The sequence below is a fragment of the Ambystoma mexicanum genome, chromosome 8 (genome assembly GCF_040938575.1).
Source record: "Ambystoma mexicanum isolate Mex_15411 chromosome 8, UKY_AmexF1_1, whole genome shotgun sequence".
In the NCBI taxonomy this organism is placed as follows: domain Eukaryota; kingdom Metazoa; phylum Chordata; class Amphibia; order Caudata; family Ambystomatidae; genus Ambystoma; species Ambystoma mexicanum.
The window spans coordinates 1442135644-1442207732 of record NC_090929.1 but is presented as its reverse complement, the minus strand read 5'-3'; positions in this window follow the sequence as shown (position 1 = coordinate 1442207732).

Here is a 72089-nt window from a genome sequence, read left to right as displayed (position 1 = left end):
CGGTGGTCCACATCGATGACATCTTGATTTATTCCCAAACCCTGGAGGACCACCAAAAACACGTCCGGGCAGTTCTACAGAGACTTCGGGAGCATCAACTATTCGCCAAACTCGAGAAGTGCGAGTTCCATCAATCCACTGTGGAGTTTCTAGGGTTCATTCTGTCACCTCAAGGAGTCACCATGGACAAGAAAAAAGTACAATCCATTCTGGATTGTCCCTCACCAAAATCGGTAAAAGACATTCAAACTGTCCTTGGCTTTGCCAATTTTTATCGTCGCTTCATAGACGGATTTGCTAAGAAAGTACAGCCCATGACTAGACTGTTACGAAAGGGAGTAACCTTTTCTTGGAACGAAGCGGCTGAGGCAGGCTTTCAGGCTCTGAAAAGGGCTTTCGTTACCGCCCCAGTGCTAATGCATCCTGATCCAACCAAACCATACATTGTCGAGACGGACGCCTCCAGTTATGCTGTGGGGGCCATTCTTTCGCAACGAACAGAAAATGGACAATTACCTCCAGTTGCCTACTACTCCCGGATGTTATTGCCCGCAGAACAAAACTACGCCATAGCCGACAAGGAACTGTTGGCCATAAAGACGGCGTTCGACGAATGGTGACATTACCTTATGGGGGCTCGACATACAGTAATCATTTATACTGACCATCGAAACTTGCAGTTCTTGAAATCAGCAAAGGCTCTCAGTCCCAGGCAGCTAAGATGGGCCACGCAGTTCTCCGAATATGATTTTGCAGTCACCTATCGCCCTGGAGTCGAAAATCGAAAAAGCAGACATTCTATCAAGATATCCGGAACCAGATCCCGATCAATCCACCACGAGAGTAGAAGAGCCTAAGCCAATGGTTGATCCCAGTCATGTTATCGGGGGTGTAGCAGTGGATGCAGTCTTCGATACTGTAAGAAAAGCAATGTCAGCACAGCAATTAGTCCAATGGGCTAGCCAGAATAAAGACCAGACTATTAAGGAAGGATTGCCCTTTTTTAAATCGGCCTTGTATTTACCCACGACGCCCCTGCGTCAACAAGCCATAAAATGGTGTCATGACTCTTCATTCGTAGGTCACCCTGGGAAAGCAAAAACAAATGAGTTAGTAAAACGCCACTTTTGGTGGCCATCCATACTTAAAGATGTTCATATGTATGTAACCCAGTGCGAAACTTGCCTCAGAAACAAATCAGATCATCAACGGCCATCAGGAACTCTACAACCCTTACCAACACCTCCTGCTCCTTGGCACTCCGTGTCTATGGATCTAATTGTGGATCTACCGCTAAGCCGAGGGTTTAACACTATTTATGTAGTAGTGGATTATCTAACCAAAATGGCTCACTTTATTCCATGCACCGGAACCCCATCAGCCAGTACTTTGGCAGACTTGTTCTTGCAGCATGTCATCCACCTGCATGGCTTGCCGCACATTGTCGTCTCTGATTGTGGACCACAGTTCACGTCAAGATTTTGGCAGGCCTTCTGTAGATCTGTAGATACGGACATTCGACTCTCCACCGCTTACCACCCAGAAACAGACAGGCAAACGGAGAGGTTGAATCAAACTCTTGAACAATACCTCCGGTGCCTTACACTTGGTAAAGAAGAAAATTGGACGGACGTTATTTGGCTAGCCGAATTAGCGTATAATAACGCGATACATACATCAACCAAGATGACTCCCTTCTACAGTAACTATGGGTATCATCCCCGTTTTCAGCCAGTCCTTTTAGGACACATACCAGAAGTACCAGCGGCAGCCGAGAAGAAAAAACATCTCGAGGAAAAATGGCATTCGGTACAGGATAACTTGAGAGCAGCGAAAGAAGCTTATAAACACCAAGCAGATAAAGGACGGCGGCCAGGTCCACAATACCAAGTAGGGGACAGGGTGTGGCTGTCCACTCGTCACCTCCGGCTACAGGGATCACGAAATTTTATGCCCCGGTTCATCGGCCCATTCCCTATACAAGCATTGGTGGGACCAGTAGCTGTAAGATTGACTTTACCAGCACACATGAAAGTACACCCAGTGTTCCACATTGCTCTGCTAAAACCAGCCCCGGCCACTTTCAGGACCAAGAAAGCTCCTCCCATTCTAGTTGATGGGCACCCCGAGTTTGAGGTCCACAAAATTCTTGATTCCCGTTATACCCGGAGTAAACTCTTTTACTTAGTAGATTGGAAGGTGTATGGCCCGGAGGATAGGTCCTGAGAGCCCGCTGAAAACATCCATGCTCCTCGGCTCCTTCGCCTTTTTCATTTGTCAAATACATCTAAGCCTGGGCCTGCCGGTGGGAGGGGGAGTACTGTCAGGATTGAGGCTGGTAGGGGCTCTAGCAGTGTGGTGGGTGCCCTAATGGTGCGTAGGATTCATCCCACATTGTTCTCCAGGCGTGTCCTTCATCCCTTTTTCAGGAAACAGCCTCCGGGACGAAGGACAGCCCAAGAACTACATTTCCCAGCAGGCCATGCGTGGCACAGGCTTGCTGGGACGGAGTCAGCCACGCCCGCGCGAATGCACATGCGCGAACCGCGCCCTAAGCCCCACGCTTGCGATTCCGGCCAGCAGAGAGGAAGGACGTGCAGAGCCTGAGCTCCTGATGGCAAACCTACGCGGGCACCCCGCCGCCTGTTAGCCTACCCCAGGCACCGCGTGACAGAAAAGATAAGTGCTGAACCAAGCGCACACGTTCCGGCTGTATTTTTATGACGGTTTTGTTAGAGGAAGTCGCGTTTGGACTTCCGAACTGGAACCGCGCCCGAAGCGGTTTAGGAATGCATGGCGCTCTGTTCAATAACCCAGCATGAGACACCATTAACACGCGATTGTGATCCTAGACGAAGCGTGCTTCCTGCATGTGTTTAGACTTGAAAAGACCGTAGAGCAGAATTGCTAACTCAGAACTATTAACCCTAAACAGCGACTCCGCTTATGTGTGCGCTTCCATACTGACTTTTATCTTGCCTCTTGCAGCGCATGTGAGGTACTGAACGCCATAGTGGTCTAACAGCACGAAGAGACCAGAAGACTACCCAGCAGTGCCGAAGCTAAGTGCAACCTAAATTGTTTATTTAAGGGCACGTTTAGAAACTGGGGTACAGTGTATTCTTTTCTGTATGATGTTAATGCAGACAGTGTTTTCCTCCATGAAGTAATGTGGGGTTTGTGATCGAGTACTAAGTACCGTAACTGGTTGAGGGCTCCAGTACAAAGGCCGAACTTCTCTGGCATAACAGTGTGCATGGTTGAATGTAAACTGAACACAGTAACTGGTCAGGGGCTCCAGTACAAAAGCCCCATTCAACTGGCATAAGTAAGATTGCAAGTGAATGCAAGAGAGCGCGAGGGCAGAGAACTCCAGATACAGGAGCCGGAGCTGAGGAGCATGTTACCCTGTTCTTCCCCATCCCCATCCATAACCTCTCCCTTTCCCTCTTCCCAGTGTTCCTAAACAACCTCTACCCATCCAATCATCGGACCCTAACCCTCTTTCCCCCAAGGGTCAAGGTGGCCTGTGTTAATTGCTCCCAGGTACCAAGACCCGACGGGGAGGGAGGTGTTCTAGCCGCGTTTGTGCTGCCTCTGCATTGAGAAGAAGGAAGTCTGACAATGAATGTTCATTCCAAAGAATGAGGTCAAGCAAGAAGCACTCAGATCTATGATACAAGAGCTGATTCAGAAACGTTTAATGGCCCAGTTACCAGCAAAAGAACATGGGCTTCTATTCCCTGATGTTCTTAGTCTTGAAATGCTTGGATAGATTCAGATTGGTTCTGGACTTAAAGAAGCTGAATAATTGGATTCTGGACATTCACATCACTATGGGGGCTTTCCAGATGATCTCGCATTCAACCAACCTGGTGTCTTCATGACTTCTAGGATCTCCGAGATGAATAACACTGTGTGCCATCAATGTCCTCTGGTTTAGTGTGTGGCATATGTACCTGCAGTCCAAAACTCCTTCTTTTGCCTTGAAATCAGCACCCAGTATAGTCAACCAGTATCACCATTCATTGCACTGCTGCATTGCGCCAATTGGTTGATTTTAGGAGCCTCGAAATGGATGGTAGCAAGACACACCAGCAAGGTTTGCAAAGTGATCATGCAGATGGGAATTTTCGTTAAACATCTCAAAGTCACAATTATGGTATTCCTCCTGCCGAACATATTGGATACTCTATTGCTTAAGCTATCATCGCTCTTAGCACAACAGCAGAGTTCAGCAAGTAACTGGCTCAAAATCATGGGCTACATGTCAGCGACCATCCTCTTGGTGCCCTTGAAGTTCCTGGTAATAATATCTTGTTGTACTAACATCCTGCAGCAGGGCCTTACCACTGACGGAAGATGTGCGACTTCACCAACTATAGAGATATCATACAGCACCGAATATGTGTCTGTCCAGGAAAGCTTGCCATCCTCACATTGGAGGGAGTTATCAGCTATTCACAGGGGACTGGTGGAATTTCTTCTTTTTCTCTAAGAGAGCAGTCCTTATCAGAACAAACGACATGGCGGGAAAGGCATAAATAAATCATTAGGGGGTACACAGTGCATTTCTTGTGTCAAGTGGCAGAGAATATATTTGCTTGGTGGAAGTGGACCATTGGTCTTTCTCAGCAGGTCACAAACAGGAGTGAACACGGCTGCAGACAAGCTGAGCAGGAGTTTGTCATTGTTCCTGGAAATTAGCCATTAGATCAGATCTTTCCCAAAGATATGTCATGTGTTCAGGACTCCAATCACAGTCCTCATTGACTCCCACCTGGAACTGTTTTGCAGCATGAGTCTGCACCCTCTGACCTAGTGTCTCAATGCAGGGAACATAGTATGGCCCAAGGTCGTGCTGTATGCCATCCCACCAACTCCTTTAATCATCCTATGCGTTCTCTGGAACGTAGTGGAGTAAGGAATGAAACGAATCCTGTTGGTTTCCTACTGGCGATGGAATACTTGTTTCACAACCCTACTAGAGCTAGCAGTGATTCCAGAGATGAGTCTTCCTCTAGAACCGTTCCCCATCATGTCCCCCAAGTTATTTAGAGTGAAGATGGCTTACCTACAACTGTTTGCCTGGAAATTAAAACATAGGGGCTTCAGAACCCAGGGCTCAACATAAGGCAGTCCAAAAGGCCAGACACCCTTACACGAGCTGCGCCAACTCCATCATTGTTGCTCTTTTGAATTCTGGTGCTCAGCTAGGACTCCTCATTGCCCTCCCCAGAAGATTCTTGATTTCCTTTAGAAGAATTTGCTAAGGAGTTGGGCGAAACCTCCCTGGAAGTTCAATGGTTTGGCTTTAAAGTGTTCAGAGGGTTGTGCTATGGTTGACTTTGTCCCTAGGCTTTTCAATGGTTTTATCTGACTCAATCCCCCTAAGTGGAGGATTGCGCTTCAATTGGATCTTCCACTGTTGGTGGCTCTAACTAAATTCCTGCTCGAACTCTATGAAAATGCAGATCTAGAATGACTGTCTTAAAATGCCTTGTTCTTAGTGGCTATTGTCTCAATTTGGAGGCTATGTTACCTGTATTTGGTGTAGACCCTCATATTTGCATACACTTCTCAATGCCCTGATTTTAAGGCCAGGTCAAGAGTTTCTCCTAAAAATGTGTTGAACCTTTCTCTTAGAGCAGGATGACAATTTCCCGGCTCAGGGTTATTTGACTGGGTCAGAAGAACAAAAGAGGCTAGCTCTTGTGAATGCACAATGGGCAGTACTACCATACCTGACTAAAGCAGAATCCTATTGGTTGTCTGATACCCTTTGTGTAGTCTTTGTGGGTAACAGAAGAGGCTGTAAACCTGCTTCTTGACTCTCAGCCGGTGAATAAGGATGGTGATCATGAAGGCATACAATTGGGAGGGCAGACCCCTTCTTTCCATGAGTCAGGGTAGATATGTGAGAGGTGTCATGGCTTCTTGGGCAGAGGTTGCATTTGTCCGTATGATTGATATATGTAGAGTGGCGGCATGGGCATGTTCTTCTACATTTATCCGGCACAGTTCAGGTTCTGAGCTCCAGTGGTGGCTTCATCAGTTCTGGGAGCTGTAAATTCTTCAATCTGGAAACCAATTAGATGCCCACTAATAGTGGGTGTATAGTGAATTCCTTGTGGTGCTCAGAAGTTGATCCCAAGCTTGCCCTGCCCAGAGGCCTAAGCTCAACGAAGAGGCCCAAAGTGGCCAAAACACATATGAGGTTGTTTGTGGTCTGATGCAGAAGGGATGTGGCATAGCAGCTTGGTCTGCACTGCTATTTTTTAGTCATGCCAAGCCTGATGTGCATATATTCTTTCTACTTCTGTGACAGCATGGCATGCTAAAAAACAATGATCTGGAGGGTTGCCCAGAGCTTTGCCAGTGGCTTTTGCTCATGGAGACACCCCCAGCCATCCCTCTTCTATGTTGCGTTTGTCACCCTGAGTGGGATAGGAATACCTAGAAATAGGTCCCGAGCTTGACATGCCTAGAGATCCAAGTTACAACATAAGTGACGAGGCCCAATGAGGCTGGTACATGTATGCAGTGCTTGTGGTCTCGTGCAAAAGGGATGTGAGCTAGCAGTTTGGCTGGACTGCCCTTTTTGGGGTAGAACCAAGCCTAATTTGCGTAAGATCTTTCCCCTTCTGTAATGGCCCAGCAGGCTGAAAAGTGATGGTCTGGGGGGTTGTCAAGAGCTTTGCCAGTAGTTTCTGATTCATTCATACCCCTATACTGTTTACTCTTCTTAGTTGAATGGAATTGGTCACTTTCGTTCACCAAAACATGTCAGAGCTCTACAGCCTGACAAAAGGCATAGTGACTGCAACAACAGAGTAACAGTCAGCATGACCTGGTTCTGCGTGCCCAGCGCCACCTTTTCCTCTAAAACAGTAGCTAAATGTGAGGTGTCGTTAGTGGACGCAAAGTAAGGCTTCATTACAAAGCGTTAGGTTTGGTTTAAAAAAATCAAGTCCTATCAACCAAGCTAAACAGTACCTTCTCGTTTAATTCAGATGAAGGCCACTGCAAGGCAGGGAAAGCATGCAAGAAGCAAAGAAAAGATGGGTTTATTTACCTTGCCGTTTGGTGCACTTCCCTATCTGTGCACTGACAGGACCAAGATTACAACAATGAAAAGTGCCCACTGCAAGAAAAATACAAGCATAAGCTAACTGTAATATTGGATCCATATAGCTACTTCCCCGGAAGTGGCGCGGGTGATCTGCATGCTCCGCCACACTTTCGGTAATGTAGACATGTCTGGTGGAGCCGGATGTGCTCGGCTAACGCCACAGAGCTGCTTTTGCATGCGCTGGTCAAAGTCTGAGGTCCCTGGAACTATTTTGCAGATAGCAGAACGCTCAAATTGTGCAGACTGTGGCAATAAAGCCCTTAATTACCCTTGCAAAAAAATTATCTCAACATTCAAATCTACATGCCCTGTAAATAGCAACCATGACAAAATTAGGCTAATGTGTCAGCAGTTATGAAAACTAGCAGACAACTCAAAATTAGAAACCTTCACAGGTCAAGGAGCAACTTGGCTCGACTGGTTAAGGCAGACTTGTGATCGATTGTCCAAAGGGAAACGATAGTTTAGATCCAAACCTGTTTGATACTTCTGAAGATTTACACTTCTATGGTATGCCACTTTAAATCTGTGTTTGTTGTACTGGGCCGAATCACCACCATGGTAGTTTCAGAGCGCTGACGTTTATATAACCATTAAGTGCGTTTGCTCTCCTACCCTAAATCACTTTCTGCCTGTCCCCTTCGCCATTCATCCTCCCCAAAATCTCTTACCCAAGTTTTTTGTGTGCTGAATTAAGCAATAAGCCCTGAGCAGGGGGTGGGGCCATTGCCACTTCAGGTGATGCCCTGGGGCCCATAGCACAGCGCTAGGGCCTTAACGAAAGCGCCAGGGCATTACCTGAAGTGGTAATGCCCACCCTGCGAAAGGGTTATTGCTATTAGTACCTCAGCCCGTAAGACCAGGGACTAAAAGCATTTTTTTTAGTTCCGAAATGCTCCGACTTTTTGGAACAGAAAAAAAATTATGTTTAAAAAATGGCCACCGGGGAAGGAAAAACGAAGTTCATTTTCCCTTTTCATGGTGGCCTTTAAAAATAAGTGAATAAAAGTAAACAAACAAAATGGCCACCATGGAAAGGTAGAAGGGACTTCATGTAGTGCCTTCTCCCATTCCATGGCAGCCATTCAAAAAATAGGGAAAAAAGTAAACAAAAAATGGTTGCCATGGAAAGGAAGACGGGACTACGTGTAGTCCCTTCTTCCTTTCCATGATGACCTGTCGCAGATTGGGAGCGGATGCGCTGGGAACAGAAGTGTTCCCACCGCATCCGCTCCCGAAATGGACAGAAAAGAAGGTAAGTGGGGGTGGGAGTGCGGGGAGAGAATTCTGTGGATGGCGGTAGGGGGGTAGGGAAAGACTTGTCTGATTCCACGGCAATGGGAGATGGCGGCCGCCAGCCCATAGGAGGCTCTGGGTGGCGGGATTTCCGTCTAGTATCGCCTGCATTCTCAGCCTCCCCATTGGCTGTAAGGCTGTCACTCCCCCCCTGCCCCCTCGCCGGGTACTAATAAAATATGTAAACTTTAGTATAAACAAGCACACACACCGCAGAGGTCTGGCCAGCTGGAACTCGCCCTTATGCAGGAAGGGCCCAGCCACTGGTTGGAAGGAAAAGTTCCTTGTGAACCCCTATGCCAGGGGTCTGCAGCCTGTTGTTCTCCAGATGCTTTGGACTACAACTCCCATCTGCGCTAGTCCTCAGTCAATGGGAAGGCATCATGGGAGCCATAGTCGAACACATCTGGAGAGCTGTAGCTGGCAGAGCCCTGTCCTATGCTGATCAGCTTGATTACATATGACATCAATCCACGTCAATCAACTTAAACTTGATTCAGGTGGGTGAACCAGGCGTGCTGAGGCCCAAATTGGACAAAGCAGGGAAGTAGAGAGTAGTAACAGCCTCACCTTGGAAGTCTACTCCTATGTCCGGCATTGCTTGCCTGCTTCTGTGTTGCCTTCGGGACTCACTCTTGTGCCCCTCATCCTTTGTTTGATGAACCCCTTGTCTGAAGAATATGTGTTAAGGAGATTTTTCCACAGCACACTGGCGAGGGGTATAAAAACACCTGTCCTAATGGTAAAAGAAGGTCCACTCCAACGTTAAATCAAACTCTCTTATTGATAGCAATAGCAGAGCAGTCAGACTTCACTGAAATGAGGAAGGAAGGCTAGCAGTGAGGTACAGTTAGTCCCAATAGACCCCCCAAGAGAATATACTACACTGGCATATTGAAAAATATAACTTTATGAAAGAGTTACACAAAAGTCACTAGAAGTTCAAATAAGTGCTATCAGTTTAGGACACACACAGTAAGACATAGCATAGGTGCAACAGTAAAAGGGCCCAATGAAGACTTTTCCCACCACTAAAGCTGAATGCAAGGACTACCCTTATTAGTAAGCTAATTTTAATGCTAAGGGGTGGAGAGGAAAAGGGATCCATACAGAGCAGTAAAATACATCACATATCAATATTCAGGATGCACAATGCCAGCAATGGAACTGTCCCTCTGTTCCCTACAATCTCTAATTTATTGTAGAATAATGAACATACATATAGACTGTATACTATAAATAGTACCCAGAGAGAGAGGAGATAACACTTCTACAGAATGCTCCTGTGGGCCACCAAAAGTCTCACCGAGGTTATACTTACAATACTACAATACCACAACTATCAGGTCTTATTACAAGCCTAGAAATGCATAGATGCAATTTAAGCACACGCCACACACTACACTTTTCTATGGTAGAAGTGCATTGATTTAATATATTTAAATTCTGAAGTAAATCAGGGGTATTGACAAAAATCCCAGTCTTTAAAATAAATCCCCAGGGACCCAAGGCAGACCCATAAAAAATGTCAAAGCTCCGGTAAATTCAGTTTTGAGTCACTGTAGGGGGAGTTTTACATTTGTAGAAAGTTCCCCATTGGAATGAACATTACAAAGCCCATAGGCAGAACCTTATTTTTAGAATCAAGCCTTCTACTCCACAGGTTCAGACAAAGAAGCAAACCAAACATTGTGGACACTTGCAGAAACCCTGTTGAAGAGTTCCAGTGCCAAATTTGAGACCCACTGATTTAGACAAGGAAAGAAACAGAGCAGGATTTAGAGCAATGTGAGTCAAAGAGCAGACAAGGGGGGACTTCAACACCCCACTATTTCAGAATTTATGGGACTCCCGAGGAGGAATCTGAAGAATATATCAGAATCCCAGAGCTCAAGAACAGGTACTCATGCACTGGTCACTCTGGATTTATTCCGGAAGAGGCAAGAGAACTCGGAAAGTACATAGCTTCTAGCAGAGGGTTGGAGACAGGACCCGGCACTCAGTGCTTGAACCCTGGTCCAGTGGTCGAAGTGTACGAAAAGAAGTAGTGGAACTATGTTCCCTGCTGGCCTGCACCCACTCCCCACAAACCCCATCACCACACCCCCTCCCAGACACAGTACACACCCCAAACACTTGCACCTGCTGTTAAAGGGAACGTTCAGTGCAGTGCGCTGAAAGTGCAAGTTTCAACTTCTTCCTACACTTTTATTTTAAAACAAAACCATTCCGGAATGGTTTCTTTTTAAAATAAATGTATAGGAGCTGTAAAAGGCAATTAAAAAAAGTAGAGGAGCACCGTTCCCAACCGCTCCCGGTCATTCCGACCACTGCCCTGGTCCAACAATTACCCATATGAAGGTAAAGAGACATAATGAACGTACCAAGTACAAAGATCCACTAACTAGAAGTTGATGTAGTGAGGGAGAAGACACCAGTAGGTCATAGGAACACTGAGATCTGGTCAGCTTGAGAGGCAAAAGGGGATAGTCAGGCAACAGAAAAGAGCGCCAAGCCAGAACTGGAGCAGAGTTATGGTGACCCACCACTGTTCTAGAGGCACCCTACCTCAAGGCGCTTGGTCCAAGAGGATGTCTTGGAGAAGCAACACTGCAGCGACCCATCAGTGGTGCCAGCAGCACAAGAGAGCCATCCCGCGTAGCGAGAAGAACTGGAAGGAAGACAACTAGCATAGGCCAGCCAAATGAAGAAACCAGGGTAAAAGACAAAGTACCCAGGACCCAGCCAGCATGGTCAAACCTGTTCCCAGAGAATCAGTAGCAAATCGTTGTACTAAACCTTCAAGTAATTCAGGAAAAAAATCAACTGATCTGAGGAATGCACAGGGCCCTGTCTAGACATGCACCTTCACTTAAGGGTTGGCCTAAACCAGCCCTCCAATCACACACCAGCCAGACCTGCAAAGGTTTTCGTGTCCAGCAAATCAGGCTGACCTGCAACCACCCAAACACTCAGGACCACCCACACAGCGATGTATTCTGGGATGGTCTGTGGCAGGAAACCCTGCAAAACCAATTTGAACTGCTATCGTCATCTATAAAGCACTCACCCTCAAGTCACCCAGCTACCTCGTGGAGAAACTCAGCATCTCTGGCAGACGGCGCACCACAGAAGCCAGGACACATGCAGACTTGAATTCCACTGCTGCAAAAAGTAACAGACCAGAAAACAATCCTCTATGCCGAAGCCCCAAGACTATGGAACCTCCTCCTGGTCGGCATCAGATTCGCCCCCACACTCCTACAGTTCAGAAAAGAACTCAAGACCCACCTCTTCAAGGAGTCTCTCCTCATCAACACCTAGAGCATCACATTGACCCTCACGCCACCTGATTCACTAGACTCCACCCGCCCCTCTCCTCCGCGCTACCCGTATAGTTGTACCCCTCCTCTGTGCCCCTCTGTATCCTACCCACTGCTGTATATCTGTTCTGTTGTTACCTATGAAAAGTGATCCGTTATGCATCTGTAATGGTGTACACCTCTGTAAAGTGCTTTGTTATGTATCTATATTGGTGTATACCTCTGTAAAGCACTCTGTTGCGTCTCAGAGCTAGGTCTGTGCTCAATAAATACAATAATAATAATAACATAGAGGATGCAGGGCAGATCTCAGGATGAGCCCATGTTTGCACAATGGCCATTTGATGCCTACCTCATAGTCCCTACAAAGGAAAAATCATTAGTTCCACAATGACTACCATACAAGAACATTGGGCTACTAATGGATACAGGTATGGTGAGAGACTAATTAATGCATCATTCTATGCATCCACCCCTCTCCCGCCTCAATATCATAGATACGGAAGGAGTGCATCTTTTATGGCGTTTGCTCCCTCTTCGCTGCCATACCGCAGATACGAGAGATTCTATTCACTAAGGGAACCCTACCGACTGTATGCTGGATTAGCCGAAAAAGAAATGGACTGCAAGCTCTAGCAGAAATGGGCATGCTGTAACCAGCGTAATAAAAGCAAGTGATGTCATTCCACACATAGACGCACTAGACACGAAGCAGTATTGCACCTACCACGAACATACACGAACATTAGGCCAAACTTACATTTAGACATGAAGAATGTTACCTGCACCAATAGACACTAGAACACATATCATAATCAATATGTATGCTGAAATGTAAGGCAAAAGAAACACGCGCAAAACTTGCTTAATGTAGAAAAACAACAGTGACGAGTGGCCATTTTGGAAAAGATGGGCGGCACAGCCACGTGCGAGTGAATGGGAAGCATCAAAGAAACCTCGAAGCTGCAGGGGGACTCCCTGAATGAGCAGAAAATTCAGACCCAAACAGACCAGACAAAGCAGTACAACCCTTGCCAAGGTTACCATGTGTTAGGACAGTTTTTCTAAAGTCCAACTAAGGGCTTCATAAAACCATATCTGAGGAAATACCGAAACTCCACTCTTAGTATAGGGCTGTGCCACCTGAGAACATTTGGTAGTGTAGAAAGAGCAGCCTGGATTATTTTAGGAGGGAGCGAGGGCTGTAGAAAGATACACAGAAATTTTAGCATACATATGGTCCAAAGAAACACTGAAACACTATGGGGCTGATTCATGGAATTTGTGCACCGAAAAACAGGGATTTGTAAGCCATTCTGCCCGCAAATCCCCATTTGTTAAACAGGGATTTGCGGGCAGAATGGCACACAAATCCCGGTTTATCGAGCGCACAAATTCCATGAATCAGCCCCTATGTGTTATACAAATAATTATTTATTTTAAATGCATGTAGGCCAAGCTACATCTTGGGAAAGGTAAGTACAATTACATATTATATAAAACACAATCATTAAAAACCAACTAAATACTTATGGTATACAAACCAAAGTATAACCTTATTGCGAAGAACATCAAGCAAGTCAAGGTGAGTCAAACCTATAGTTATACATTCAGAATAGCACTCTGCTATTCTTGGGGAACAAGACCAGGCTAGTTATACTTTCTGAATACAATAGGTAATTCAAGGACAGCAGAGCCTATTGGTCCCAACTCACAGTGTTATTTAGTTATAGAATCACTTGATTAGACCAATACTGTTACAAGTATCTCAACAGATGTAACTTTCTTCTAATATGAATGGATACATTTAATCCACCATTATTACTTTTAAGAACACAGTTCAGAGTGAGTAAAGTAACTCGTATACTTTCTAGAGGGGCATTAAGCTACTCAGGGATAAGTATGAACACAGTAAACTATTTTAGAAGTGCACCAAAGTAGTTCAGGGAAATCATAACCGAATGTTATAGTTTAAGAAGATCAACAGCTATTCAAGGTCAGTATAACCTCTTCATATATAACCTTTACACCATTAATAATACAGGAATAAACAGTTTAACCATGTTTACTTTTCAGAAGTGTAGAATACAATTCTAGGTTGAATAAGAACTCTAGCAGACTTTTAAGAAAGGCAATCTCTGCAATCTCTGCAGGGGGCCTTACTTTGTTTCTGAAGTAATTCACTTCGATGTTGGGGGATACCACTGCCCACCATTTTGTAACACAGGTTGCCGAAACCTAAAGGGCCCACGAAAATGGAGGACAAACAGCATAGAAGGGAAGAAAAACACACCCAGACGTAGTCAAACGGGGCTCACGGTGGCAGTTTGACATGAAACAAAATCCAGATTGTCCTGACAATTAAAAAACGTTTAACCCACGCACCCATTTTACTTTTACCGCAGGTAATTCTCACAATTATTAAATCATTTTGAACGCACAGAACATACTTTCACATGGTGGTCCCAATTGAGGAGGTGCTTTTCCCTATCGGCGAAGACCCTGAATATGTGCAGGGTTACACTTATCTCTCTCTTGTGCCACTATGGTAAGATCTTCTCTGGAGCAGATGAGACAGGAGCCACTCTGTAGGTAAGACCTCTACTTAGGTTCAAGATACAGGTGCAGGATGACAGGGCATGAGGGAAGGTAAATTATATAGAGGGAGAACACCCACCAGCCCCCTGACTCTGGGCGAGGCTCTCTTCAACTGATATAACAGTAACCTAGGGAAGGGAACATTCCAGGCACACCCTAACATTCCACGCATACTGCATTCACTCAGGGGAACCAAGACATAACACACTACCTGCTCACCTTAGCCCAGTGACAAATTAAATGTTGAATGTAAACCCATACCCCATCATAGCCCCTGATTTCCCACGTTAGTCTGTTTGTACTGCAAATAAAAATAAAGCCCCACTGGGAGAATAGGCTTGTAAGTGAGAGACGAGTGGGTAGAAGTTGTAACTTTTCTCTGAAAAATACAGAATCTTAAAAGGCCGGGGCATAGGATTGCATGGTGGAAAATGGCATGCCCCTGGAGTATGCACATCCTCAAAACACTACATCTTTGAAAGCTTTTTCTTCTCATAAAAAGCCATACCAAGCATTGGCAACACCAATCGTTTTGGTATTTGAATGGGTTTATCGCATTTTGTATTTATATGGAAGAATGCAGTAAAAACCTGGGCTCTATTTACCAAGAAATTCCAAACATGTCTTCAAGTTACTAGACAAAGTTAGTTAAAAACATATAACTTTATTAATAGACATAGAACACAGACTTTTCTTCACGGCAGTTTAAGGGAGTCTTCTCACTATGGAATTGATTACACGCTTGGTGGTATCATCTCTGAAAATACCACCAAATAGAATTACTGCCACCCTATCCAGTAATCATTCAGTAACCTGAAGCATATGCATGATTCTGAATCATGCAGACCCTACAGGTATTCCTCCTTTGGAAGTCCCAGAAGGCAATATTGGAAATGCAATATTATATCATGTGATAATATCGCATGCAGTATTATTGCATTCACTAATGCTTTTGTTTGGAGGTGACTATGTGGGTTGGGCTTAAGAGAAATAAGGAGGGGGTGAGAGAAGGGAGGTAGGGTGCAGTATGATGGATAATCAGGGGTGATATAGGCATATAAGGTGGGTGAGGGTAGAGCAGGATGAATTAGTTACGACTGGTCGGTTAGTGAGGGGTGAGGTAGGTGTGTGGTCAGGTGAGTGGATGAGGTAGAACGGGTGGGTGGGTTAGAGATGGGTGAAGTGCGGTGTGTGGTAGGCTAGGTAGAGTACACATGGTTGGATAGGGTGGTTGTTTTGCAGTAGAGATGGTTGAGGTTGGGGTCAATGGGGATAGCGAGGGGAGAGTCAGAGAGAGTGGGTACATAAGGGCAAGGCAGCATGGGTAGGTGGAAGCAGCGGGGGTGAGGCAGGGCAGGTGAGTTGGGGAAAAGAGGTCTGAGGCAGGGTAAGTGGTAGATTTAGAGATGGGATGAGGTAGGGTCAGTGGCTGGGGCCAAAGAGGGGTGAGGTAAGGTGGGTGAAAGGTAAAGAGGGATGAGAAAAGGTGGGTGATGAATTGAGAGAGGTGTAGCAGAGTGGATACGTAGTGGTATGATGGGTGGAGGAGGGTGGGTCGGAGTAGAGAGATGGGAGGTTCAGTGATTCTGTGGGGTTGGGAGGGGTGAGGTTGGGTGAATGGGTAATGTAGAGGTAGGAGAAGTTGGGTGGCTAGGGTAGTGAGGTGTGATGTATGGGCAGAGGGTGTCAGTAGAGAGTGATGAGATGGGATAGGGAGGGTTGAGGAAGGGTGCATGGATCAGGGTAGAGGGGGTGAACAGCAGGGTGGGTGCTCAGGTCAGAGAAGGTGAGGAAGTGCAGGTGAGGATGGGTAGGGGTGAGGGTGTGGCTGAGGCTGAGTCACTCAGTGGCAAAGGAGGGTGGGTTGTGGATGAGAGGGGATGAAGTAGGGTAGACGGGTGGGTGAGTGACAGAGGTTTTCAGTGGGGTTTATGTGGTAGAGAGTGGTGAGGTAGAATGACTGCGGACAGGGAGGGCTCAGGTAGGATGGGTCAGTGAGGGGAGAGAGGTGGTTTGGGTGCGGTATCGAAGGGCGAGGGTGAGTGATGTAGAATGGACTGAGGTTGAGTGGCCGGGTAGAGTGGAGAAGGGTGGGATTGGGTGGGGAGTGGTGAGGCAGAGAGGGGTGAGGTAGTGAAGTGGGAAAATGGGAAAACACCCTTCCCCCATTCTCATCCAGACCCTGGCCTAGAGGATCACGGCCCAAGCACCCCCCGCGAGAGGAGTTTGACCCGCTCACCTCCTTACCAGACGACAAGGTACCATGTGTTCGTGGCCTACATGCACGAGGAGCATGCCCACTACCATGCCCTGGCCAAGCCGACGCCTGTGACATGGACCAGATCGACTAAAGCAACAACCGCAAAGCATCAACATTGTTAGAGAGGCCATGACGACATAGCTAACAGACAAGAACACAACATACTCAGTGCCATGACGTAGCAGACTGACACACTCGTGCATTCTTGTTATTTTCTCACATAGGCCTCCTACAGCACCGAAGAAACGCAAGATGCCTGAAGAGCTCGTGTATACGCTTGCAAACGCTTCATGATACCCTACCCCCATAGAAATGCCATCATATATATATATCTACTACTACTTGTGACACTCTGTCACCCTGAGGCACCCATGTTAGTAATTATACATCGCCTCCCAGAAAAACTAGGCCCGAGTAGGCTGCAAGCAAGAGCCCTCAGACCGGAGACTCTAAGACGAAAACCCTTCTCGAGATGAAAAAGCAATGCGTTGACCATGCAGAATGAGTCCCAGCGAGAGACCACCGCCAAGGCCACAATGTTGCAACCCACAAGCCGAGCTCTCAGTGCCAAGGTTACACCTGCCGCAGCCAAGCACCCCTCTGGGCCGAAAAACAAGTTAAATGCTCATAATTCTGCTCCAGCTACGCTCTCTACACATGTGACCAAGCCAAACTGACAAGATGCCAAGCTCACGAGACAGAAAGTCGCCGGGGTTCCACGTCTGGGACGCAGGCTGCAGCAACGAAGCGACAAGTTGGACACCTACACCAATGGGAAGGCATGATCACCAGCCACTAGCAAAGACCTGTCCATTGTCCGCCACTAACACATAGTTGCACAATGTTGCCAACACCAGGTACTTCGCGGGCTGGGAACAGCGATGGTCCCAGGCTTGGGGGCTCACGAGGGAACCAATCATAGTAACAGGGGCTCCTCACTGATGCCATTTCGGTTAGCCAATCACCAAGGGTCCCTGTGTAACCAATTTATTGTACCAAGTGTTAGGGACAACCCAAGTGTGCCACTTGACCTGTCCTCATCCAATAACATTCCTCCATATAAGCATCTATACTAACCCTACCACTCGGGGAACCGTTTTGTGACGGTTTTTCCCAGGTGACGCGAGCAGCACGTCATACTACGGTAAAAAGGGCCTGCAAGCCCCACTAAGAACGAGAGTGTCTCTCGGGATGCATACGGGCGAACAATCCCTGCCATTACTATAATAAACAGCAGTAATTACTTTGCTCTTGCGTGTGCCTCATACTCCTTTTTGGGACACGGGAGGAGTTGGGTCCTCCCCAGCCCCGGAGGTCCGCGGACGGCTCTGCCGGCCCCTGGGAGATCACCCCGACAAGTTGGAGGCACTGCTGAGATCTGTTTGAGGTCTACTTAACCTACCTTAAGAGCATAACTACCAGGCCTCCTGCAGCGAGGCAACCCGGCAGCGCTGCCCCCTCCGCCTTTGCCCCCTTTTGAGGACTACATGACCATCGCGGAACTGCAAGAAGACCGGACGCCGCAATCCGGACATTGGCCCTCGGGAGCCGACTTGAAAAGTATCCCGTCGGCGGTTGGCAAGTGTCCAGACGTGGTCCAGACGAGGGACGGTGGCGAGCCGCTTTGGAGGGGTGCCCGCGGTCGAGCGGCCCCGACTCACGAGGACTTGGTGAGTATGGCACACCCAACCAGCAACGTAATGTTGTGCGGGAGGGGGGAGGAGTTGTAAAGAGGGAGGGAGGCGGTTGTAACAGTGTGTGGAAATGGATATTGACTGTTTTGCAGTAATAGAAGTGTGAGGTGTAACGGGACAGGCACGAGGACCGTCCCCTACAGCGTCACAAAGTGGGTTGGTTGGGGCCTCAGGCACCCACGTCTGATGGTTAAAGAGCGCAGATTGGTTCGAGATCACGGACACCTGTGTAAGAGGGGGGGTGTGTAGCTTTCCTATGAGTTGACATTGTAGATCTATGAATAGATAAGGTTCCCTACTAATTGACTGTTGAAGCTCGTTAAGTAGATGACGTTTTCCCGCAAAGGGTAGCTAGGTTGTTTACTGAGTGCGGAAGATAATTGGCTGGTTAAGCCCCTCTGGAAAGGGGGCGTATCACACGTGAGGCAACACAGCGTGCGCAGACCGATTATATTAAGTACATTTATTGTTGACTACCTTACTCCAGACGAGGCGAGAAGACAGCTGTGGGGTTAATGGGGGATAACAGTGTGAGAACAAGAGCGCATTTGTGAAGTTTTGAAATTTATAAGTACTTACAGTGTGTTGTAGAAGTTGGTGACGTCCCCCATAGGGTTCGTATAGGACATTGCGATGCACCCCGCGTCCATCTAGGGGTGGCCGGGGACAGAGGGTGCGAACAGATAGAAGGCAAGGGGGAGAGGCAGCCGGGCACAGAGAATGCCGGCCGCGCACAGACGGGGAGGGGCCACGGGGGAGAAGCGGCCACACATGGTGAACGCTGGCCGCGCTCAGATAGGGAGGGGCCACGGGGGAGAGGCAGCCGCGCACGGAGAACGCCAGCAGCGCTCAACAGGGTTTGCGAAAGTAGAGGGTGTGGTTTGAGGGGAAAGAGGAAAAGGGGAGGTGGAGGAATTGAGTTGAAGGTGTGACAAGTACAAAGGAAGAGGAAGGTGGGGCAGCCTAGAGGCACGCCGCACAGGGCACATCGCCGCAGGGGGCTGTGTGTACCACGGCCGAAGGGGGCCGTAGTTATAAATAACAACTGTACCATATAAAAGATTGCCTTCTTTTCCAGCGGACAATCGAAGTCCCCAGCTTGCGGGGCCAGGTAAAAGGTTGACATTTGGGAAAGTAAAAGTTGTAACATGGCCCTGTACGATGGCTCGGGGGCAGGAGCGGGGAGGAGATGCATGGGAAGCACGTTAACCACTCCACTTCAGCACATTTGCACGACATTGATACCACACAGGGAGAAAATAATGAAATACAGTATCGAGTGGACACAAGGAATGGACAACAAAGTAAGAGTACCGTGGCCGCCTAACGGCAGCTTCGATATGTATACACAACATAGTTTGTTAACATACATTCACAATACCTACAAGGGGAAGAAATTAGCAAACCATTTAGAGGTTTTTAACCTCTGGAAGATGTTTCAGGGAACTAGACCTGGGGACACAGGTATGTACAGTACAGGTAAAAGAGGAGAAGGGGATAAGGGAGTAAAACCAGGTAAAGGAAGAGGAAAAGAAAGGAGGGGGCGGGGGTAAGAAAAACAAAAATGCGCACAGCTCTGAAGAAAGTGAAGGAGAGGCGGAAGGATCCTTTGCGGTAGCAGAGGCGAAGGTCAAGCAAGAAGGGGCAGAAGGAGCGCAAGTGGCTAAGGTAGTGAAGAAGGAGGAAGCGGGTTTGTACCCACTAACAGAACTTAGAGAAGCGGCTAGACAGGAATTAACAGCTGCTGAAGGATACTCCAACCCCGCATACAGCCCCCCGCCATACGCACCCCCGGATGATTTCCAAAAGAGGACAGGGGAGGTAGGTATGGTAGATTCAACAACTAAGCAGGTAAGGAAGGGGGATGACAGTAGGTCCTTGGGGAGGTTTGCAGACGTAGGACCAGAGGAGTGGATAGCAGCGCAGGTGCTTCTGAAGCTCCGAGGAACATTAACTAAGGAAGAGGAGGATACAGTAAAAAAGGTAAATAAGAAAGAGAAGGAAAACACATAGACAGGGTTGGAGGCAAGTGAAGAAAGAAAAGGGCGACTAACACAAGAGGAGGAAGAGATATTGGAGGAAAGGTTGGCGGAATTGAGGAACGTGAGATGCTCCTTGCTCAAGCAGTTCGAGGAAGAGACATGGAAGAGGCAGAATGAAAAGAAAGCACATAAGGAAGAGATGGCGAGAATGAAGTTGAAGGAGGAAGAGCGAAAAAAGGAAGGAGAGCGCATTAGGGCAATAGCGGAAAGAATGGTGCACGCAGAACAAAGGGAGATGAGAAGGAAGAATGAGGAGAGAGAAGAGAATGATAGGGAAATGGGAATGTGGAAAAAGAGGATTATAGCTGAAAGTGCATGGAAGTATGAAGAAGAGAAGGTAATAGAAAGCATACTAAGAAGGTAAGGGGAATAACGGGGAGAAAAGAGGACTAGGAAAGGATACTAGCAAAGGTAAGTGAAGACATATTGGAAGAAATAAAAAGGAAAAGAGAGGAAATAGGTGGTGAAGTAGTGGGAATGAAGGAAGGGGAGAAAGAGATAGGAGGATGGAAAATGGAGCAAGGAAATACACACGCCATGACAAGGAAATGGCATCAACATCAACATCAACACAGATAGCTGAGGGTAGAGGAGGTGAGTACACAGATGCAGATTTAATAGATCTAAAGACAGTGACAGTGGGGGGAAAACGCAGAGAGTGGGGATTGACATTAGCTGATGGGTTTTGCAGCAAAGAAGAGGAAGGTTTGAGCATCAATGGAAGAGATGGAAGTAGGGAGAGTTTAGACAAACTATACATAACGCGCACTAATTGCGAATCACCATGGGCATGGAAGAGAAGGGGAGGACCAAGTGCAGGAGAACTAAAGGACAGGAACACGATAGGGAAAACGCCACGCCCACTAACACCCACACCCGCACAAACACCACGCCCCTCACGACGCCCACTGACACCAGCCCCCGTGCACACCCATATGTTGGCAGACTTAGGGATCTCCCAGGATGCAGACAGGAAGCAGAGTAAGCACACCAATGGTAGAACCAGAAGGACACAAAAAGGGGAGGAGGGATATAGGAAGTGAAAGGGTAAACAGTTGTAACATCGACAGCATTGAATAGCTACCAGACATGGAGGAAAATGATGAATATAATAACATAGCACCACACAAGAGGATGAAGGAAGAGGAGAGGGGATACAATTTAATGCCACTACTAGAAAGGGGAGGAACAAGACCACAATACATCCCCTGGAAGCATGCATACAAGGAAAATATAAAATGCAGACTCCCATCGTTGAGTGCAGGAGCTGGGAAGTGGATATATGAGATGGAAAAACACACTGCGGGGCAAACATTAGCGGTGGGGGACGTAAAGGGACTTCTAATTTCCATACTGGGGGATGCTGCTGATGACATATGGAAGAGGGCGGGATTCCCCGGGGTGACAATACATGACACAGCACATGATGGAGCACCATTTACCAATTGCAGACAGGCGCTTTGGCAAGCATTGAGAGCGCAATTCCCAGACACTTCAGACATAGGAGCAATTACATCAGAAAGATGCGTGAGAATGAAGATCCTGTTGAATACATCCAGGAGATTCAGGAGAAGTGGCGCTTGGAAACACGGGAACCGTGGAACAAAACACCAGCAATTATTTACCACATACTAGTACAAGGGCTCCTGGAGCAAGTACAGTGACAGTTAAAGAAGTTAGTGGGGATGGAAGCTAAAGGATGGCCAGAAATACAACTGACAATAGTACACTATTGCAGGATGTGGCAGGAAAAAATTAAACAAAAGGAGGAGGATAGGAAGGCCGAGGAAGCAAAATTGGTTTAGAAGAAGCTATCGAAATATGCCATGGAGGGGGTACTGATAACAGCCCCCGCACAACCACAGGCAATGGTCACACAAGACACAACATAACTACAGGTAACACCAACACAGCAAGCACAAGTAGTGACACAGCAACTGCTTCCTCCCTCGACATACATACAACAAATGGGGGGAGGTTATATGCAAATGGGAAACAAATACTCAAACAACTACATAGGAAGGGGCGTGCAAATGAGAGGGAGAGCATATGGCCCACCCATCCACCAGCAAGGGGGAGGATTCCGAGGTTACAATCAACAGGGGCAGCAGGGGTATCAGGACTACATGAGGGGACTTTAATGGCAAGCAGGGGAACCACCGACATGTTGGATATGTGGGATAGTAGGACACATGTCGTGCACATGTAGGATGAGACAAGCACAGGCGGCCTGGGGGGAACAGGGACAGCAAGGGCCTATGGGGGAACAACAGGTTTACCAACAGCAGGGGATACAGCAACAACTACCACCACAACAAACACAAATGCCACAACAACAACAACAGATATTGCAACCACAAGAGCAACAACAACCACACATGCAAGCACACGCACCACCGCAGCAACAGCCAAGTATACATCAGCAACAGCAGGTCCAAACTGGCCAACAATTAGCACAAATACAAGACAATGCAATAGCATCTACTGACACTCCTGTAGCCCAGACACAGCTTGGGAAGGTGACAATATTGGGTCACAACCAATACACAGGAAATGGACAGTCACTATACCCACAATAGGACAGCCCACAGACGTCCTTGATGTGTCCCATCCTATCAATAACACCTAACCATGCGGAGGAACCACGCATACAGGTGATGATAGGTGACAAGAAATGTTCCTTCTTAGTTGACACAGGGGCCACTAGGTCATGCATAAGAGAGGGGAAGTTTCAACTGTCAGGCGAAGCTATGAACACTCAAGGATTCTCTGGGGCTTGAGGGTTGGTTCCTTTCACAGATAACATCTCCCTATCTGTAGGTGATCATGCTATGTCACTGCCACTGCTATACATAAAAAAGTCACCAGTGAACATACTAGGTAGAGACATCATGAGCAGACTGAACATGACTATCTCCTTTACTGAAAAGGGAATAATTTGTTCTACACCAGGCATAAGCATGCTCACAGCATGACAAATATTACAAGCTTATTGCGGCAAAACAGTAGCAAGAGCAGAACCAATAGATGGAGAACTATTCCAATATGGGACAGACATGGCAATAGCATGGCTGCTATGAATTGAAGGGAAGGTTTGGAGGAGGCCAGCATCTTACCTTTTCCAACCCGAAACACCACCCAGTACGAGGGAAGGGATGAGAATATCATGGAGTATTGAGAGCATTGTGGCAATGCAGGACTACATTGCGGTGCATGCCCAAGACAGGGAAGGGAGGGCATGGGGGGCAGTTATAGCTCTAGCAGAGGGGTGCCGACTAACCCAGGTATCTGATGAGGAGCTCTTCTTAGATGATAATGGTGAGGGGGAGATTGTTTTTCAAATGAGCGTCCACATCTCGGTGACCGTAACATACAGAGACGTAGCACATAGGATGGCACTGGCGCTAGAAGCACCAGCAGCTACAGTAGTGCCATTTTATGAGGAGGATATGGCGAAAGTACCTGCATCTCTATGGACCACCAGTCCATATGATGTGAGCCGCTGCATCAAGAGCATTGGAGGTGTGAAAATAAAGTTGAAAAAAGAGGCCATACTGCAGAGAGTAAAGCTATACCCGCTATCAAAAGAGGTAGATAAAGGAATATATGAAACAATAACCACCCTAATAGAAAGAGGTATACTGGTACCATCAGAGTCCCCATGAAACACTGCTGTGTACCCTGTGCGCAAAGCTAAGGGAGGGTCTTGGCGTTTCATCCAGGATCTAAGACACCTCAACCACATTGTAGAGGCAGAATACCCTATAGCGGCTAACCCAGCCACTATACTATGAGGGATACCAACAGAGGCATCACGATTCACTGTGATTGACCTCAAAAACGCACTCTTCTCAATACCTCTACACCCTGACTCATAAGATTTGACAAGTTTCACATACCGCAACACAAAATGGAAACACATGAGGTTGCCCCAAGGGTATTGTGAGTCACCAATACACATCTATAGGGAAACCCAATAGTACTACCTGAGTAGTCGCTCTACCTTTTATCGGGGGTAGGTCAATATTACAAAACATAGGAAGGTAGTTAACACATATCAACAGTTTACAGTCGTGTTCATTAAATCGATACTGTAGGTAGTATATTTAAAGTCATCTTTTAATATTCAATAGTTTGTAGAAAAAATACATTTCAGGTTAAGAAATGATGGGTCGGTCCCATTAATTTGGTACAGTAAAACATTCACAGAATGTCTAAAAAAAGACAATTTAGTCATGACACATTGATTTGTATACTTTGATAAAAAATATCTAATAGCTGAGAATAGATATATTGATCAATGCAGAGAAACGATCCTACACTTGCAATGATCCTTATGCCCTGTTATAGGGCAGTTATTTCATCAAGCTAGTAGTTGTTACACTAGGTGGAAAGATAAAACTCGACATGTTTCAGTTCTCTGATGTTTCTGGGAACTTTCTTCAAGAGTAGTGTCACTGTATCTAAATCATTCATTACAGTTAAAAACAACAACAGTAGGAAGTGTTTTCAATACATATAGCATCAGGTATTGCATAACAGGTTTGAATCTGCCTTCTGCAACTGTTGATATGAAACAAAAAAACAAAGAGAAAAAGGAGTATGAATATTCCAAGTGGTTCTCCAATAATTTCAGTTTATATGACAGGACTAGGGTAGTTAATTACCTAGTCTTGTCTCTGGCGAGTGGCCACGTGCTATTCTTCGGCAATTAGTCTTTCGACGAGGTAAGCTTCATTTTGCTGCTTCCTCAATACACCTTCCTGCATGATTAGAGCCCATTTGTCAGTATATGTTCTTAAAACAAGCAAATTAACGTTGCAGGTCGTAACATAACTCAAAATCGAGTTAAAAACAGACCAAGGAGATTGAAAACCTGCTTAATTCAGGATCCCTACCTCCTCAAGAGCCACTCGTCTCTACTGGCTCTACTGTCTGCCCTTAGCACTATTTGAGTTAAGAAACAGGACAGGGTCGGATCACCACCTCACACCCCAAGAGGTGGTGACCGGGCGCCAGATGCACCTCCCACTGACACCAACGTCAAGGGCCATAACAGATTGCCACCCTGTTCAAACTATTTTTGGTGATGAAATGTACGAATATATAAATTCCTTGATTACTAGTGCCACCTTTATCTCTCAACAGCTCGAGAGGACGCGGGGCGGGTCGAAGACCACCCAACAAGAAGATAATACAAGTGAAGGACAGGAACAAGCAGCACAGTGGACAGTAAGAGAAGGAGATCACATCCTCCTTCGTAATTTCAATAGAAAGTGGAATAGCCCAAGATTTACTAGGGCCCACCAGGTTGAGAAAGTAACTACTAGAGCAGTGAAGCTACGGGATAAACAGGTCTGGACTCACCTGCACGACATCAAGCCCTGCCCCTGCAACTACCGCAATAAAAGGACATTGTCTAACAAAATGTCATATCGCACCACACTTGTAGACACGTGCATGTTTCCTTTCTCTTTTTTGTCTCGCACATGCAGGTACCGCGTACAACTGTTTACGCATAAAGAAAGGTGAAGCAACTAACATTGCATTTTGCCCAGGGGTAAATGCTGCCCACAGATGACGACACACCCGAAGCACTGTCACACCAATTTGTATATGTTATAAGAAGACCAAAATAGTTAAAGAAGAGAAAAATATGTGTGTATTACAACACGTTCCTTCTGGCCATAGAGCAATCATTCCCACATCTCCATGAACATTTACCAGCCCTAAGAGATAGGTCGCTAAGATACGCGTGGGAGCAGCTTTTCGCTTGGGCATTAAACAATTATTTGATAGGGAGAGCTTGAATAAACAGAACTAACAAAATTAACACCTATTTTCAGAAATGTTCAGGCGGGCACCTATATCGTCAATAATAAGCTGCAGGACCGCAATAAAGGTAAGAGGAAAATGCCAGTGATATTAGCTATTGTATTAAAAATGATAGCTTTGTTGTTTATCACTGGTCTACTTGCTGCCACTGTCTGGCAGGCACACTATGCTTCTCATGTATTGGCTGCACCCCCTACTACTGAACCCCCTATCACGGCTGCAACAGGTACGGTGTCAGGTGGTACGAGCAGAACAAGATCAAAAGGGGGGAGTATTAAACATAGCACATATGTTGATAATAATGGGGTTGACACATATTTCACAGATTCCGCACATGTCTCAAACAACATGTGGTATCAACACATGTGCAAAATTGGTAAAGGGACAACTAAGGACAACTGCTATGTGTGCTCACTGATCCCATACGACATGAGCGCCTCCAGAACATTTGTGGCTACTGAAGTACCAGCAACATCAGTAGAATGCCTGAAATACATGGCCCTGTTCCAAACAAAAGGACTTTTCCAAGGGAGGATGGCAATAATTAAGTGGAAGACGAGAGATACATACCCGTATGAAAATAACTTCAACAAGACACTCCATATGTACAATAACTACTGGCAGCTAACAGAAGGACTCCAGTACGTGACGGATGGGCCAGACAAAGGAGAGATGAAGGAAGTAACGCTGAATTACCTACCATGTGAATGGCGCGCAATTGAAGTTGCCGGAATAATGGGGTGCTCGGAAAGACGAAGACCCGGTATCAATACTTCCACTAACTGCACCGACACTATGTTATCAACACAACAGAGACATACATGTCAGAAGGAACAGCAACTGCAAAAGCATAGTAACCATAACTAAGGAGGGTGCCGGTACAACGGTTTTAATGGACCACTATTGGGCCTGTGGAGATAAGGCATACCACAACTTGCCGCCATATTGGAACAGACTAAGCACCATGGTACACATAAATGTACCATCCTTAGTGGTACCACAGAAAGATGTGAACTTGGCGAACTTCCCTAAAATGGAAGAAGGGAATAAAAGGAGGAAAAGATCTGTGACGATTGAAGGAGGAAAAGAAAATAACGGCACAAATATATTGTCAAGAGTAAAAAGACAAGGAGAGCCACTGACGGGAAACTACCTATGGGGAAGATCAGAAACAGCTCTCAGTGACATTCCACTAGGACACAGACTGTTTAGCAGAGCGGCAATGTTCTTCTCATCAATAATACATCCAGGACTGTAGGCGTATGCAAATGCAAAATGGCTCCAAATAACAAGATGGGAGCTAATGATGACAATAAACTCCACCGTCAATGGATTTAATGCAATAAAAGATTAATTGAGGGCAGTACAAATGGTAGCACTACAGAATAGATATGTGCTGGATCTCCTTACTGCAATGGAAGGAGGAGTTTGTGCAAAAATTGGAAAATTATGTTGCACATCCTTCCCTGTTAATGACGCAGATAACGGCACCCTCACCGAGGCAGTATCACAACTTGCCAAGATGCACGCCAAGATGGAAGAAAAAGCTAACGGAGTGAAGAAAGATGGCAGCTGGTTTTCTTACTTGTGGTCATGGATGCCATCATGGTTGTCAGATGGCCTTAACATAATAGCTGGGTGCATAATATTGGGAATGGCTGCCCTTTTAGGATTAAGGTTGTCGAGAGCCTGGACAGCACGGACGACTGATGAAATGATGGAAATGATCGACATGCATGCCTTAATGCCAGCAGAAGACGACAGACACAAAGATATAATAATAAAGGAAAGGGAGAGACTATGCAAGCCAATATTAGAAAATGATTCGCACCCGCCATCTGTGAAGGTAGAAAACCCAAGGAACCCGAAGAGCTATGTTGGGAAGTGGGTCTACTGCAAACCCGGTGGTGGATGTGTGTATATGTACTGGTCATTTGAAGATCATGTGAACCAGTATGACCACTTAGGAGGTATAACAAAGGTATGGAGACCACGCGGAGACAAGAGAACGGATAATTTTGTGGTCGACAAGTCGACCAGAGGGGGGACTGAAATCGGAAAATGGGAAAACACCCTTCCCCCATTCTCATCCACACCCTGGCCTAGAGGATCATGGCCCAAGCACCCCGCGAGAGGAGTTTGACCCGCACACCTCCTTACCAGGGAGATCACCCCGACAGTAGTGTAGTGGTGCATCTACGCCCTGCGCTTACTCCCCAGTATACCATCAAGGTGACAGACGCCACTCGCTGAAGCAGCCCTACAGACCATAACCAGATGACAGCACTGAAGTAATCATGATGCGGCGACATGACTGAACACACACACACACAAACGTAGATGTGTTAGACATTAAGCACACACATTCCTGCACAAAGTTATGCAGACACTTAGACCGCATTTCTCTTAGACGCGACAAACATGTTTATGACTCATTTAGAAGACGGGCACACCTTTGCTGTGCAGTAGCCATGAGTTGCAAAAGAATACACATGAACTGCTTACTGATGCTTAAACACAACTAACATGAATGGCATGTAAATAATGATGGAAGCCACAGCCGCATTGAAATGAATAGAAGGCACTGAAGAGACTCAAGAGCACAGGGAGAGGACTCACACACTGATCTCACTTAGAAGCGCAGGCCAGGCTCTCAGTGCAGCTATTGTGCACAGTACTTCCACAGACACCAAGAAAGAAAGAGTTCTGTGTTAACAGAAGAGAGAAGACACCTGCAAGGCAAGAAGCTGAAAATCCACTTAAATGCAAGCAGAGAAACTCAAGTTTGTGGTCCCTACACACATGTTCTGAACCTCAGAGACAAAGCTCACTCATTTGAGCCAGGCAGGGACCATTGCTTCCACCAAACTGAAGAATGAAGATACAAAAGTAACACAGTGTCATGGGCACCACTTTGCCATCAGGGCATTCCTCTCCTATGTGCTTAAGGGGGCCCCAGAACATTTACAATAAGTGGGTGCTAGCTTGGCGTTCCTGGCATTGCCTGCAGTCACAGGCAAACCACACCATTATGGAATAGGGCATTTCCTGGATCTAGCAAGATGGCTCCTCAGTTGGCCTCTGGTAATGCTCAGAAGAACTCTAGTCTCTGAGTGTGGCTGACTATTTAAGCCATGGCCAGAGACGAGTCTGTGCTTTGCGTTGTTTCTGCTTTAGCATCTCAACGCTTCCTGCACCTGTCTCGACCTGTGAAAAGGAAAGACGTCTTATTACCAGCATGAACATTTTCAGAATCAACAATAACCGAGTGAAGAGTTACTCACCAGTTTCTCTGCAGACCCGTTTCGATCCTCTGCGGGATTCCGACTTCGGTAAATCCTCGACTCCTGGAACCTGCACCTCGCACTCCATGCCCTCTGAAGCTGCACCTATGCAGATGGGAGAAAGGTAAAGACACACATTGAAAGAAAACAGCATTTGAAAAAGTCAAGTTGAGTGCACCGCCACTATCGTGCGCATCGGCTCAATACAAACCTTTGGGGCTGAATATCTCTAGTCACAGAACTGAAGTACAGGATTAGAGAACCAGTGAAGTAACTGGGCAGCAGCTCATCTTCAGGAACAAGCACCCCTGCAATAGACAAGACGAAGAGCTCACCATTTTAATCATAAAGGTGAGCTTGTACGTCACACTTTTGAAGACTCACCAGGGACAGGGTCACTGGAAGGAAGGGTGGGACAACAGGTCTGGGACCCTGTAGGTCAGTAACTCGTGGTTTGTGTTCTTCCAGAATCTGCATTCTATTCCGGTTCAGCCCTCTTCTGAGTTCCCATCAAGAGGAGGTCTCCAGCACCCCCACATAGTTCAGGTAGGCGTTACACACAGCATGACGTTGGAATGTAGAATGTCCTTGTTCACGGCCAGTGGAGTCAGAGATACTCCTCCCCAACCCTCATTGTGCTCATTTGCTGGTAATTTTCACAAGCTGAGACAGCTCATTCTGGCCAATACTCAACTGTCTCTAACGCTGCTCACAATTGGTTCCAGCAGCCACTCACCCCACACCAGCATGATCTCACTTGCAACATCTTGTAGGTGGTCCCAGGTGGAGTTACCTGATATGGAAGGACCAATTAGATCATCTATTCCCTATAGAATGAATGTCTTTCTATACTGTTCACCCAATCCCATCTCATATGAAGTTTTAGAATGTATCTTTTGTGCGTGATGTCACTGGGGCTTAAATCCCCCAAGACAAGCCTGTCACTGTGAGAGAGAGCTTTGGAAATCATGCGATATCTGATTCTCAATCCCTGTTTCAACACCTTTTAATAAACCAAAAGATTTGTCACATTTCTGAACTTTTCCATGTCTGAGTGCGGGGGATTTTCTCTGGCCCAGTTCCTCCTCCTTAACTACAACCCAATAGTAATGATCTAGCCTTAGATGCATGTATTTGCAACATTTAGGAGGTGGTCGCCGGTGGAGCCACCAGATAGCTTGCAGCCAAAGGAGGCACTTAACCCCATGTAGTTTATATATGTAGCCTACCACACTAACCAATCCTATCCCACCATAGGTTTGTGAAATGTATCATTTGTTTATGATCTCACAGGTAAATAAAACTCCATGACAAGTATGTAACCAGTTGAGAGAATTGAGCTGGCCGTGTGCATCCCTGCTTTTCTAAAACGTCATTATTAAAGCAGTAGTTTTGTCACATTGCTGGACTCCTGTGCTACTTGGGCGTGGAGATTTCCCCTCAGCCAGATCTCTTGCTTTTATGATGGGGGCTCGCCCAGCTCCCTCCCCCACTTCACCTGGTATCAGGTAATATTATGCCCACCAATATCGCCATATATTTGGTCATGGGGTAAGGCCATAGGCAAGATTATTAGTGGGGATACTTTATGGGGTTATTAGGACCGGGAGTTGTGGGGGTGTCTGTGGCTTAATATCGGCTCAAAAATATGGCGATATTTGTGTATGGCGATATTTTTGCGGGGATATGAACACATGGAACCCTTCACCTATACTCACACTAAGACCCGGTATTCAGTGTGGCCTGCGTGCCGCTCTAGAGGCCCAATGCACACTGCAGACCAATGAAATTAAAGCAAAGTGCACCTGAGCACTCCCTGAGGCACAAGGGAGGGGGGAGTGAACTGTAGTATTGAACTGTGCTGTCCTGGGACAAGTGGGAGCGGGAAAATCCATGACAGCTTGTGCCAGACAGATCACCCTGAGTGCATGCATGTATCTGATGTCATTATTATACATACACAACACAAGTCCTGCCTCGCGCCCCATTGGAGTGCCACCCTAGACAAGTGCCTAGCTTACCTAGTGCTAGCACAGTCCTGCATGGACACATCTGAGCAGCACTGAAGAATCACCACTAGAACATTGAGCATCACCCTGGAGAAGCCCGCAATACTGGTGCACCGACCAGCATTTATGTTATTGGCATCACTTGGAACATTTTGTTAACACCCGTAGATATGCCAATATCACACTGGCATGCAATGGCACTGAGGAAATCGTATCAGAGATTCAGATTCTATTCCAAGACCACAGGCTTCCTGTTGTGCATTACCTTCTTTGCTAAACTTGGTAGCCACAAAAATGGAAAACCATTTGATGCAAATATAAATGTTAAATAAATATAAACAAGTATTTTTCATCTTAACAATACATGCGGTAATGAACGCTCCACAGCCAGTCAGTGTGCACTCACTGTTATAAGACCCCCCACCCCGCACAAAGTTCTTCTCTCACTTATTTTCTGCTCACTAGCTGCAGCTAATTATTGCTTTTCGCTCTTTCAATTTACACATTGCTCTGGTAATGCTGATGGGAATTTCCTGTGAGCATAGTTAAGCTATGCATTATTTAATGGCGCTGTGACGCAGGCACTTTCTTTCAGCAATCTAGTGCATGTTTCTGACATTAATTGTTTTCAATATTTCCCCATCTCTTGTAGCTGTGCAGAGCCTGTCTTCCTGCTGGCGAGCAGCTGGCAACATGACACGCCTGTGTTTTGCTGGACCGGTCAATGCCACTCTGTTGCTAACAGCTGTAGAAAATAGTCGCTGACGCATTCAGGAGGACAGCTTCATCAACGACCTCCCCACCCCCGCCCTTCCTCCACGGCTCAACGTGTTGCATACCTTTACAGAACAGCTGGTCTTCTCTCATCCATGAAAGAGGAACTCCTTTTATGATGTTTAAAGTCATGTTTTGGCTGCAATGAACAGGGTGTTCGCCAATGAAACGCATCAAACACTGCACAGACACTGCCCCATTTCCTCGGACCAGGTGACGCTGTAGACTGGGCTGTTCGCCACTTGTTACTGGAGTGGGGCTGCATCTCTTTCATCTCTTTCTGTTCATAGAGGCATGCAGCTTAACAGCATAAGGTGCACACGCAACAACCTTCCCTGTATAGGATGTAACCTACCCAAGGATTATAATCGAAATGTTGGATTGGTTCATGTTTCTTTAGGTTCTCCCTCTTAATATGCCATTTGTTTCAATGCAAGACATTGGGAACGCAAGGAGCCCTTTTTTCTCTGCAATATCTTCAACCAGCTGGTCGCCTATCAAATTGTGCGATATGGGTAGCCTCAGCAGCACAAACCTGCTGTGATGTTTTTCAATGCAATGGGAAATGTCTGAAATATTGGCTCCTGGGTGTTCTAGATAAGGGTGTTCAAAGGGTGCAGCCTCCTAACACTTAGGCTTTGCCAAAATTGCCAGCTTGCCTAAAATGTATAAAGGAACTCTTAATGTAGATTTGACCATATCAGTGGATCGGTCCTGAAATGTAAAAGGTCCAAGAACTCAAGGATTTCTTTTTTATTGATAGATTTGTAAAAAAGGGAGCGTTGTACAGCCACATGGTCACCTCCCATGGCAACGCACAGGAACATATACAAAGGGTTTCCTTGCCTAGGCTTTTACCAGGCTAGATGAGGTAACATTTGATCTTCATGCCTCTTTCCACAAGAACCTTTTCATCTCCACCAAGGCAGAGGAATGCATCATTCATAGTGTTGGCCCCTCCACCGGGTCCAGTGGTAGAAGAGGGTGGGAGCGAGTGGGAGCGGTGTTCCTCTACTTTTTTAAAATTAAGATTTACTCTTCCTATACTTTTATTTTGAAAAGAAACCGTTCCAGAATGGTTTACTTTTACAATAAAAGTGTAGGGAGAAGTTCAAACGTGCACTTCAGTGCATTGCACTGAACGTTCCCCTAAACAGCAGGCACGTTTGTTTAGAGGTTTGTATTGCGCTATAGAGGGGGTGTGGTGATGGGTTTTGTGTGGAGTGGGGACAGGCCAGCAGGGAACATAGTTCCTTCACTTCTTTTCATACACTTCGAACACTGCCCGGCTCCAATATCATAAGAACGAAAGGAGTGCCTCATTTATGGTGTCAGCCCCTTCTCTGCCACCATACCACAAGTACGAGAGATGCTATTCAATAAGGCATCTCTACCAACCATATCCTGGACTGACAGGCCGGGACATCCCACACCCAATAATGGAAGAATAAAGGTAATTGACAAATGCCTGTTTTATTAACAGATACAACATGGACAGAAGTAAACACCAAAAGTCTCCACACTCTCATCCTTCTCAAGCTTGACAACAGTTTAAGAATATCAAAATATGTCACAACTGGAGTCTCATTATAATCTTGGTTACAAAAAGCTATGGAAAACAAAACCTACGGAAAGGTAGGATTGGTTAAGGTAATCATCTGTGTACACAATGTATAGGTGTTAGTTTCTTCGTTGGCAACTACTTATCTACTGGCCACCCCTTGGACCATTTCTAAATAGATTACAGGTAAAAAGACATCATCACAACATTGAACTATTGGCTACTGCAACAGTTACAAGACGGCATCGATTGAAAACAGTGATTGGTTGGCACTTGCTTTACCAACCTTGAATATTTGGCAAGTCATCAGCACATGACCAACAATGGTGGTAGAGGGAAGCATCAAGGTGTTGCCTTTACCAATAAAATAAGACACCATCGCTGATTTCCTAGGCCACAAGCCAGGACCTTAAGTTTGAACTTGGCTTTGTCTGGCATCTTTGTTCTGAAAACTTGAGGGGAGTGGAGGCCTAGGATTATCTGTGTCTGGAGTTAATCAATAGCTACTATTCTCCAACTATAAGTCACGTTTCAGGAATCCACGTTTTGAATTCTTCTGCTTGACCTTTATTTGGATTTTTGCCCTTATTAATGCTTGGTAATTATTATCTTCTGTTCTCCTCTGTGCCAGTCTAAATCTTGCTTTTCCACAGTGACCTTGGCGGGAGTTGTGCAGCTATTGCCTGGTCTGCTTAGGTGTGTATTTTGAGCAAATTCAGTGAGTCGGACCTTCCAGCAGCTTCAAGGTTTCGTCGATGCTTCCCATTCACTCGAACGTGTCTGCGTCGGACGGAGTGGAGTGGAGTCTAAGCCCTGATTTAACCCTGAGTGAACCACCTGCATAGAACCGGATGGCATAGGCAGGTTCGAGTGAATGGGAAGCATCAAAGAAACCTCAAAACTGCAAAAAGGTTTGACTCCCTGAATCAGCTGAAAATACAGACCCAAGCCGACCAACTATCCTTTCTTACATCAATAAATAATTCGATTGAGTGAACCTTCTTCCCCAAGGACTTTTTCCTGCCTAAATAAAATAATAAGCACTTTTGAGAGAAGGAGGATATGAATGCTCGATGTTGCCATTAAGTCTGCTACTGTTTGCAATTCTCGCTTATATAATAGATAGCTACCCTGCTTTCAAAACAAGTAAAGTACAGCTTGTTGGTAGACCGCAAGACAAGGTTTGTTGTCTGTTCCACTCTGGACTAGGGATGTCCAGTCCTCCATTACAGGGCCACTCTGGTTCTCCCCTGAATAGAGGTGCACAAGGACTTTTTCTAATGTGGAGTCTAAGCATTGATTTAACCCTGATCGGACCACCCGCATACAGCCAGTCACCCCCATGCAGCTACTCACCAGTTCCACACAAGAACTCCCTGGTTCAGACACTATCCACTGACAATAGCTCATGCTTTTCAGGTCCATGTCAGATGGCACCTAAAGTTCTTTTGAAAGATTTCCAAACTCTAACCTTTCTAACAATGCTGCAGCCTTCCCTTCAAGACAAGCCCCAGGGGGCTGGAACACTCTAGTTCCAGTCCATGCACTCTGGAGCACTACCGGTCTGTTTAATATTGTTTAGAAATTCCCCAAGATCCTAGAGTATCCCAGCAAGTTTCAGGAAGAACTGCAGGTCATAATCGATTGTTATCAGCCCACATGCATGGATCTCAATCAACTGTTGAGAGCTCCTCTCCCCGCTGACTCCTTTAACCTGCTTAGGCAAAGATGTAACTGGCCAATGGTAGAACTTCCTCTGGTGGGTTTGCAAGCATTTACTGACAGACTGATATCATCCATTCTAGAGATCTGACCCACGAAAACAACTGGTCCAAAACAAATGCATCCAAACAAACGAAGGGCGAAAATCCAGCCAACTTTCTTGAGAGAGTAAAACAATGCTTTGATAAACATTCAGGGATGATAATGTCACGCCCCTTAGGAAGCGCTGGTCGCTGTGGTGCCGTTGGGTCAAGAGGTACGCAGCATCCATTTTTACACTCAAGATGGTGGCTACAGTTGTTTGTTGCAGTCTAACTGATGTGTATTCGCACGGCAGCTTGACTCCTCCTTCTCAACCGAACACCGCATATCAATCTTGCTTGCCAACAAGCAGGCGCATTGCTACTCCAGCATTTCAACGCTACCTAAGTTCGGATCTAGGCTGTTTCTTTCTGTCCTTACTAAACCATTGTGTATATTGACATTTTCTTCTTTTTCCCTGTCAGCTATTCTCATCCCCATATCTTGGGAAAGATACCGCTATACGTCCAGCAGCTGAACGAACGCTATAACCCTCTAGGGATACTTCCGGGATTTCTCGGAACTTCGGATCATAACTTTCCGCTGTAACATCCGAGGTACTAGGGGCAGGGCAGGCTAATTCTGTTTTTCCCATTCTTGCGGAGGGATTGGTTCTAACTCTTTATTCTCCCTTTTCCCTTGCTAATATCTTGTTTCCGCAACTACCGACAAACAGCAAACTACTTAGCTGAACCACGGTTCAGCAGACAACTCGATTCCCCTCACAGGTACTTCTTTTATCTGAGACACGCTTACCTTAGCTCTCTCTCTCTGCCCATATTTACTCTTTCTTTCTGTGTAGCAAAACTTGCCGAAAGATGAACCCCCGGTCCTGGGCATAACCAACGTCCAACCCGCCAGGTGCTTTTTCTGCCTTGTTTCCCTCTCTGCATTGATTTCTCTGTTGAGTTTGAACTTTCCATTGCCAATGCCTAATGTGTATCATCCATTTTTCTGACATTAGACTACACGATGTATCTACCCTGAGATGCCACTACTAGAAGACATCAGAAGACAGACGAGAGAATAGACACGCAGGGTTTTCTTCCCACTCGAGGGTTTCCCTGGGATTTTTCTCCTTTTCCGAGGCATCAAAACGGGAAAGAAGTGAGAGCCCAGTGGGATTCATTTCAGCTACTTCTTACCTGTTACCCGGTTACAAACGGATCTGGGAGATCATCTCTGTGGATGAGTCCACTCTAACTTTTCGCTTCCTGTCATCACCACTGAAGTTTATTGTTTCACTATTGTTATATAACAATGTATAACAGTTAGCAAAGCCCGCCTTTAAAAAAAAAAAAAAAAAACTTTTTTAGGGCAGTGGTGTGACCGGAAGTGAAACTTAGCTTGCTTCTCTATTAAGGATATTTCATGATGGACTCCGCCCAACAGCAACAATTGCTGACCGCGGTTCAGTCTTTAACCGCCGAGGTTCAATCTCTGAAGCAGGAGAATGCTATCCTATGACAACATGTAGGGAGAGCCCCTAGTTGTTCGGAGTTACCCCCAGGTCCTATTCCCGGAGGTCTCTATGACGGCGATCCTCATAGGCTTAAGGCTTTCATAGAAGCCTGCACTGTACAATTTTCATTTAAGGCTGCCTTCTTTCATAGTGATAGGGATAAGGTTGGTCACATGATCTCTAACCTAACTGGGCCAGCCTTAGCTTGGGCTACACACCTAGTCACTAATAATAATCCCCTATTGGATTCTTATCTAGCCTTTGTAAACAGCCTTAGGAGTATGTTCAATAGACAAGAAATTACCATTTCCGCTCAAGAACAACTTTTGGACTTTAGGCAAGGGTCTCAGGACTTACTGTCCTATATCACAAGGTTCAAACAGTTGGCCGCAGGAACTTCCTGGGCCGATGATGCCCTCGTTACTCTTTTTAGGAGAGGGCTTAATGAGGAGTTGAAGGCTGAGGTTTCTCGTGTACCTCTCCCCCCAATCTTGCTGAACTAATCTCTCTGGTAATGCAAATGGATTACCGCATACAGGAAAGACATAGAGAGCATCGTAGACCCAGGAATCCACGAGCTACCTCTGACTTCACCCCCATTCCTGCAAGGGCTCCTGTAGAGGAACCGATGCAGATAGGTACCACCCGAGGACGCCTAACTCCGGAAGAACGTACTAGACGTCGGCAAAATAATCTTTGTATGTATTGTGGGGCTAAGGATCACGCTGTTCAGAATTGTCCGGTTATTCCAGTAAGGAGGTCGGGAAACACTCGTTCTCTACCATCAGGGGAACCACGGATAGGGAATTAAAGAATGGTTCCTCACTGTTGCCTTTGCCTTCTCAAGTTACTGAAATTCCTGATTTGTCAATGGTTGTTCTACACGTTTCTCTTCAATGGGGTACCTTAGAACCCGTAGATGTATCCGCCTTGATCGACAGTGGCGCTGGTGGCAACTTTATAGATCTTCAGTGGGCGCAGCAAGTGGGCATTCCATCAGCATTAAAGTCACTAGCCATTCCAGTTGAATCAGTTGATGGTAGCCCATTGGTTTCTGGACCTATTACCAAGCAAACTCAACCTCTGCTTTTGAGAATTGCTTCTCACAGCGAATCCATCACGTTCGACATCATCCGGACCGCCCATTATCCGATAATACTAGGATTACCTTGGCTCAGGATTCATAATCCGTACATAAACTGGACGGCAGGAACCATCTTTATGGGTTCAGAACATTGTACCACACACTGTCTTTCGAGCAGAGCTATAGGATTTCATCGTGGTCCTTCTGTGCACGACCTTAGGTCAAAGTCCACTATGCTTAACCATATTCAGGGTATTCCTGAGGTCTATCAGCCCTTCTATACAGTGTTTTCAAACTCCGAATATGCGGAACTTCCACCTCATCGGACGGACGATTGCTCAATCGAATTAATGCCAAATACTCCCATCCCATTTGGGCACATGTATATTTTGTCCTCACAGGAGAAGGAAGTCCTAAAGGAATACTTGAAAAAGAATCTGTGTCATGGTCTTATAACAGAATCCACATCTCCAGCAGGAGCCTCCTTATTTTTTGTTCCAAAAAAGGATACAAGAGAACTTCGACCTTGCATAGACTATCGTGGATTGAATAAGATTACTATCGCCGACAGGTATCTAATGCCCTTTATTCTGGACATAAATGAATCTGTTCAAGGTGCCACTATTTTTACTAAATTGGATCTCCGCGGAGCATACCACCTTATCCGTATCCGAGCTGGCGACGAATGGAAGACGGCTTTCCGAATACCTTTCGGGCATTTCGAATATCGAGTCATGCCCTTTGCCCTCTCTAATGCCCCCGCCGTCTTCCTGCGTTTTATGGACCACATCTTTTCCGACCTTCTTCTCCATTCAGTGATCGTTTACTTAGACGATATTCTGATCTTCTCTTCATCCCATTCTCAACACACTCGACATGTCATAAAGGTACTCCAAAGACTTTCCAACAATCACCTGTACTGTAATTTAGATAAATGTGAATTCCACAAGGATACGGTAGCATATCTCGGTTACATTCTTTCCAAACACGGAATTTCCATGGACCCTGAAAGGTTTCTGCTATAGCCGATGGGCTACTCCCGAAAGTGTTAAGGATCTTCAGAGGTTTCTTGGGTTTGCCAATTTTTACCGGCGCTTCATACCGAACTACTCTGAGGAGATCTTACCTATGATTGCACTTCTCAAGAAAGGAGTGCAATTCCTGTGGTCTGATGAGGCTCAACTGGCCTTTGATAAACTCAAGATGCGCTTTGTTTCTGGTCCACTCCTTATTACCCCAGATCAAACTAAGAAGTTTATCGTGGAATCGGACGCTTCCCATCATGCATTGGGAGCCGTTCGTTTACAGGAGAACAAGCAGGGAATTGAATGTCCGGTGGCGTACATGTCCAAGACGCTCTCGCCTTCCGCACAGACTCGAAATAGTAGACAAGCCCTCTGGGCACATTTCTTCTCCCCTTATGAGATAACTTTTACCTTCATACATGGCAAAGTCAACTTAAAGACCGACGCCTTATCAAGGAAAGATTCCACGTTAGCTAATCGTTTCCCAGGGCTCGTTTTCTGCAGGTAGTAACTACCTTCCTACAGTCTGTATCTGAAGCTACCGCCTTGTTTCTTAGAAATAAACCCACAGCACTGAATGATCTGAAGCTAGTTTTGTCCCAGGGTTGTGCTTATCTGGTGAAACTGTTGTTCTTACCTTCTGAAGACCTGAGGAGGATGGTTTTGCAATTGTGTCATGACTCACGTGTAGCAGGACACTGTTGGATTGCCAACACTAAAGAACTAGTACAACAACACTTTTGGTGGCCCGAAAGGGCTCAGGATATTCGAGACTACGTCTCGGCTTGTTTGATATGCCTGCAAACTAAATCCCAACGTACAGCCCCCTAGGGTCTTCTTTCTAATATGCCTGTTCCAGTTCGTCCTTGGCAGTTCATTTCTACCGATTTTGTGGTTGACCTACCAGTTTCCGTAGGGTGTACAGCGATTATGTTGGTTGTAGACTACTTTACTAAGTTGGCCCATTTCATTCCGCTTACTCAGGTTCCCACAGCAGCTCAGATGGCAAGAATCTTCATCGCCCAAATCTTCTCCCTTCTCCCTTGGAAGTAGTATTTCAAACATTTTACTCGTGCATACAGTCATTCGGGTACTGGTGTTACTTGCTTGGGACATATTATTGTATATTCAGTCATGTTTAATGTTTCAGTTAAATTAAAAGGTGTGCTTTTGTTCAGGTTCAGTTTCACCCTCCCACTCTTTTAGATGGCTCCCCCAGATAAAAGATGACCCCCCAATATATTCCCAACAGAAACATAGGAAGGTGAACAAAATGGTTGTGAAATGCAGGCAGCATTGGTACGAATACATCCTAGTAGAACCAATAACATTTCTATCGCTATGCAATGAACAATTTGACAATTTGACGTTGAACAAGAACGGGTTGGGTAAGGTGAGGGGATCAGGGGAGGAGAAGGAGAGGGAGAAGAGGGATGGAGGGAGAGAGAGAGAGAGAGAGAGATGGAGGGAGTTTTATTTTAATTTACAGAGCTCATGCTTCTAGCAGCAATGCATGTTTGGTTATTTTATACATGCACTTATATTGGCAGCATTAAGCAATGTAAGATGAGGTAGATGAGGTAGATTAGTTGTGTCAGTTTTAGGATATTGTTGTGGAATTCAGCAGTGCCCTGCGAATGTCAAGAGGTGTACCCAATATCGAAGCCCTTTCACCTTTACTGCGGGCAGAGTGGAAAACACTACTTCGTAGGGCCCATGGAACCTGGGATTGTTCCATTTGCCCACAAAATACTGACATACACCAGTTCCCCCGGCAACAGTGGTTGGCCAGGGTGCTGCATCAGCTGGTGGAGCTGTAGTGTTTTGGCCGTCATCTGCGTGAGGTGGTCCAATTTGTCGTGAGACGCATTTGTTCGCACGTGTTAGGTTGGTCAAATATTCATTGAATTCTTCTCCCAGAATCGTTGCAGCTATATGGACATCTGATGCCTGCCTCAAAGGGGAGATGGGCGTCTGCATGCAGCTGCCAGTCACTATCTCATGTGGTGAGAGGTGATGGTCCTTACTTGGCTGTGTTTGCACATTGAACAGAGACAGGCAGTGTACCCAGTTCTTCTTTAGGGTGTTACACAATTTTGAAAGCCTACTCTTGAGAAGGCTGTTGATTCGTTCCACAACATCATTCACTTGGGAGTGATAAATGGAACACATGCAGTGCTTAATGCCTAACAGCGCTGTGATTTCCTTAAAGAGTTCATTAAAACAGCATTGTCTGATCTCCAAGCATCGCACACCCCCCATTGGGGGAATAACTCACGTATGAGGAATTTTGTTGCACACTTGGAGTTTGGGTGGGCACAAGGGCCAGCCTCCACCCACCATGAAAACAGACACACCACCACAATGAGATATCTCACTCATGTCTGCATAACCTTCGTCTTTAGCCTGATCTTCTTAAGTTCCAGAAACTCCTCAAGACCTTCCTCTTCTCCTTCTCCTTCTCCCTCCCTCTACCCTGCTAACCGACTCTCTGCTCTTTCCCTCTCTCCCTCCTCTTTCCTTACAGCTTGCTGACTGGCCGCCTGGTGTACCTCAAAGTCTCACAGCTCCCTGGCACACCCGCCAGTCCGCTTTCGCACTTGCCTCAGGACCCTACACCCCATCCTCACTGCACTTGAGAAATAACCCAAGAGATTGACTCTCTCTGCACTTACCCGTGCCTCCACCGACCGGGTGCACTTGGACTTCCCCCTCCCTGTGACCGTCTGTGCACTTGCATGATCCATGCGCACTGTGCCTGAAGATCGTCTGTCTGTTCTCCCTTGCCTTCACCCCTTAATTGCACTGGTTTAACTGCAGAATTGCCGTCAGGCCTATTTGCTGTATCTCAAACTGTTAAATGTATTTTACGCACTTACTCTGCTTGTGCAGACTATTATCGTCTCAGAATTTCAAGGGCTATGAGTGACTGTTTCTTTTCTTCTCCACGCTCCCATCCTCCTTGAGCACTTTGAAACACTTGCCTGTGTATAGGCTCTTTATAAATAAACAATACAATACAGTACAAACAATGCAATATGGAGCTCTCGGAACGGCCCGATAAAGCGGGACACAGTGCCTTGCAATGTGCAGAGTGTCATTCCAGTACTGAACACTTGACAGGTGGTGCATTGCATGACCATAGTTGAGAGGTGTTCTTGGAGATTGGGTATAAACCAATCTTCCTTTATGTCTGCTGCAATGTGTTGTTTGGAGCTGTGGGATATGAGGGGGATAGTGCAACTGCTCAAAGGCGGTGTGCAGTAGTTTCACAGGCATAACTACTTTCCCGGTGCATTGTTGTCTCCACAAGAGGTCAGTTGGTGACTGCACACACCCACGCTTGAGCCAAATCTCTTGTTCTTCCTGCGGTGCCCTACACTGGAGCTCTATTATCTGTGCTATGGGCAATGCTGTGTATGGGTTTGTGTCTGGTCTCATAGTCTGCCAACACTTGCTGAGCCATGACGACGTACTCAGCAGGTGTTGGCACTGGAAGATATGCTGCTGCTTTGGCTGCTATGTCAGCGACTGTGTTTCCCAAAGAAATGTTGTCGGTGTTCTTTGTGTGGGCTGCACCTTTGATGACCGCCACCACAGATGGCTCTTCCAGGGTAGAAAATCAGGGTATTGAGTGACATTGCATATTGCAATGGTGATCCGTCTGCCCATCTAAAGCTCCTCCATTTCCAGCATGAAAGACCCGCTTGCACCATTGTGGTGACGTATGCAGAGTAAATGGTGGCATAACACCCTTTTGATGACCAAAGCGCTTCAATTCGTGCTACAAGTTCTGCTGTTTGTGCCGAGTAATGCAGAGGTAATCTTTTCATTACTAGTGTCTCATACTCCCCCCGCTTACAGGTGCACCACTGCCACCCCAGCATGTCTCTGCACTGTGTCCTGGTCGATCGTCTCTGAACCATCAACAAAAAGTACCTTGCCCTCCTCCAAACGGCTGTCTTTGACTTTGGGGATATCATCCTTCTCGCCTTCATAAGTGGCACAGTCTTGTTACTGCAAGTCTTTGTGTGTGCTTGGTTCTGTTAGGAACGTGGCAGGGTTCACTCCTTTACATCTTACAATGTGGATATGTGGTCTTGAGAGGATAATCTCATACGCTGATGCCCGTTGGGTGGTGAGAGTGGACTTTGATCGTTCAATGATAGCGAATAAGGAGTGTTCCACGAACACCCCATCACAATTGTGGCGATTTTCTTGATTGCAAAGGCAGCTGCAGTGAGAGCTTGTTCGCATGTCAATGGTCCCAGCATCACCGGGTCTAGTGTACTGCTGTAGTAGGCCAGTGTATTGTGGCCATTGTGCTCTTTTCCTTTAGTACCGCTGTCATAAGTGTGCCCTTTGAGTGTGAGAATATATAAAACTCCTGCGTGTAATCTGGGGTGGCGAGAATGGGGGCTGTCGAAATTACTTCTTTTTGATCATTGAAACTCTGAATCTTGGTTGCAGTCCACTCTATTTTACTGCTTTCTTTTTGTGCTTCTTTGAGGCCCTGTAAGAGTGGTCTCATTTAGGCTCCATTGTCAAGAATCCAATCCTTGCAATAGTTACACAACCCCAAGAATTTCTGCATGTCCTTTACTGTAACTGGTATGGGTATGGTGCTTACTGTCGCTGCCTTGTCAGGGATAATTCTTTTGCCGTCTACAGTGTTGGGGACAAACTCCCTGGGAGGTCCGGGGGCTACTAGGAGTTTGCAGACTCTTCGAAGGCCCAACACCTTCCCTCAAAAGGAACGAACAACAAGCCAGACAGCAAGTTCAAACTGCGGTTTATTACAGCAAAAGTAACAGGGATCAGTACAAGGATACAACAAATCCAAGGACCACTCAACATCTCCTGGCTCGCAGGCCAGTTTCATCCTAAAGGTGCGTCATAGTGACATTACAACTTGGGACCCTCTCCAGAAAACCTATTGCACTACTTGATTGGGTACTGAGTGGACACTATCCATGTTAGTCTACTGGCTCTCGCATGTCAGGTGGCTGGCCTGGTCCATCCCCAAATTGCTATCTCTTAATAATGTTGCAGTCTGAGGGTCTTACCATTGGTTCTTGCCTGTTGTTACCAACCCCCAGGAGCCTGAACTGTGATTGGCTAGAGCTGACCTCCACAGGACTTGGATCTGCAAAAGTTCTCTGCTCTTGGTGTACCTTCTCAAGGTAATAAGAATGATTATGTGTCTGCATTGTAACTTGTATGCACCACCTTAGACTATGAGAGTGCTCGTTCATCTCGTGATATGATATGATATGTTATTTATAGCGTGCGTAATACCCAGAGGTTTCAAAGCGCTGACCTGGGGTTTGAACCTGTGTTGCTCTGTGTCGTCTTGCTTCCAAGGCAAGGATGTTGCCACTGAGCTATCCTCCCAACACTTGTCTCCCATTGTAAAATCTTTGTTGCAAGCTTCTGTCTGGCGGCGTGAGATCGGCTTTCTTTCTCAGCTCTGGTTTCTATTCATTGTCTGAGTCGGCCAGGTCACGTGTTCCAAGACCATGATTTGGAGCTTCTAGAGCTCTAAATTATGAAGAATTATTTGCATTTATTGCAGCTGGTGTTACTGTTGTTCAGGGAATGAAATGTTGTTTGTATCTGGTGGCCTTGGCAGCGGGTCCTGTCTCACACGTTTGCTCTTGACCAGCCAGAATTTTCCTGAGAGGCTTGTGGCCTGCTGTAATTTTCCTAAGCCATAACTTGGCTTCTACATGTTTGTGCTATCCTATATTCTCCATATGTTAGTCACACTGGGCTCTGTCAGGTCCCATAGGTGCTCCTGCAGTTCCATAATGTTATTTGCACATAAGCATCTGAAAGCATTATTCAGGATCTCCTGCTTCTTGAGATTTCTGTGTTACTGAGTTAAGCTAATGACAAAACAATAAAAGCAATGACAGTATGTATATTTTTCGAATGGATTGTGTCCTTCCACTTATTCCTCATCTTTTTTATATATCCTTACCTTTAGGTTTCACCTCGGAAAATGTTTTCTCTCTCCAGCAGAGGGCGCTCCACTCGAGGCCGAGTGTCGATGTCCCTCGGCGGCATCCATTGAGCACCGACGTCATCCCCTGTATAAGAACCTCGAGCGCACACGTTGGCTTCAGTTCCGTTTTTCTGTTAGCTTCGCTTCGGATCGAGTTAAACAGCGCTTCAGTATTTTGTGAGAAAAAGCTATGTCGTCGTCTTCGAACCCTTCCACACCGAAGACAGGCTTTAAAAACTGCCTACAATGTGGAAAGAAGATGTCCCTGACGGATCCACATAAGAATTGTCTATGGTGCCTCGGTCCCAACCACCGTACGGAAGACTGTGGTTCGTGCCAGTCGATGACACACAAAGCCCTAAAAGAGCGTAGAGGTAAAATGGCGATGGGGGAGGGTTTATCGAAGTCCACTTTAAAAAGAGAGACTCGGACGAGTCTTCAAAGACATATCATAAAAAACATCATTCGAGGAGTAGATCGAGGAAGTCTTCTTCTTCGTCTTCTAAGAAGGCTAAGAAGAGACGACATAGATCTCCCTCATCCTCTTCGACATCTTCGGAAGAGATTATCACATGTCCATCTAAACATGACTCTCTGAGAAAATGGGAAGCTTTTCGAGTTTCCATGCTAAAAAATATTGAGAACGCGGCCCAGACCCCCTCAAAAATAGGTAAAGAAGACCATGCTGCTGCTCACAAGAAAAGTGACAGAGGAAGGTCCAAAACAAGAAAAGCTGATAAAAAGACATCGAGAGCGTCATCGAGAGACTCTTCACGATCACCTCGTAAGTCAGATCCTTCGGTGCATAAATCGAAGGCAGAGGGAAATAAAATGGCGTCGAAAGATCATACGCCGTCGAAATCGACGTCGTCGAAGACTTCGAAGGTCATCGAGTCGACAACTCCCTCGAAGGAAGCTATGTCGAGTTCGCACTCGAAAACCACAAAAGCTCCTTTGACGGTTTCCACGGCTCCCTCGACGATTACATCGAGGTCGTTGAGGTGATTAAAACTTCAGCGCCATCAACGCTTTCGTCGACGCCCAAACCTTTAATAAGGGAAAGACCTGTAATGCCTGAAAAGGTTTTTCAACCTGAGAGTCGACATGATTTTTTCAGGACCATGTCATCCATCTATGAGGGAGATTCATTAGAAGAGGAGGAAGTAACCTCTGCTGGTGTTAAATTTGGCACAAGATATGTCCCAGAGGAGTTAATTAACCCTCAATCAAGAATTCAAGATCTGCAAGAATGTTTGCAAACAGCAAGTGGCCTGGATACTTCTCCAGAGTATGAATTTGACAAACCAGACCCATCAGAACAGGTTGATATGAGTTATAGAAAACTCATGAGCAGAGTTACAGAATTTATGGGGTGGGGTAGGAGTTCACCAGACATGATGGATATATTATCTGGAACACCCCAACAAGACCCCATTCTACCATTTCATATTGCCTTACAAGAAGGGTTAGTTCTGGATGGGAACATTCTGAAGCCATAGGGGCAGTAAATAGAAAGTTTGTGGCAAAATATTGTCATGATCACTGCTTCCAAGGAGTCAGGAACAGCCCAACGTCCTTGGAAGCAGGCCCCTAACCGTTATCTTAGGCACCAGCCGGTCCCCACTGGGACCTTTTGGACCTTTTGGACCTTGTCCTGGAGCCGGTGGCACCAGGCTCATCAAAGCCATCGGTCCCGGCACTGGAAGCACTGGGCTCATAATATGTATGAAGATGCTTGGGTGGACTTACCTGCAGCAGACCATGCTGCTTACTTACCAGCCACATAGGAGTCCTCTGTGAACAGGAACTACTTTCTTACCTGGGTGGGGCAAGCTCCACTCCCTGGATACAACACGGGAACTCTTCTGGAACTCTTTTCTTACCCAGGCGGGGCCGTGGAGGAAGACGCCTCATCACTCCAAGGCTATTTAAACCACACCCGATTGAACAAACGTGCTTCGCGTTATTCTGCATCTGCAGCAGAACTCTCACCGAGTCTGTTCCAGCCTTTCTTTCTTCCGATTCCGATCCTGAACCTGCAAGAACAATACTTACCACTCCTGTATCGAGTATTCAGCAGCACCTGCAAAGACAAGAAACAACAGGTTAGCACTGCAACCTTTACACGCAGCGCTTTCCTCACCTGATCCATCGGCAGCGAACATTTCTTCACGCTGCACCTCCGCCTGTGAAGACAAAAGCATTGTTATTACTTACCGGCACTCCGCGAATTCCGGATTTCTTCAACGCTGCAACCCAGCATCTGAAAGACAAACGAAGAGACATTAGACAGGTATTTACTCACGTCCATCGCGCTCGCCACAGTAGAACGCCTGCAAATACTCTGGCGTTTTCCAGCATCTCTTCAGCACGAACTCACAGCTGCAAGGGAAAAGAGACAGTTAGAGCGCTTGCATTTACTTACGCATTTCCAAGCGCTTCATTCCAAGGCTCTGGCTCCAACTTCGGCTCTCTTCACACCATCTCCTATCTCAAGAGCCCTGCAAGACAAATAGGAAAAAGCATTATACAGAGTCCTGTTCTATATTAACGTGCCCGCGCACCTAAAGACTAAAAGGACTAAAAAGGTGTCCAGAAACTCACTGCTCGTGCAGTTAATGACGGTAGCGATCCTCTGATGTCAAGAGGCCTATGTTTCACCAGTGAAGGAACTGGCAACGGCACACTGCACCAGACGCAGATGGAGAGTCCAGCATTCACCTATCTAAGGTGAGCACGTTGACCTGGGGGCTCTACGGAGAAGCTAAGAAGAGAGAGAGAGAGAGGGACATTCAACAACCCAGATCATTAACCCCCATATTCTTTCACCTGCAGAAATCTCACTCTTCGAGTTCGACACACAGTGCTAAGAGGTTCGGCCCCAGAAGCAAATCGAGTCCTGCACATCACTTTTCGGGTCACAGACACCTTCCTGCCAAGACCAGCGCCTCCGTGGGAATCAGGTGAGCGTTACAAATATAGACCTTGCACATCTGATCCGGAATACCTCAGCAAACACCCAACTCTGTAAAGTTTGGTAGTACAGGCAGCGAAGTCCACAAAGAATGCGGCATACCCTACAATCCCTCCAGATAGCGATGATAAAAAGGTGGATGCATGGTCTAGGAAAATCTTCACATCTGGCAGCATGGCTTTGAAGTCTACTAATGTAACTTGTACCTTGGCAAGGTTCACATATTCCCTGTGGGACTGCATGTCAGCGGCAGCTGAACACATCCCGGAAGGTGAAGAACGTGATGGCTTTCTAGCTATTATAAGGGATGGAAAGGAGGCTTCGGGAGAATGCCTTCAATCAGGGTTGGACACAGCTGACAGTATCAGCAGGTCCATGGCGACTAACACAATGCTATGTAGATTTGCGTGGCTAAGAAAGTCTGGGTTTGCTCCTGATGTGCAATCCAGGCTTCTTAATATGCCCTTTGCTGGCTTGAGGTTGTTCGGTAGCAAGGCAGATGAAAGTATGGAGAAGCTACAGACCTCCAAAGCGGAGGCAAAATCTCTCAGTGCCGCTATAAGACAACCTCAGCAACGCCCCTACACAGGCTCATCTTCCTGGAGGGGTTGTCCTTTTTGTTATTATTCCTGAATTGGAAGAGGAAGAGGGCAGGCCAATCAGAGAGGTCAAAGAAAATTTCCTCAGGGGCGAGGAAAAGGTGCTAAATCAGCCCCAGCAACGGCATCTGTACTATCAGCTGCTGCTGCAGCTGCCGCAAAACCACTCTGAGGTTTTGACCCACAAGACCCCGGTGGGAGGCAGGATCTCACAGCATCTAGAAGAATGGCGGGGCATTACTTCAGATGCTTGGGCACTGGAAACAGTATCCCACGGTTACTGCCTTCCTTTTCTAAAGAAACCTCAGAATCACCCCCCGAATACAACTCTGCCAAACATCCAGATCCGCTCCTGTTGCAGGAAGTTTTAACCCTGCTACAGAAGGGTGCAATAGAACATGTAACGGTAGCAGAGAGGAACAAGGGTTGGTATTCCCCATACTTCCTTATTCCAAAGAAAGACAGAGGACTGAAACCCATCTTGGACTTGAGAAACTTAAACAAGTTTCAAGATGGTTACACTTTCTCAGATCTTTCAGGGTCTCCAACTCCAGGATTGGTTGGTATCATTGGACTTTCAGGATGCTTACTTTCATGTGCCAATCCATCTCAAGCACAGAAAGTACCTGAGGTTTGCGATTGGCAATTCTCACTATCAGTTTCGAGTTCTGCCATTCGGGTTGACCTCCGCCCCAAGAGTTTTCACCAGGTTGATGGCAGTGGTGACAGCGAGTCTCAGAGAGGGGGGATTCATGTCTACCCCTATCTGGACGATTGGATGATCAGAGCACGTTCTCCAGAACAAGCCCTGGAGCATCTGTCCAAGACTTGTCACTTCCTTCACAAACTAGATTTTTCTCTGAATTTAAAAAAGTCAAAAATGACACCATCACAGAAACTCCAGTTTATAGGAGCAGTCCTGGATACCTGCTCGGGCAAAGCCTCGCCTCCCGAAGAGAGAGCTCACCACATTCTGCAGATGGTAACAAAATTCCAGAATGCCCAGTATCTTCCGGCCTCTGATTTTCTCAGGTTGCTCGGTCTGATGGCATCCTGCATTTTTCTGGTGCCAGAAGCCAGATTGAGAATGAGATCTCTTCAATGGGCTCTCAGAACTCAATGGTCCCAATTCTCAGGAGAAATGTCAGATCTGCTACAGGTCCCAGTCCAAGTAGCACAGGATCTACAATGGTGGGCTTGCAGACATCATATCCTCAGAGGAGAATCTTTTTGGCAGCCATGGCCGGAGATAACAGTAGTGACGGACGCCTCACTTACGGTGTGGGGAGCCCATATCAACGATCTGACAATCAGTGGACGTTGGTCTCCATCGGAGTCCAAACTACACATCAATCGTTTGGAGTTGAGGGCAATCAGACTAGCGCTGAAGGCCTTCCTGCTCTCTGTACGAGGAAAGAATGTTCTGATAATGACGGACAACACAGTGGCCATGTACTACCTCAACAAGAGAGGAAGAGTGGGGTCACTAGTGCTGTGCAGAGAGGTGATGCAATTCTGGTTCTGGGCAATACAAGAAGGGATCTCTCTATCGGCAATTCATCTAGCCGGAGAGCAAAACACAATAGCGGATGCTCTGAGCAGGCAGAGTACAGTCTCTCATGAGTGGGAGATAGCTCAGGAAGTCATTCAAAAGATCTTCACCCTTTGGGGAACCCCTCAAGTGGATTTGTTTGTGACCGGAGCCAACCGGAAGTGCAAACTGTACTGCTCAAGGGAATTTCCCCCGAGAGGAGCTCTAGGAGACGCGTTCATGGTGGAATGGGAGTTTCCACTTCTGTATGCATTTCCTCCAATCCCTGTGATCCCTCAAGTAATCAGGAGGTTGAGGAAGTTTGGGAAAACCATGATCCTAATTGCTCCAGATTGGGCCAGGAGAATGTGGTACCCGGACCTTCTGGACATGTCCATCTGCCCTTCAATATGTCTTCCAAGAAGAGAGGATCTTCTCTCGCGACAGGAAGGTCATGTTCTCCATCCGAAGGTCAACATACTCAACCTTCACGCATGGCTTCTGAAAGGCTGAGATACAAGGATTGGGATCTTCCGGATGGAGATTTTGTTTTCAGCAACCAAATCTCTGTATCAGTGTCGTTGGAACAAGTTCAGTAACTGGTGCAGAGAAAAGAATGTGGACCCATTTCAATGTAATATCCCCACAATTTTATCTTTTCTGTTACATTTAGCCAATCTGGGGCTCCAGGTTGGGACGATAAAGGGATACTTAGCAGCGCTATCCATCTTTAAGTGCTTTTCTGAAGAAGAATCTTACTTTAAAATACCGTTGATAATTCAATTCCTAAAAGGTTTAAATAATGTTTTTCCCCCAATACCTTTCCAGGTTCCAGTGTGGGTATTAAACTTGGTTCTAAAATGTCTCACATGTGTTCCATTTGAGCCTTTACATTCTTGTCCACTAAGGCTCCTTACTACGAAAACAATACTCCTTTTAGCATTGACATCAGCCCGCAGGGTAAGTGAGTTGCAGGTGCTTTAGAGCGGTCCTCCTCACACCATCTTTTATAAGGACAAAGTAGTTCTTAGGGTTAAACCTCCTTTTTTGCCAAAAATTGTTTCGGATTTTGATCTGTCACAGAAAATAACTTTACCTACTTTTTACCCTCCTCCTCATGCAAGCAAGGAAGAGGAGCAACTTCATAGACTAGATCCCAGGAGAGCTCTTAGTTTTAACATCTCAAGATTGGCAAAAATGTGTCAGTGTGATCAACTTTTCGTGGGATACACTGGACGTAAACTGGGCCTTCCGGTAACTAAACAAACATTATACAGATGGATAATTCTAGCCATAACAGAATGTTACAGATTGGCTGGAAAAGAACTACCTGATGGACTGAGAGCACATTTGACCAGGGGCATGGCAACTTCAAAAGCACTAAAAAGGGGTGTCCCTGTACAAGATATTTGTGCAGCAGCCACATGGTCATCCATGCTCACCTTTATAAAACATTATGCATTGGACTCGACTTCTTCTCAGGTCTGTTTGCTAAATCTGCTAAATCTGTACTCCATTCTATACACGATTAAAAAAGATACTGTACTCCCACCTCCAATACAAAACAGCTTTGGGAGTCTATCTAAGATGAGGAATACGTGGGAGGACACAATCCATTTGAAGAACAAGTTACTTACCGACTGTAACGTTCTTTCGAGTGGATGTTCCTCCCACGTATTCCTCATCGACCCTCCCATCCTAACCCCAGAGTACAGTATACGTGAATTACACTCTAAACTCTTTTAAGGCTTGGGTCAAAAGAGGCATGCCATTAACTAATCAAAATCCATGGACTATAATATACGAAAAAACAGAACTGAAGCCAACGGGCACGCTGGAGGCTCTTATACAGGGGATGACGTCGGTGCTCGACGGATGCCGCAAAGGGACATCGACGCCGTGGCCTCGAGTGGAGCGCCCTCTGCTGGAGAGAGAAAAAAATTACAGAGGTTAAACCTAAAGGTAAGGATATATAAAAAAGATGAGGAACATCCAATCGAAAGAACTTACAGTTGGTAAGTAACTTGTTCATCTGTCCTTTACTTTACTTTACTTTACTTTACTTTACTTTACTTTACTTTAAGTTATTTGTTAGGTGCATCCCAAGTGGCTTGGAGGCATACAGGTGGCAGAAACAGTGATTAACAGGGAATCAGGGTATAAATTGGAAGGCCCCTTATTTAAACAGGTGTGTCTTAAGTTTGTTCTTGAATAGCTCTAGTGTTGGGAAATTTCTAAGGCCCAAAGGTAGAGTGTTCCATCTCGCCGGGGCAGCTGCCCAGAAAGCGCCCCTTATAATGAGATTTTTAGAATTTGCAGATTTTTGTCATCATTAGAGCAAAGGATGTAAGCCATCTGTTTATATTTCAATCTATTTGATATATAGGTGGGAAAGGATCCATTAAGGGATTTATATGTAATGGTAAGCAACCTAAATTCAATCTTTTCTGCAATAGGTAGCCAGTGGAGCTTTCTTTTTATCTCCGATACATGTGCAAACTTACGTAAACCCATAATGGCTCTAATCGTGCTATTCTGCACCACTTAGAATTTACAGAGTTCTGTTTTACCCACTCCTATGAGAAGGGAGCCACAATAATCAATTTTAGACGAGATAATAGCTCGAGCAATCATTTCACAACCCTTTTGGGATAAAGACGGATGAATATGTGAAAGAAGCAGCCTGATATAATAAGCCGAGGTTGACACTAGGCTATTAACATGATCAGACATATTCAAGGTCCGATCAAATGTGACCCCTAGGATTTTTATCTTGTCCTTTGTCGAAATGTCGTGAGTCACAATGCGGAAGGATTCATACTGTGGTGCAAGTTTTTCAATTCTGGATCTACATCCGACAATCATAAGCTCTGTCTTGCCATGGTTCAAAGCCATTCCATCCAAAGCCGTCCTCCAACTATAGAACTGCACGCTTGTGTTCTCCATGTATTCGAGTGTGTATTTGTGTCCTGATGTGCGGATGGCATGTGTGCTTCCTGTCTAACGCTGTTAAGTCGTGGTTTCTCTAATGATGTCAGCGGCTTTGGCCTCTCATCGCTTTAGTCAATATATGTCAATTGAGGTCTCTTTTTTTGCAGCCTGAGGCTATTTGCCCACTCTGATTAAGGCTTGTGTACTGCACCTTGCAAAATAGTATGGCCATTCACGGTATCTCCACCTCATGTACTTTATAGGAGGAGGAAGAGGGGGTACATTTCCCTATCCCTCTTCAGTCCCCTCTCTGGTCAACTTGTGGACCACATCCTTATATGACAGTCCTTTTCGCTCTGGGATGCCATATCATTGTTATTCCTCAGTGGTGTCCATAATAGTTTGTGTGGTCATCAAATGACCAGTGCATGTAACAGCATACTCCTTCGGGGTTGCACCAAACCGAACCCACTTCCTTTCATAGAACTTTGGATCATGTAAATTGTCCAGCTTTATAGTTCCCATTGGAAATAGTTCGCAGTGCACAATCTTCAATCTAAGCTTGTCTCGTTCTGCAACAATCTTATCCTTTGTTCCCCCTATGTTAACGTCCATCAGGATCTGCATCCCGATCGCCTCGTCTGCTGTTTTCTTGCAGCTTGCCATGCAGATCTTGATCCCACACATTGATGCTGCTCCCAGCACGAGTGCTTCTGCTATCACCTTCATTCTGTCTGACAGCCATGAATGCCTCCATGACCATATGTATGCCAACTAGCTCTTGTCCTTCCCTGTTCCTCATGCTTCGTCTTCCATTTTTGCATGCATCTGGGCCAACTCTGCTAGAGAGAGTTCCGTTATCTTCGTTGTTAGCTGGTGAAAATGTGCAACAGGAACTCACGATCTTTACGCAAACTCCTCCATCCATAGCTGTGAGGAGATCCAGAATATATCTGTTCTGGAGTGCCACCAACCTTATTGCTCTGAGCTCTTCTTTTATGGCGTGGAACCCATTAACTGTAGAATTAATCATTACCATCAGCTCCCAATGAGTGATCTGTAAGCACTTGGCATTTGTGTATGTTTTACTGGTATTACTGATGCAAAGAACATTTGTGTTCTGCTAAACAGTCTGTGTTCTGCTGCAATCTCAGCCAATACCGTTTCTGATGCTTCTGAAAAGAAATTCACCCCTCTTTTCACTCTGCTCAATCTGGTCTGCTTCTTGCCTTCTCTACATGGGCTGTTGGTGCTACCTTGACTGATCTCTTCCTTCTCTTGTTGTTCATCTGTGGGAAGTCACCAAGCTTCACTCCTTTTTGGGTACGACCAACTAAGTCATGTACATGTGTACCAATGAGCATACTCCTCCCCACTCAGGTGGCAGCTTCTCATACGCCTTTGATCTACATGCCCAGTAGTGTTCCATCAGTACTGCCGTCCCTGCTCTCATTGCTGCAATCTGTTCAATTGCCTCACATTCTACGCTCTCACCAACTTCAACATCGCCATTGTTCTGCTAGCACAGGGCTGGCATCTTCAGGGGAATTATTGGCATTGGTCCGTCTTCATTCTCTACCCATGGCAAGGAAAATAAATGGGTAAGTCCCAGGGTTTTTTGTTTAAGGGGGATTGAGCAAGAAAAGGGACTATTCATGCAATGTAAACAACGAGAACAATGCTCAATTACCTCTCTTTTAGTCCACCTTATAAGCTAGTCAGATAGAAACTAGATCAATAGGGGTGAGTAATCTATTTCATTTCCCCACTATACATATATGTTGACAAACAACTTTGTCGTGCCAGAGAAATACAGTTGTTAAAAACACATTTTAATCAGCAATTAAATTCAGTACATAGTTTGGTATATGCTTTCAACAAGACATTACCACCTTACAGATATATTAAAAACATTGTACGTTTAAGAAAGACAATTTAGAAAAAACAATTAGAACAAACAAATCCGGAGTAGTGGCACAATGGTGCCAATTGTGGCTGAGGTTGGTAAATGACAGACACAATTATGCATAGACATAAAATGTTGTTATCAATGTCTATTTTGGCAGAGGAGCAAACTATCAGTGTTCAAACAAAAGTCACACAGATGTTTTGTTTGAAAAAGACAACGTTGTTTAAAGTGTCTTGGGGATGTCTACATATGTTTCGGCTGAACAGAATTTCGTGAACACCTTCCCTGGTGTTCCGCTGTTATTGTTTAAAGCCCTCTTCAGGACAGTGTGTTGTTCTAGAAAATTGACAGTACGTTCAATGCTCCCGTCTCCGTTTGGTTGAAATTGAAAAGGTGACTCTAAAGAAAGAAAAGAAATTGAAGTGCTTTTTTAGTTAATTGTCCCAGAATGTGCAAAATTTAAAAACAGAGTGATTTTGAAACACTATCTTTGGCTAAATGTATATGTGATCGGGCTGTTTGCATGCCCTATGTGAGCAGTTTCACTGACCTTTTGATCTTGAATTGGTTGGACTAAAGTATTTAGTAGTTTTTTCAGGCCATAGCTTCCTGTTTCATAATTTGTGAATTTGGACAATTTATCCACTTAGTAACTTCGAATCTGTTTCTCAACAATTCGGAAGACAGGCGCGTTTTTGCATTTTTTACTTTGAGGCTCTGGACCTATTGTGACATAGACAGAGAGGAGAAGGAAAAAAGACACACAGTTGTCCGATATGTTTTTGAAAGGCTTTTTGTTTTGTTTTTTCAGAACAATTTTCTCTTGCAGAGATGTGTTAGTTAACATACCTCCTTGCCAAAGCTTCTTCACAGCTTTTTTTATGCTGTTTCTTGTTTTTAAAGGAGATTCTGAGGGCCCGCATGCATCGACTTCAATTTTATGAACTTGTCTGCCTGAGAACAAAGTAAACGGACGGGCTTGTAATTATATTGGTCCCCGGTGGAAGAGAGTTACCATGTTTATGCATGTTTATCTAGCCACCTGTGTTTGTTGCTCAGTAATCGCTAAATCAATTCTATATTCGCAATACAGGCGGCCATGGTGCTGCGGCGTTTGTTTACCTGCTAGTTGCTCTCGTTTTAAATTTTCATGCGTGGGCGTCTTTCAGGTCTCCGTTCGCGTACACCTTCGTGATCCAATAATTCGAAAGAGCCGCGGGTTGTTCCCTGCCATGTTTATATGGTCAAGTGATCATGTGTATGCGTGATGACGCACCATTGTGCAGCGTGGTCTGGAGCGTCGTCGAGCTTTGTGATTGAGAGGCGTTGGATGTGCCGTGTTTTGAATGCATCACAGGGCCGCCATCTTGAAGTAGTATGCGTGGGCATGAGTGCATATTGGAATGATACTTCACTCAATAATTGGTGGATGATGTGACCACCAAATTGTTAATTACTGAATTGTTCAGATATATATATTATGTTATATACATTTGAATTAATGCCTTCTGATTTCGCAATTACGAAAAATTCTGCCGCACTGAGATGTATTCTATTCCTGGCATTTTTCTCAGAGTTATTTAGAGTACGTCGTTTTTCACGCCCCCTACTTAGGGGCTTAGATTCATGATGCAGTCACTGACGAATTCAATAGTGCACTTCAGTAAGCTTATTACAGTTGTTATATGCATCAGCTGGATTGGTGAGGGAGATCTAGAAGTTAGAAAAAGATGCCCCATTCAGACCGTTCTTCACAGTATCTAAGTCGAAAATCAACTTTTGTTCACTCTTCCGGAGGGCCAGGTCTCTGTTTCCCCCTCTCTTAGATGCTTGAGATGTTTGGACTATAAACCAGAACATTTCACTTGGTTTATGTTTTAACTTCACATAGTGAGCCACTACTGATGTTACATCTGTCTTCTCCGATCCTGGTTTTAATTTGTCTTTTCGTTTTGCCGATATACAATAATTGGCACGGGCATTGGATGGCATAAATGACCCATTGTGAACAGCAGTTTGTAAAAATTGTTAACACCCAAGGTTTTCCCTTTAGTTGAATACTCTTCATATTTTTGGTTAGAGAGCAGACTGAACAGTTGCCGCATCTAAAGTGTCCTGTAACAGCTGGAAGATCCTATAATGTTCTTTGCATATTGTTTTTTTTGTTTTCTTTGGGATATGTATGTACAAGATTATCTCGTAGATTGTTTTGTCTTTTAAAGGCAAACCTCGGTGGTGCTGGTGAAAAATCCTCTGTTTTAATGATGTGCCAGTTTTTCAAAATTAGTTTTCATAAATTGTGACTTATCGGACTGAAGGTTGTAACACAGGTCATTTTTTCCGTGGTAGTTCTTTTTATTGGGTTCAAACATGCCTCGCGGTTTTGGTTCTTAGCCCTCTTATATGCCACATTTATTTGTTTTTTAGGGTATCCTCGTTGTTGTTTGAGTTGCTTCCTATGTATTTCATAGTCTTCCAGACGAGTGCAATTTCTTCGGACTCTTAAGAATTGTCCTATCGGAAGATTTGATTTTAAGCTCGCAGGGTGAAAACTTTGGTACTCTAGTAGGGTGTTTTTATCGGTTTTCTTCCTGTATAGATTAGTGATTAGAGTGCCATTGTTTTGTGTCCTGATTTCTAGGTCCAAGAAAGGAATGACTTCAGTATTATGAGCCATAGTGAAATCGATGTTTTGATTACATTGGTTTAGCCATTGGTGGAAATCCTCAAGGAGGGAGACTGGACCCCTCCATACCATAAAACAGTCATCAATATATCTGTTGCAAGCTTTTATATTTAATGAATATGGGTTGTTGTTGTGATAAATTGAACACGCAACTGGAATAGACCTGTCCAGAATTGGTAATACCCATCTTCAATCTTTCCACACATGTTCTTACTGAAGGAGAGAAACAGGTATTAAGTCGAGGTCTTAGTTTTGTCCCTGTCAAAAAGGCAGACGACTTTAAAACTCAAATCGAATTACAAAAATTTTTCGGAACTATGCTCTTAAAATATTTTTTCAGAAATCCAACCTCCAATGAGAAAGAAAAAGATAAAAGCACGACTGGCCTAAAACCCAAATCCACCTTCTGCCCTACTATAACGATGATAAGTCCAGCCATCGCTGCGTTTGAAAACAAAATCATTGATGAAACAAAAAAGTTGATCTCGAAAAACAACTTTCTGCGAGATAATCTGAGCCGATCCGAAAGACAAGCACTAAAAGACCTACAAACCAACTCCCTGTTTGTAATTAAACCTGCAGACAAGGGAGGAGGTATCGTCCTTTGGAATAAAGAAGCCTACAATGAAGAAGCCAAGTTCCAACTTTCAAATCAACCTGTGTTGCTCTGTGTCGTCTTGCTTCCAAGGCGAGCACGTTGCCTGTGAGCTATCCTCCCGAGATTGCATTGTTAGTATACACTCATCCATGCATTAATATTTGTGGCCTTTCCCAGCATCCAGACTCTCTTCCTATCTCCTTCACTCTTGTCCAGGGACATGGCAATTCCTTCAATGTGATTGTCTTTGTCTCTCCTTTCTCCGGTCCGTCGGTTTTGTACGGCAACCTTTTATGTAGCTGCAAGGAATTGTTAATCATGTCTAATGTCTTTATGTAATTATCTTCACATGGGAATATCCCCTTGGACATCCATCTCAATGTTGCTGTCTTTCCTTGGAATCTTCCTCACGTTTGCACCATCGCGAGATCCATCAGGCACTGTGCTCTTGCTGCTGGTATTTCAGTTGCTATGAACGCTTTGGAAGCACTCATGGCATAGGGGATTAAAGAGCAGACATAACAGATCTCCCCATTGGTTTCCTTACCTATTTTGGTCATGTGTTTGTACCACATGTTGTTAGATACTCATGCTGTGTCAGTGAGATACATGTCACCTCCCTTCATGTCTGTGTCAACACTGCGCTTACCTCTCCTTACCTTATCAGCAGTGTCTTCTCGTCCACCTGACATTGTCGTCCCTCCTGCTTGGGTCGGGGTGATGTTAGTAAAGTTACAGCGGTAGTGCTAACAAAAATGTATAATTGCCAAAATTCAAATCCCATCAAGCCACTGGGAATTATTAGACACACCATGATAATAATGTTCATTGTTGTTTCTGTCATACTACATGATCCTTGCAGCCTGGTGATAAAGTTGTGTGCCTGAAATTCAGAAAAGAAGGCATTACTGTCTTAGTATTTGTCAGTACCCTGAAGCCCCGCAAGCCAAATAGTCACTGATGGCAAAGACGAAGACCTCCTCCCAGACCTTCCTTACTGAGGGATCTCTCAATGTGTCCAACACTGGGAGTTCACTGTGTCCAAGTTATGGGTATGCTTGGCCCAAATACTCTACAAAGACAAGATAGTATACTGCAGAGGATTGTGCTCTGAACCTTCTGGGTCTCCTTATATGGTGCACAAACTGATTACAAAAACCTTCAGGGTGATGGATGGGAGGTAACATCATGACAACAACCTATACAATCCTTACAACATGCGCATCAACCTGCGTGTACGGAAAGGAAAAAAATAACAGACAGTGTTTCATTCATCAATCTGTACTAGTGTTTCAGTTGCTGCTTCTGTTGCTTGTGAGTGTCGAACCCTGGGGTGGCCCTGTCTCCCTAACTCAGTGAGGTCCGCATGCACTTGTAGTTCATTGAGGTCCTGAACGTTAGCCCCGTCAGTCACGGAAACTCTGTTGCCAGGTGAGGCCACTGCTTTGTAAGGCTTGACGTCTTGAAGGTTTTTCCAGATGGACTTCCCTACTAATTTAACAGCTCTGTCTGCTAAGGCCTCAACCACGTGAGGGCCTGTGAACCAAGTTGCATTCCAGTGCCTCACAAAGTTGCGCAGGAGAACAATATCTCCCACATTTACACAGTGCTTTAGTTCATTGTCTTTTGGTGTGCTGTTGCTGTCAGTGTCTTTACTGTTTTCTGGGGCCCCCTGGATCCGCTGTGTCTGGCAAGAGGTAAAAGAAGCACTAGAAACCAGAAAGTGATGTATTCATACATTTCCTGCCCAAGCACATCTGCACTGTTCTCACAATCCTTTAATGCCCGTGTGGGAGGAGCCAGGGGAAGATGCATGCGCCGCCCTGTCACCACCTTGTGGGGCGTTAAATGGTTGTCGGACCCTGGCTTATTGCGCAATTCAAACATGGCTAACGGTAAACAATTAAGCCAGTTTTTCCTGGCGCTCTGCTGAGTTTTGGCTACACACTCCTTTAGGAGTCAATTCAAGCATTCCCACACCCAATTGCTTGCGGGTGGAACACCAAGGTGAATTTGTGCTTGATGCCTAGCAGGGTTGTGATGTGCTGAAACAGTTCATTGACGAAGCGAGGGCCATTGTCAAACCACAGGACCTCACAAATGCCCCATCTCGGGAAAACCTCCCAGACCAGAAACTTAGCTGCTCTAAGGGCATCAGCATGTGAACAGGGCCCAGCCTCTATCCACCTAGAGAATGGGCAAACAAAAATTATCATGTAGCGGTAACCTTGGCAAACTTGATCCATGTCCACATAGTCCAAGTGGAGAGGCAGATATGGGCCTAGAGGTCTTGGTATGGCTCCTCTCACGACTCTCAATGTATGCCCTGCTGTAAACTGTTGGCAGGTCAAGCAGTTACTTATGAAATCAGCTCCATATTCATTCAAATTTGGGCAAAACCATGTTTCTCCAACGCGTGTAGCAATGACCTCCTTCCCTGTTTATGTTGGATAATGCAATTGTCCTGATGCTGTTTTCAGCAACGCCAGTTGCATGTCCACTTTCCTTGTGTTGTTTTGTCACCATAAGGTGTCTATTGGAGACATGGAGCATCCTCTCTTTATCCATAGCTCCTTCTCCTCCTGGGGCGCAGCTCCCTGCAGTTCCATAATCTGTGTCTCTGGTAGTACATTGTAACCTTCTCTCATCACCATGTTCCTCACTCCTCTCTGCGCCTTTGGTCTCTCCTCCAGTTCCCACAGTTGCCTAACATACGCTGCACACTTTGCCTCATAATCTGTTGATTAATTTCCTCTTGAGATAGGGTCTTCCCCTTTTATGTGGGCCTGGCACTTCACTAGTACTACCTGTTTTGGATATGCAATCACCTCAATCAATTTGCCCGATAAGAGCGCATGTTGCACTGGGATCCCATCTGCACTTCTGAACCCTCTCCTAAGCCATTGCACCAGTCCTGAGTGTACTGTTGACGTCACGTAAATTGTCACATACTTCTCTATGCTGTGTTCTAGCGCTAGTGTAAGAGCCAATAGTTCTGATGCCTGTGCTTTGTAAGTCCCAGTATGTCTGATCCCATCAGTTTGATCAATTGTCGACGAACATTCAATGTACAGTACGTCTCCCCATTCAAGTGGGTCGTCCACTACCTGGCGTGTCTCACTAAACATCTCCATGTTTTTTGTGCAGTCATGTGCGTAGGGCCTGCCTTGAGGACATTTTCCAAAAATAGGGGTGGATTTACAGTCTTGCGCCATACTATCTTCAGGCCTACATTCAATAGTATCACTTCATACCCAGATGCTTTGTGTGTAATCAGTGTGCTCTTTGGCTTATGCAGTATCGCAAAGAAGGCATGCTCCACGTAAAGAGTGGTGGTGCACCCCATTGTCACTGCTGATGACTTTTCCACTGTGAAGGCTGCAGCTGCCAATGATTGTTTGCAATGATTGTCCCTAACACCGGAGCAGTACTTTTTGCTTCCTTCAGTTCTTCAAAAGCCTCAATCATTTCTGTGGTCCATGTCAGTTGGCCTCATTACGAGAAAGGTGGCCGCGGAATGAACGGTGACGGTAACGGACCGGCACCATTAATTCCAGGCCGCGACATTACGAGGTCTGCAGCGGGCCCCGCTCTGCACGCCTGGTCAGACCAGACCTGCAGAGCAGGACTCGCTAGCAGACCAGGATGCTAACAACGGCCTGTCATTAACGGGCCCATTGTTAGCATCCTCCCCATTCCAATTGAGCCCTATGGGGTCTCAAATGGGAATGGGGATGTACCGGGTCTGGGCCCCGTGAAAGGGAATTACTGGGCCCTCCAAGGTCAGAATGGCCCGGTAAGTCCCCTTTTGCGGGACCCGGACCTGAGTTTGGAGGTACTCGTAATGAGACCCAGTGTATTTATTCCCCTTTGTGCCTCTTTCAGAGCACATAGTAGTGGCCTGGTGTTTGTGCTGTAGTCAAAGACCCATGCTCTGCAATAATTGCACAACCCCAAAAACTGCTGCATTTCCTTTACTGTCAAGGGCTGTGGTGTTGTGCGTATTGCCTCTGCTCTCTTTGGGGCAATGTGTTGGCCGTCCTTAGATATCATCTGTCCAGTGTACAGTACCTCCTTTTGACAGTGCTGTAGTTTGGCATTGTCCACCGTGTACATTTTGTCCCTGCAAATCAAAATGTTGTCTACATACTATAAAACTGTGCTTTCTGTCTGTATGTTGCTTAGATCCATCTGTATCACTCTGTTAAAGATAGATGGTGACTCCCAGTATCGCTGTGGCAAACAAGTATGCTTCCACTTCTGGTTTCGGTAAATAAAACTGGTTAAATCTTGTGAATCTGAGTGTAGTGGCACGGAAAAGAATGCATTCTTTAAATCAATGACCGTGAAACAGGTGGCTTCTGCTGGAATGCCACACAAAATTGTCACTGTGTTTGCTGATACAGGAAACTCTGCTTCTACAATGTGGTTAAGAGGTCTTAAATCCTGAATAAAACGCCATGACCCCCCGTTTGTCTTGTGCACAGGATATACTGTTGTGTTGCATGGAGATACTGACGGTACCAAAATGCCTCTCTCAATTAGGGCGGTAATTGTCTCATAAATGCCCTCATCTGCCTCCTTGGTTAGGGGATTCCGCATTACTCTTGGCAAAATTGTTTCTGGTTTCAGTTTAATCTTCACTCCCCCTATCCTCTTTATGCAGCCCATGTCATAAGGACTTGTGGTCCATAAACTGTCCAGTACCTTGGCCATGTCCTCTTTCCAAAATGAGGGTGGCGTCTCTAGCGCCATTGCCATTCTCTGTGGCACCTCTATGTAATGGATCTTTAACCAAAATGTTACACTCATTTCAAACACCACCTCCAGTTCCTGTCTCTCTTCCTTGAACAGCTCCTCATCTGTCACTGTAGTTAGTCTGCACCCTTCTACAACTGCAATTATGGCTCTCCAGGCCCTGCCTGTGTCATCTGTTGCATGTACTGCAATCCAATCCTCTCTTGCCAACACTGCCTCTATTTCTATGGTCACTATCATCCCTTCTGGCCCATCCAATGGTGTTTCTGGCCTGAACAGGTATTCGTTTGGAACTCACAACACCTTCTCTGCAATGCCTGACATTCGTGCAATGGCATTGTCAGTCCCATATGAAACATCTCTGGGTCCACTGGCATGCCCCTCTGTACCATGCGTCCACGATATGCTTGGACGATCTGTTTTACATTTAACATGTGTATGCCTGGTGTTAAGCACACTATACCCTTACCTGTTAATGAAATGATCATGTTTAGTCTGCTCATGATGTCTTGTCCCAATATATTTACAGCTGTCTGTCGAGAGTAAAGCAAAGGAGATTCCCTAATACATGACCTGGTCGCCCCAATGTCAACAAGAAAGTAAAACGTTTTGTCACCTATCGCCACCCCTATGGGAGGTTCTTCCCAAGGGTTGGGTGTGATCGACAGGATGGGACACATCAGGTTCATCTGTGGGCTGTCCTATTGGTGGTACATAAATAATCTGTTTTCTATAAAGGAGTTGTTCCCCACCATTGTACCCCCTCCCAGTTGTCAGATGGGCACTGTTGCCACTGTGTCCATGTGTGTTGGCGCATCGTCATTCTGTATCTGTGCTGGCTATTGTGTGCTCCCTCTGATCTGTGGTGCTTGTAGATACTGTGCTATTGGTGCTGCCATCTGTGGTACCTGTGTCTATACCTGCAGCTGTGCAGGCGTGTGGTTGTGCTTGTGGGTGTGCATGTGACATCTGCTGATATGTGCCCTGCATCTGCCCTTGTGGCTGTTGATCCTGTACATAATAATCTTCTTCGCTTCCTTGATGTTGCTGCTGGCCCTGCTCTCCCCAGTTGTGTGTGTCCCACTAAATCGACATGCCCGTGAAATATGTACTATCTGCAGTGCTTTAAGTGGGGTAAGAAATTGAGGGGGGCCCGCGGTTGGGGGCGTGGCATCCGCTGTGGGCGTGGCCTAAAAGTGCACAAATCATAGTAGGGTGCGCAAACAAATATATAAATGTAGTAGAGCATTTATATATTTGTATGCGTGCTAGTATGGTTTGTGTATTTTTCAAGCCTTCTTTTATAAACATAGCAATGTTACATATTTCTATGTTTATAAAAGGTGGCTTGAAAGTGTACAAACCATAGCAAGTTACGCACACTTGTGTGCTTACCTTACTATGGTTTGTGTACTTTTCAAGCCACCTTTTATAAACATAGACATTTGTAACATATTTCTATGTTCATAAAAGATGGCTTGAAACGTACAAGCCATCTTTTATAAAGCGTTGAGGACAGACAAAACCCAAGGTGGTTTTGTCCGTCGACAAAGCTTTATAAAAGATGCCTTGAATTGTGTACGTTACAAGCCATCTGTTATAAACGTAGAAATATTTCTACGTTTATAAAAGATGGCTTGAAACGTACACATTTCAAGGCATCTTTTATAAAGATTTGCCAAAGAAGACAGGCACCTCGGGCTCAGTGATCGCTGCTCTGAGCAGAGATCACAGAGCCCAAGGCGTCTTTCACCCTCTGGGAACCCGCGGGCTCCGTGATATAATCTACATATTAGATCATGGAGCCAGCAGGTTCACAGAGGGTCAGTGACCTGGCGAGGGCAAACAAAGGAACTGTAACTTCCCTGATGACCCCTCAGATGGGGGGTCATCAGGGAAGTTACAGTGACTGACAGAAGTGCCAGCCAGCCTCAGCGACGCTATGGCTGGCTGGCACTTCTGTCCACTTGCCTAACGTTACACTGGCGGGCGCATCTCCCGTCGCGGCTGTGGCCGTGGCGGGATAATGCGTCCTGCCATGGTGTGGTGGGACCGGGGGGCCCCGGCAGGGCCCCGGCTCAGCCCCACTTTTTGGAGACTGGCGGGGCCAGGCCCCGGCAGGCCCCGGTCCACTTAAAGCACTGCCTATCTGGCTGCAAGTCCAGCACTGTAGTGGCTCCCTCCCTTGTCCCGGAAACCCCTCTGAAAAGTCCCCTGGGTTCTGCTGCATCTGCTGTCCATATCCCCGAAACCCTCCTGCAAATCCTCTGTGGTTGTGATGCATTTGTGTTCTGAGGCATGCCCCCTTTGTAAACCTCCCCTTCCTCAGAAACCCTGCTGTGGGCTGCCCCACCCCATGTACCTTCCTCCAATGGGCGGTGCAAACTGTTGTGGTCATTGATACTGCTGCTGTGTCTGTGGGGTGGGGTTGGTTATAACTGCCCTTCCATGGCATACTTAGATAGCTTTCTCTCTACCAATTTGGCTTCATCTGCCTTCCTATCTTCCGCTTTTTGCTTAACCTTCTCCTGCCACAATCTACAATGGTGTACTATTGTGAGCTGTATCTCTGGCAATCCCTTCGCTTCTATCCCCACCAATTTCTTCAAATTCTTCTGTACTGGCTCTGGTAATCCCTGCACTCGAATATGATAAAATATTGCTATTGTTTTGTCACAAGGCTCTCGAGTTTCGAGGCACCAAATCAATTGAATATCCTGAATGTACTGCACACGGTCTTCATCATCCTTCATTTTGCATGATGTAATCGCCCCAATGTCTGACATGTCTCAGTATTGTGTCTATAATGCTTTCCATACTGCTGCCCTGCAGTTTGCAAACGGCGCTCCATGATGCTTTGTGCTCTGTGTTATCACCCCTGGGAAACCCGCCCTCTTCCATACATCATCAGCTGCGTTCCCTAAAATCGATACTAATAGTCCCTTTATGTCACCCACTGCGAGTCTTTGACTAGCTGTCATCTTCTCCATCTCATATATCCATTTCCCCGCTCTCGCCCTCAATGATGGTAAACTACACATCACATTCTCTTTGTCTGTGTGCCTCCATGGCACATACTGAGGTGTCGCCCCTCCTCTCTCGAATAAACGCATGTGTGAATATGCCTTCACCTCCTCAGTTGTCACTCGATATAGTCTGATTTGTCGAGGCCCCTTTTGCTCTCAATGGGCTTCATTATAACAGTGGCGGGAACGGACTGAAAGGTGCTGGTAAGGCACCGGCACTGTTCATACCATCCTGCCGCATTACGAGTTCTGCTCCCGGATTCCTGACAGCCCACCAGGTCTTACCTGGTGTGCTGTACGGCACCCGCGAGCAGAACTCGTGATTGCACCGGGACCATTATCACTGGTGCTGGTTACCGCCACCTGCGAATGGGCAATTACCAGCCCATTAATCTCGCAATAGGCCGGTTATTGCCCATTCGCGGGTGGCGGGGCGGTAGTGAGCATGGCGGAAGCCGTGTCTGTCATACAGGTCCAGCTACCGCCATGCTCGTAATGAGGCCCAATGTCTGTACATATATCTACTGGTTCTATAATGTGGGCACTCTCCTGTTATCATCATAGGCTCTGGAAAATCGTCCTCTTGAGCAGGCTATGGCTGTCTCCCCCCTCCTTCCATCCTGGGAGATCCCTTAGTCTATTAACATATGTGTTGTGTGTGGTACAGAGGTCATTCGTCTGCTGTGTCTGCTCGTCTAAATCGGCCCCTCCTTCTCCTTGTCCATGGGTCCTAAATTTCCATGATGCCCACTTTTCTGTCCCTGTGGACTGTGACTGGCCCCATTCCCCCCTCTTGTCCCTGCTGTGTTTGTCATCGTTGTCGGATCCTGTGTCCATGTTGCTACAAAAACCATCAGCAAAACGTAGTCTCGCCTCAATGTCAAGTCTGTGTTGGGTTTCATGCTAATCTCGATTTCCGCTAAATCATATTTTCTACCTTCTGCCCAGGAACCTAGGCCCACTCCTCCTCCCTCTGTCACGCTTTTGCCTCATGAGTTTGTGCTGTCTGGTTCTGTTTGTCTGTCTTCCTCCTGTTTTAATTCCTTTCCTATCCACTGCTGTCTGTGTTTTCACTGCGCTTATTGCTTTGCTCGTCCTCCTCCCTGCACGCTTGTTCTCTCGCCAGTCTGGCCAACTGCGGCTTCCTCTGCTAACTCTCTGCTAACTTGTGTTTTTCTTGCTCTGCTATTTCTCTCCATCTCTCTGTCTTCTCCAGTTCTCTCACTCTTGTTCCCTCATCTCCCTTTCTGCTCTTTCCCTTTCCATGAGATCCCTCCCTATTCTTTCTTCTCACTCCCTTTCCAGATGTTCCCTTTCTTCCTCCCTTCTTCATTCCCTGTCTTCTCGTTCCAGTTTCTCCTCCCTCCTTCTCTCGCTGTCTTCACGCTCTAATCTCACTTCCCAGTCCTTCTCCCTTCTGTCCTCCTGTTCCATTAGTTCTGCCCAGTCAGTTGTGCCGCTGTCCCTCTTTGGGCTTTCTATCGCCTCAGTCGCCCCTTCTGCCTCCCCATTTGTCTTCCCTTGAAGCTTTAAGAGTACCTGTGCTGATATCCATTTGTTCATGCTTATGCCCTCAAACTCCTCCTTCGCAGACTACTCCACCTCACTGCTCGCCCTTGCATCACTAACTGGTTGTCCTGCGCCTTTCTGCTTATCCTCTTTAGTGTATGGTGGTGGCTTATACGTCAGATTTGAATACCCCCTCTGATACTACACTTGGAGGGGCAGGGTAGGTGCAGAGGAATGGGTCCCCTGGTCCTTCACCTCTTGATGGCTTAGTATCTACTGACGCATTGTGGCATCCTGCTTTCCCTCCTGAAACATGCTCCACAACTCAAATATGGCCATGTGTTTGGTCAATTTCTTCCCCTTGTAAGTACCATGTATGAGTGTCAACAGCGATTGCTGCACGTCTTTGGAGGAACTTCCACAAGGTGGCCATGATTTTGTTAATTTACCTTCAGTACATTTGGACCATAATATGCTATATTTGCAGAATTTCTCCTTATAAGGCGGAAGTGTCTTACACAAATACTGAAGGGAAGTAATCCCCCCACTCTTACCTTGATACATTTCAATACCTCTTACCTGACCTCAAGTCGAGGGTTTTGATAATCCGCTGTTTAGGGATAAAAGTCACAATGCAATGATGATACTTTGTAGTTTCTATGAGCCCCTCTACACCTTATCAGGCATTCTACGCGCACCACCCCTCTTTCACAATTGCAACCTCCTCAGGCACACAACCACAATCCTGTGCATGCACCTTCTGTGCACTGCCACTGGGTCACCTTGTCTGCCAATCCAAAGTTCTGAATACTAGCTCCTCAGAGTCTCAAGCTCTCTGGGTCCTATATGCAAACCTAAGGGTGACGTCACCAAGCTACCAACACAATATAGGTAAATCAAAACTCATACACACACAGTAATAGCCTGTTATTCCCAAACGCACACGGAACCCCACAGCTGTCTTCCTGCTCTCCAGGCAGAGTATACCACTATTCTCTTGTGATCGAACTGCACCCGTGTAACGCTCACCTGATTCCCACGGAGGCGCAGGTCTGGCTTCGAGTGCTGATGCTTCTTCAATGGTGAAGCGCAAGACTCTGAAGATGGACAGGAAGGGCCCCTCTACTCTGGCTTCTCTGGCTCGCAGGAATATTCCCCTGTGCGTGAAAAGGGAGTATTACCTACTGACTGAGTTATGCTCAAGCCTCCCACTCTCCTCCAGCCCTCCACGATACCCTTCCACGATTCCCCGTGAAGTCTCACCTTAGGGTCAAGAAGGATGAGCTCTCCATCCTGCTTCTGATGCAGGGGCGCGTTGAAACCCAGTTACTTCACTGGATTGAGGATTGATGGGAGTTCAGGTAAGCTTGACTATTCAGGTAAGGCGCTGTAAAAGTTCTGCTGCAAGTTCTAAAGTCCAAGCTTAATAATAATGTTCATTGACTTGTTGCAGCAAGCGCTAATGCTTATGTCTTTTTCCCCTTAGGGGCCGGGGTTCGTAATGCCGGAGATATGGCGCCGACCCGAAGTGAAACGTGCAGTTCCAGTAAATGACAGGTAAATTCTGGATGAGCGCTCGGGTAATGTCTTTGCATTCGCTCATTCAATGTCTTTGGGCCTCATTACGACCCAGGCGGTAAGTTACCGCCTGGGCCGTGACTTTACCACCATGGCGTAAACTACGTTTACGCCATAGTGGTTGGCGGACTTACCGCCCCATTCCGACCTTGGCGGGGCGGTAAGTCCCCAATCCCCATTTACCCTTCCCCATTCCCATTTTTGCCCCATAGGGCATAATGGGAGTGGGGAAGGCGTTAATTACGCCACCGTAAATTACGGTGGCGTAATTAACTCCATGGTCCCTTAGCGCATGGATTTTAACACCTGCTAAAAGCAGGTGTTAAATCCGCCATGGCGCTAAGGGACCTCGTACTCAGGCGGTAAGGGTCGGCGCTGTTTACGCTGCCGTAAACCCCTTACCGCCTGGGTCGTAATGAGGCCCTTTGTCTTTTTTCCCCATAGGGGCCGGGGTCCGGAAAATGCCTGGAAGCGGCAAGACCTGAAATGAAATGGGAATGACCCAACAGGTAAGTCTTAGAAGGAAACTGAGCTTTTCCTATTCCTTTCCTTCTCTCACCTTGTTCTTGTCTTTTTCTCTCTAGGCTCTGGGAAGTGGCTGTAGATCCGGATGATCGCTGCTGAAGATGGAGGCGTCCAGGATAGGTGAGTGAAATGCAGCGCTGCAGCGATCGTAGCGAAATGCTTTTAAAAATGATGTCTTCCTTTTCAGGATCGTCGGTGTGATGTCTCCGTGGTGCTGATTTAGCAGGTAAGGTCTTTTGTCTCCCTTTGCAGGTGACCCAGGATACTGACAGGCGTGGCTGAGGTCCAGATGCAGGAGCTGACACGGTGAGCGTTCAGCTGCTAGGAGTTGCTGATCGTGCGTGGTTTAAATAGCTTTGGAAGAAGTTCCAAGTGTGTATCCTTCCACCGATCAGGTATGTATCCTTCCCCGACCACACCCGGGTGGAAAGTAGTCCCACAGGTAAAGTAGTTCCATTCAGGCCTCAAGAGGGCCTGGATGTAGCAGCATGGTCTGCATCAGGTAAGTGCACATTAAAACACTTGAACACATGTCTAGCTTTATGAGCCTGGCGCCTAAGGCGCCAGGACAGGGGTCCAACATGAGCCTGGCGCCTAAGGCGCCAGGACTGCGTCCAAAGGGCCCCAGCTTGGGCCCGCTGGCACTCCCCTGGGGGAAATGATGCCTGCCTCTGGGGTTGCTGGGTCGGACCTGGCTCCTTGGAGGTAGGCATCATGACAACCCGTTGCCTCACCTAATGCATGAAATGCCTCTCTCCAGGAGACTTAACCAGCCAACTCACCTTCTGCAATCTAGGCTAGCTCCCTTGCTAACCCTCACAGGATTACCATCATCTATGACCCGAGCTAAAATGCCCAACTCACAGGAATACCTTACTTAAACATAACTTTTGTCATCCAAGCCTTTAAGTCAATAGTCGAGGTTATTCACCAGAACCTTTTACCTCGAAGACCGAATGTGCCCTAAACATAGAAAAAGGACTTCTACTTCTGCTCCTGTCCCTACTCACTACAACATTGCTAGATAGTGTACTTCATGCTGGCAGTATTGGAGCTTGGCCTTGCAACCTTATATTCCTTACAGACTAACAGTTGCAATAGGGCGATTGAGTCTCTGTGGCAGCTCTATTCACTGTCACTGCAAACCAATAAGTCATCTACGTACTGGATTACTGTGCTGGGTACCTGATGTTACCTAAGTCTTCATGCAGTATCCTGTTAAATATGCTGTAACTCTCGCAGTACCCTTGGGGCAAACGAGTATGTTCATAGCGCTTTCCGCCATTTGTAAAGGCTGTGAGATACTGTGAGTCTGGGTGCAGAGGTAGTGAAAAGAAGGCGTTTTTTAAGTCAACCACTTCCTTGTGGATACTGCACAAAATGGGGACCAGGTTATGGAACAAGTGGAAATTCTTTCTGCACTACATCATTGAGGGGGCGGAGATCCTGGATCATCCTCCAACAACCATGTCGCCTTTTTGATGGTATATGGCTGTATTGCATGATGAGGTAGAGGGTACCATGATCCATTGGTGAAGTAGGGCTTGTATCATGTCGCATATTCCCTCTTCTGCCTCCCTGGATAATGGTTATTGCTTCACCCAGGATAACACTGCTCTGTTCTTTTGTGTGATTCTTACTGGGGTCACTTTTTTCAGCATTCCTACATCGTGTGGGCTGGTTGTCCATAACTGTGTTGGGACCTGTTGTAAGTCTCCTTGATGGAATGGGGGCGGCCTGACAAAAGCCATGAGGGGGCTCTGGACTCTTCGGTACTGTACCATGATTTCACAGGGGATGCATATTTCAAGTATTAGTTCCCTGTCATCGTTATTGTCCTCAAAAAGTTTGTTGGCATCTGTCAACTCCTTGAGGGGTACAGTGGGATCAATGCATAAAACTGTGCGCCACTGACATCCCTGAGTATCTGTACCTAGGCCCACAATCCTTTTGGCAGACACCAGCAGCCCCTCAAGATCTAAGGACAGTACAGTTCCAGCCACTAACTCTGGGGACACAACAGGCCGAAAAAGAAAATCAGTTGGTGCTCTACAGCAAGTTTTGGTAATCTGGGGCACAGCTTGTGCGAGCACTGTAATGCCGTAAATGAACATATCTGGGTTAACGGGGAAGTTCCGTACCACCACGTCACATGCCATTGCATGTATCACGAGCATTGTCCGCGTTGAGCACATGCCAGGTGTTGCGCAGATGATACCACTGTCTGTGAACGAGATCGTCATGTTAAGCTTGCTAAGCATATCCCTGCCGAGCAA